The 72,089-nt window shown below is 41.1% G+C and overlaps 2 protein-coding genes across 17 annotated transcripts; one reads left to right on the forward strand and one right to left on the reverse strand.

Moving 5' to 3' along the window:
- Positions 1–45,508: 45,508 nt before the first annotated feature.
- On the forward strand, positions 45,509–60,215 carry LOC133822495 (uncharacterized). 15 transcript variants are annotated; one of them, XM_062254850.1, is made up of 7 exons: positions 45,509–45,830; positions 45,991–46,088; positions 49,971–50,050; positions 56,225–56,454; positions 57,746–58,565; positions 58,670–59,172; positions 59,276–60,215. In XM_062254850.1, the coding sequence occupies exons 6-7, from the start codon at positions 58,720–58,722 to the stop codon at positions 59,834–59,836; spliced, it is 1,014 nt and encodes a 337-aa protein (XP_062110834.1). In that variant the 5' UTR covers positions 45,509–45,830; positions 45,991–46,088; positions 49,971–50,050; positions 56,225–56,454; positions 57,746–58,565; positions 58,670–58,719; the 3' UTR covers positions 59,837–60,215. The 15 variants fall into 15 exon arrangements, 11 of the variants coding, with proteins under 11 accessions (XP_062110834.1, XP_062110837.1, XP_062110832.1 ...); XM_062254853.1 differs by lacking the exon at positions 45,991–46,088 and adding an exon at positions 49,399–49,457; XR_009887903.1 differs by lacking the exon at positions 59,276–60,215 and having other exon boundaries at positions 49,971–56,109; positions 58,670–58,805.
- On the reverse strand, positions 47,074–49,000 carry LOC133822496 (L10-interacting MYB domain-containing protein-like). Of its 2 annotated transcripts, none has more exons than XM_062254857.1 (3): positions 48,845–49,000; positions 47,945–48,280; positions 47,074–47,857 (listed from the first exon to the last, which is right to left on the reverse strand). In XM_062254857.1, exons 2-3 carry the CDS (start codon positions 48,269–48,271, stop codon positions 47,282–47,284), a joined length of 903 nt encoding a protein of 300 aa, XP_062110841.1. In that variant the 5' UTR covers positions 48,272–48,280; positions 48,845–49,000; the 3' UTR covers positions 47,074–47,281. The 2 variants fall into 2 exon arrangements, with proteins under 2 accessions (XP_062110841.1, XP_062110842.1); XM_062254858.1 differs by having other exon boundaries at positions 48,864–48,967.
- Positions 60,216–72,089: the final 11,874 nt, after the last annotated feature.

Below are 72,089 nucleotides of genomic sequence, written 5' to 3' on the forward strand. Positions count from 1 at the left end.
TTGATTTAGCTCGCCTTTTAAAGGTTATCTTGTTTTAGCTCCTCCCTTATTCCAAATCTGATTTCAACCAACCTTGCAGCCATTTACGCGAGGACCGGAAAGTCTGTGACCCTCGGGGGTCAATACGATACATTGGCGAACTTGCCCCCCAGCGAGAAAGACTACCGCGTGCTCGTGACGGACGAGACGATGGTATTCTGCAAGCTGATTTTCCCAAATCAGACTTTGAATTTGAAAAGGCCCCGGGGGCCTCCCCCAGCTCGCGACAACAGACTGATCGTCGCGGAGGAGGTCGCAGACGAAGAAGGCGAGGAGGAAGGTGAGGAAGTTCCTCTGGTGATGAACAGGAAGAGGACCTTGGAGGTCGCCCAAGGTAAGGGCGAGGAGAGGGTCCAATCGGGAGCAGCCGCGGGTCCTTCAGGCCAAGGTAACCCTTACTTGTTTAAGAATGTAGATAGGGCCACTGCAGACCCCCGGCTGGTTAGGTTCAACCCTAGGCAGCTCGTCCATCGTCACCCAAGGAATCCGGACCTGGACACGCTCTTGCTTCACTGCGTTGACCAGCTCGTGCTGGACAACCAAGAGAGTCGGCCTAAGGGTACCGTAGTAGTAGATAATACCCTAGCCTTTAGGTCGGTCCTTTTTTAGGAGTACGGGACCAACTTGCGCACGTGGCCTGCGCTCTAGGGGGGCATCTATGCTCCGGGGATTAGGCAGTACGTAGGAGAGTCCAGTCCTGAGTTAGAGCCGGACCTAGAACCTGCGACAGATCGCGAGATAATCGTCTTAGGCTCCTCCAGCTCGGGGGGTAGGGCTCCCTTAGTATTTGCTTACTTATTGCCTTTGAAACTTTGGCCTCTATTTCTGCATGATTGCTACCTTGTAATAACCATGTTTTTTGTTCTTAGCAGAAGAGATGTCTCAGCCCGGAAATAGTCTGCGGGGCGTTGTGTTCGGTGGGAACCCCCCAGCAGGGCCGAGGTTAAAGAGGCTCCGCGAGTCCAAGAGCTCGGCTGGGGCCTCCACCAAATCCCCGGCTAAGGAGAAGGAGAAAGCCCCGCCATCCCAGGTCGCGGGGGCGAACCTCCCTGTTGCCAGGACAGGGCTCATGCACCCGCCACCCCAACGATCTCCATTAGCCGCCCAGGACGGGGTAATAGAGGTCGGGAATCTGGCCGCGGCAGCCCCGGATGTGCGTATCCCGGTCGACCCCCGGGCTCTGGAGAAGATGCCCGAAGCATTCCGGGGTACGGTGTATGAGCCGGCTAGCTACGCCGTCAGCCATTTCTACAATATCAGGGAGAAGGAGCTCCGGGCCATCAAAACAACGAGCCCGGTTCGAGTTATAGAGTCTGCGATGGACATGACCTTAACGGTAAAGTGCCCCCTTCTTTTAAGGCTTTAACACTCACACGCCGCCTTTTTCCTTCCAGTTTGTTAATTTATCCTTCTTTTCTTGCAGGGCATTGCTGCCGCATACAGAGGCATTGTTAGGACCAAGGCCCAGCTCGAGGGTTTGGAAGCTGATCGCCAGACCGCCCTCCAGGAGTCTCAGGAGGCGAGAGACGCGCTGGCGGCCTCTAAAGCCGAGCTAGAGAAGATCCGCTCCGAGAACCAAGAGCTTAAAAACTCCCTGGCCGCATCGCGGACAGATCTTGAGGCGGCGAAGGCCGAAGCCCTGGCCTCCCAGGCCGCCCTGAAAGCCGAGCGGGTCGTCTCGGAGCAGTCCTTACAAGACCTGTTCTATCACTGCTGGTCCCACAATCCGGACGCGGACTTTTCTTTCATGCCGCCGGACCTCTGGGCTTTCTTGTTGCCGCAGCTCCAAGCCCGCCTAAATAAGGAGGTTCCTCCATCGGAGACTGGAGAGGCCTCTGTCGCGGCGGAGCAGGATGAGACCGCAACCTCCAAAGGGCCAACTGATGGGGCTTAGGACACTTCTCGTTTAAGTATTTTGAACTCTCTTTCTATTGTAATTCTCTTTTTTATGTGAGGCGTTTCCACCTCGAGACAATTTGCTCAGCCAGTTTGACATATATATATTTTTATGCATTTGGTTACAATTCATCTCTTTATTTTTATGAACTTAGTTCGAGTTAACTTTATCCGTATCCCGGGCTCTTTAAAGAAGAACCGTGTTCAACAAATTTTAGTTCACTTCTAAGTTTTCTGACCTGGTTAAGACCAGGAACTTATTTTGAAAAACTTAGTTCGCGTCAACTTTTATCCGTATCCCGGGCTCTTTAAAGAAGAACCACGGTCAACAAATTTTAGTTAACTTCTAAGTTTTGTGACCTGGTTAAGACCAGGAACTTATTTTGAAAAACTTAGTTCGCGTCAACTTTTATCCGTATCCCGGGCTCTTTAAAGAAGAACCACGGTCAACAAATTTTAGTTAACTTCTAAGTTTTGTGACCTGGTTAAGACCAGGAACTTATTTTGAAAAACTTAGTTCGCGTCAACTTTTATCCGTATCCCGGGCTCTTTAAAGAAGAACCGCGGTCAACAAATTTTAGTTAACTTCTAAGTTTTGCGACCTGGTTAAGACCAGGAACTTATTTTGAAAAACTTAGTTCGCGTCAACTTTTATCCGTATCCCGGGCTCTTTAAAGAAGAACCGCGGTCAACAAATTTTAGTTAACTTCTAAGTTTTGCGACCTGGTTAAGACCAGGAACTTATTTTGAAAAACTTAGTTCGCGTCAACTTTTATCCGTATCCCGGGCTCTTTAAAGAAGAACCACGGTCAACAAATTTTAGTTAACTTCTAAGTTTTGCGACCTGGTTAAGACCAGGAACTTATTTTGAAAAACTTAGTTCGCGTCAACTTTTATCCGTATCCCGGGCTCTTTAAAGAAGAACCGCGGTCAACAAATTTTAGTTAGCTTCTAAGTTTTGCGACCTGGTTAAGACCAGGATAGGACCTAGTTTGTGATAACTCTTATCCGTAGATAAAAATTAACACCTAAGTCGTTAAGGAGACCTGGTTATATCCAGGTACCATATGCCCCCCAAGTAACTGGGAAAGGGTCTTTCGTTGTTACTTTAAAATTACACTTGCAAATAACGAGAAACATTTGATTTTTATTTATACATGGAAGGTGACCTTCTAGGCCTTACAAATGGCTCATTGATAGTATTTCTTTAGGTGGATAGCATTCCAAGTCCGCGGGACCGCCCCTCCACCAAGTCGAGCTAACTTATAAGTTCCCTCTTTGATGACTTCGATAACCTGGTATGGTCATTCCCAGCTTGGTCCCAAAACCCCATCTTTGGGATCTTTCCCGGCCAGGAAAACTCTCCTCAAGACCAAGTCACCGACGCTAAAGGCACGTCTTTTGACCTTAGTGTTGAAGTAGCGAGTGATTTTCTGTTGGTAATGGGCGAGCTGGAGTTGTGAATCCTCTCGCCTTTCATCCACTAAGTCTAAGGAGTGGCATAGGAGCTCGTGGTTCCCGTCTTGGTCGTAGGACCGGACCCTGTGTGACAGGACCTTCACCTCCACGGGGAGGACTGCTTCACTTCCAAAGGTTAGGGAGAAGGGAGTGTGACCCGTGGGAGTCCGATGTGAGGTCCTATAGGCCCACAGAACTTGGGGGAGCTGATCTGGCCAGATCCCCTTTGCCTCATCTAGCCTCTTCTTGAGGCTTGCCTTCAGAGTCTTATTGACAGCCTCGACCTGGCCGTTCGCCTGGGGATAGGCCACGGACGAGAAGCTTTTCACAATTCCGTGCCTCTCGCAAAATTCGGTGAACAAATCGCTGTCAAATTGAGTACCATTGTCGGAGACGATCTTTTTAGGTAGGCCAAATCGACATACAATGCTTTTAACCACGAAGTCTAGCACCTTTTTCGATGTTATTGTCGCCAACGGTTCTGCTTCGGCCCACTTGGTGAAGTAGTCAATGGCTACCACGGCGTAACGGACCCTGCCCTTTCCGGTGGGCAGGGCGCCTATTAGATCTATCCCCCAAATGGCGAAGGGCCAGGGAGACGAAATCATTTTTAGCTCGGTCGGAGGAGCTCGTGCCACCGCAGCGAACCGCTGACACTTGTCGCACTTTTTTACATAAGAGATCGAGTCTTTGGACAGAGTCGGCCAGTAATAACCCTGCCGGAGGATCTTCAAGGCCAGGCTTTGCCCCCCAGTGTGATCTCCGCAGAATCCGTCATGAACTTCTTGCAGGATGGCCTTCGCTTCACTTGGAAGAACGCACCAGAGGAGAGGTAAGGAATGCCCACGTCGGTACAACACCCCCTCGACTAGCGTATACCTCGGAGCTTGATAAAGGACTCGTCGTGCGTCGTTGCGCCCTTCGGGTAACTTACCCTCGACGAGATACTCAATAAGGGGAGTCATCCAGGTCGGCCTGATGTCAATCATTTCAATATCTGCTCGATCTCCATCTATGCTAGGTTTCTCCAAGAACTCAACTGGCACCAACCCCAGGGTTTCTGTCTCTCCCGAGGTGGCGAGCTTGGCGAGAGCATCTGCGTTGGCGTTCTGCTCCCGAGGTATCTGTTCGATCGAACCCCGCCCAAACGCAGACATTTCGGACTTTACCTTTGCCAAATAGGCGGCCATCTTGGGACCCCGCGCCTGATACTCGCCTAGAACCTGATTCACCACGAGCTGGGAGTCGCTGAAGCATTGGACAGAGCTTGCCTTTAGCTCGCTAGCTATCCTAAGTCCAGCTAACAAGGCCTCGTACTCTGCCTCGTTGTTAGATGCCTTGAACCCAAACCTTAGCGCCGAGTGGAATCTATGCCCCTCTGGGGATATCAGAATGATTCCGGCCCCGGAGCCGTTCTCGTTAGATGAGCCATCAACGAAGATCTTCCATGATGAACCTGAGGAGGCGAGCTGATGTGAGTCTTCTGATGGGATCTCATGGAATCCCGCGCATTCTGCCACGAAGTCGGCCAAGGCTTGAATTTTTATGGTAGTTCGGGGAGTATAGAAAATCTCGAACTGACTGAGTTCGACCGCCCACTTTAGCAAGCGTCCTGAGGCTTCAGGCTTTTGCAAAACCTGCCTTAGAGGCTGATCGGTCATGACGTGTACAGAGTGGGAATGGAAGTATGGCCTGAGTTTTCGCGAGGCCGTGATTAGGCAGAACGCCAGTTTTTCCATCAATGGGTACCTTGACTCAGCTCCGAGGAGTCTCTTGCTGATGTAATAAACCGGTTTCTGAGTCTGGTCCTCTTCTCGCACCAGAACGGCACTAGCTGCGTCCTCAGTTACGGCCATGTAGAGGAAAAGAGGTTCTCCTACCTTGGGCTTTGACAGCACAGGTGGTTCAGCCAGGTGCATTTTTAGGTCGAGGAATGCGCCTTCGCATTCTACTGTCCATTCGAACTTCTTGTTTCCCCGGAGCAGGTTGTAGAAGGGTAAGCACTTATCGGTCAATTTGGAAATGAACCGGTTCAGTGCAGCCACTCTTCCTGTGAGGCCTTGGACATCTTTCCGCGACCTGGGGGAAGGAAGCTCGAGCAGTGACCTGATCTTGTCGGGGTTTGCCTCGATTCCTCGGGTATTGACTATGAAACCCAAGAATTTCCCCGATGCGACACCGAAAGTGCACTTCTGAGGATTGAGCCTCATGCCATATTCTCGCAGTATGTTAAAGCATTCTTCCAGATCGGTGACGTGGTTGCTGGCAATCTTAGACTTGACAAGCATATCATCAACGTACACTTCCATGTTTTTCCCGATCTGGTTCGCGAACATTCTGTTTACTAGCCTTTGGTAGGTAGCTCCGGCGTTCTTCAGACCGAACGGCATGACCTTATAGCAATATACATTAGTCGGGGTCATGAAGCTGGTATGATCCTGGTCTGCTGGATTCATCGCGATCTGATTGTAGCCCGAGTACGCGTCCATGAAGGACATAAGCTCGTGCCCCGCCGTGGCATCCACCAGCTGATCGATCCTTGGCAATGGAAAGCAATCCTTGGGGCAGGCTTTATTCAGGTCGAAAAAGTCGATACAGGTCCGCCACTTCCCATTGGGCTTTGGAACTAACACGGGATTGGCAACCCAAACAGGAAATTTGGCTTCGCGGATAAAGCCACATTTTTTGAGCCGGGCTACTTCTTCTTCAAGGGCTTCGGCTCGGGTTGTCCCTAAACGCCTCTGCTTTTGAGACTTGGCAGGGACACTTTTGTCTAGGTGGAGCGTGTGCATGATTACGCTCAGACTGATCCCTATCATGTCCTCGTGCGACCATGCGAACACGTCCAGGTTCTTCTTCAGAAACGCAGTTAGCTCCGCCTTTCTTCCATCGCAGAGGTTCTTTCCGAGCTTAACCGTCCGTGACGGGTTTTGTTCATCGATGCTTACCTCCTCGAGCTCTTCAATAGCTTGGAGCTCGGACCTGTCCTCGCCTACTCGAGGGTCAATGTCCTCGCTTAGGGCGAGCTCTTCGCCTTCGGAAATCTGAGGTTTTTCAATCTCGGGAGCCGCCTTGGGTCCCCGAGATTCCTCTTCATCCTGAACGGCCATCGTCACCTGCCCGGGTTTAGATTTTCCCTTCATGGAAATGCTGTAGCATTCCCTGGCAGCGAGCTGATCGCCCTTGATAGTGCAGATCCCTGTCGGAGTAGGAAATTTCATGGCGAGGTGCCGGACGGAAGTGATAGCCTCGAAAGCAATGAGCGTAGGTCGGCCCAAGATGGCGTTGTAAGCAGCGGAGCAGTCAATGACTACGAATTCGAGTAGTTTGGACACTGTTAGGGACTCGTCTCCAAGGGTGATCACTAGCTCAATCGTCCCTATCGCTGCTGATCCTTCTCCTGAAAAACCATACAGCATCATCGAGGTTGCCTTAAGCTCGGAGACGGTCAGACCCATTTTTTCTAAGGTGGACCGGAATAGGAGGTTCACCGAGCTCCCATTGTCCACTAACACTCTCCTTACTCTCCGGTTGGCGAGCTGGGCTGCTACGACCAAGGGATCGTTATGAGGGAATTGGACATGGCTTGCGTCTTCCTCCGCGAAGATAATCGGTTGTTTCTCTAATCTTTGTTGTTTTGATTGACGCTGTTCCGGGACGAACTCCGCTCCATTGTGGGCCTTCAACTCATTCACATACCTCTTCTGGGCGCCTCTACTCGTGCCAGCCATGTGTGGTCCTCCAGAGATGGTGGAAATCTCCCCCTCGACCGCGGGGGGAAGGACGTCCTGATCTACCCGAGGTCCGGGTCGATTGACTGGGGCATCCGGAGCGGGTCGACTTGTCGGGACCCTATTCCGCGAGTATTGCGCCAATGGACCTGCTCGGATTAGAGTCTCGATTTCATCTTTGAGGTGCCTGCAGTCATCGGTATTGTGCCCGACGTCGTTATGAAAACGGCAGAATTTGGAAGCGTCTCTCTTTCCCTTAGGGTGTTTTATTGGCTCCGGCCTTTTCCAGGGGACTCGCGTAGCGTTGGCCAGGAAAATATTCTCTCTGGTCTGGGTGAGCTCGGTATACGTTGTGAACACGGGCTTGAATTTATCCGCGGACTTATTCTTCTTTTGACCGTGCTGGCTGTTTTCACCATTTCCTTTTCTTTTGCCGCCACCGGTCTGGTTACTCTGCGCGACGTCGGGAGTCGCCACTACGATCTCTGTTCCCGTCCCAGCGGGCTTCTCGAGGACCTGGCTGGTCCCTGCGGCTGAAGCTTCAGCTTCTTCCAAGTTTATCCACTCTTGGGCTCTGTTAAGGAATTCACTAACCGAGCTGACCCCCCTCCTTTGAATATCCTTCCACAGATCTCCGCCTACTAAGATCCCGGTCCTCATAGCCATGAGTTTGGAGCTGTCGTCGGCGTCTCTGGCTCGAGCAGCGACATTTGCAAATCTGCTCAAGTAGGCTTTTAGCGTCTCTCCAGGTTGCTGTCTCACGTTAGCTAGGGAGTCGGCCTGGACCCTGGCGGCCTGAGAGGCGCGGAATGCCCTCTTGAAGTCAGCCGAAAAGGTCTTCCAGGAGCTGATTGACTGCCTTTTACTTTGCTTGAACCACTGCCTGGCAGGTCCAGTTAGGGTGGAAGGAAAGATCAAGCAACGAAGCTCTGGCCCAATGTTATGAGCCATCATTAGGGTGTTGAACATCCCTAAGTGGTCAGATGGGTCTCCATCCCCGTTGAACTTTGACAAGTGAGGCATACGAAAGCCAGAAGGGTATGCCGTTGCTGCTATATTGGGGGCGAAGAGTTCCATCTCATCCCCTAAATCATATTCGTCTTTTTCTTTCTCCGACAGGAGCTTCTTCATCAGCTCCTCCATCTGAGTTAAGCGCTCTAGGGTTTTGTCCTGAGATCCTGGGTTATTCCGGGGCTGTTCAACAGCTCCAGACCCGTTGTACATATTAGGCGGGTTGTTGCCCCTCCTATCTTGAGATAGGTCATTTGGGGCATTCCCGCCATTACGTACTTTGGATCGGACCCCAACTGAGCGGGCCTGGCTACCATCCCTAACTCGATCCTCTCTGTGAGAGTTGAGGCGATCTCGAAGGTCGCCTCCCTGGGTAGTATGGTGACTTTGTGCTGAACTTAGCCGCTGGCGCAGGTCTCCTCCCAAAAGATCACTCCGTGCACTGCCGGTCCAGTGACTCCTGCTGGACAGACTCGGAGTGCGTCTTTGGCGGCCATGACCTGATCCTTCCTCTGGCACCCTGCCGCGCCAGGAGGGTTCAGCTGACTGCGGGCCCCTCCTGCTATTCCCGTAGGTCAGGATGTCTCGGATGGGCTGAGGAGACGGATATCTGATGGGAGAAGGAGGATGCCTGACCGGAGAGGCGATCCTAGTGCCGTCGGGACGGACTAAATTAGGTGGGGGCCTCTCGGCCCTGCCAGCTTGCTGGTTTCACGCTGGGCGAGCTGGACGAGGAACTGGACGTTCTTCGGGGACGGGCTGACATCTCCGGATCTCCTCGGCCCTCCTTTGGGAACTTCCTCGATCTCTTCTGGGCGTCCTCGAGGAAGGCTGAGAGCTAGGGGTTGACGTCCTAACCGAACGGCTGTACTGCTGCTGTTCGGTCCGAGGCATTTCCCTGAAGTTCGCCTCTTGGTGGTGTGGTGAAGGGGTGGAGTTGGCTGCAGGGAGTCTACCCGAACGGCTATGCCTGGATCGATTACTCCGGCGAGACTTAGGAGCCTCGCCTTGCCTCTCTCCAACGTTACCGTTGGTTGTGAGAGGGGGTAGTCGACTCAAAATATCCTGGATTTGCTGACCAGCTGCTGCTAGCTGGCTTCTCAGCTGAGCATTCTCCATCTCCACCGCAGTGTAATAACATGGATTCGGATTAGGCGGTCGGGGCACTGAACTACCAGTGTCGTCTTGGCCCGCCGGCTGCTTTCCTGGCCTCTGCTGGACTTCAGGAACTTGCTCATCAGGGAGGGCAACATGGCGGGCCTCCTGCCCGTCATGCTGTTCTGTCTCGTTGCCATGTTTGGATCGAGTGGTCACCATAGTTGTATGTTTGTGGTAGTACTAATCGGACTTGCTCTCAATGAAAGCACCAAACTGTTGACGCGGTTCTTCGGCAACAGATAATTAAGAGAAGAAGAGAAAGAGATTAGTACTAAAAGTAGAACCGTCACAGATAGGAAATCTTTGGGGAAAGAACTAGGTGACTCGAGACACGTTTTTAAGTGGTTCGAAGGTTAAAATCCTTCTACTCCACTAGTCAATATTATTGATATTCTCTGGGTAATTGGTTTACAAAGTATATAGTTCTTCAAAGACTATTTTTTCCAACCCCTATCAACTCCCAGGGTCTCCATATTTATAGGAGAAGGCACCTGGAAGTTGGTAGGGAGGTCATCCCGTGACCTTACCATTAGTCACATCAAGTCTGTGATATTCATGATTAATTCCTAAACCTGACACACAAGTGTGGTCTAATCAGTATGGAAGGAGATAATGGGCCGCACGGCCCAACTCGTCCGTGGGTGTCTGAATACGCACGTTCCTGCTGCGTGTCCGAGAAGCCAGGGGGATATCGGACACGTGATGGCAGGAATATGCACGTTTATCTTGCGTGTTGACTTCCCATAGGGTTAGAGCTTCTTGAGAAGCTTGCTACCGGAGCAGTCCATAACCCGAGCTTATCCGTCCGTGGCCGTCGGATGTTATTCCCAGCTCCTGGGGCAACAAGTGCGAGCTGGAAACAGGACCCCCTCGAGCTAGCAAGGGCCCGTCCTGGAAATAGAGCCTCCGGCCTGTGGGAGCCTCGGACTAAATCATGTTTAGTCTGAGGCTCGTCCTGCTAAACAGCCCGTGGGAAAACCAGGGCGTACAAACTTTACTTAAAAATGGTTTTTCATTTTCCTCCTTTTTAGCTAAGGAAAAATGAAGAAAACCAGAGAAACGTTCAACATTCCTCCATTGTTTCTCTCAACTCCCCCACTATCGCGACCGCCACCTCCTCTACCGCTGCGATCGCCACCTCCTCCACCTTTAAGACCACTGCTGCAATTACCTTCTCCATTGTCAACTCCACCAACCCCTAATTTGGTTAATTCATCATTTGAGAATGAATACTTCTCTTCTCTGCTCACTCTAGGTTAGTTTTCATTGATATATATTCACATTCTCAAACTTTTTTATGTTTTTTTTTCTTTCTCTGGAGTCTTGTTTTTCTTTTTATTTTTCTGTTTTATTTTTGTTCGATAGTTTTGAATATGTGATGACTTTCTTATGAGGGTTTGATAATTCAACAAGCTTCATTATGGATTTTTCTTGTTTTATTTATGTCATTCATGTGCGATTTTACTTGAAGAATAAATGTGGAGAAAAATCTACATTTTGGTTTTCTAATCTAATACAACAAATTAAATGCACACCAACTATTTGTTAAATGAACACCAATTGGTCATTGCAATTGAAACGAAGAGTTATGGGAGCTATGGAAAGATTTGAAATATTTGAGACTTCAGAATCACAATCTACACAACCGGTCTGTTAAGATTTTGCTCTTGCTTATTTTTTCGCTTTAATGATAAGTTGTAATTTAAGTTGCGCTTTATCTAGGCACCTATGATTGCAAAGTTAGATTATGTTATGCATTTTAGTAGTTTGTGATCTCTCTAAGTGGCTTGTTAATTGAATTTATCTATAATATCTTTGTGTGTTTATCTCTAATATATTTGTGTGCTTATTGTTGTAACTTTATCTATAATATTAGGAGGAATTGGAGAGACTAAGGAAATGGGTTTTCGTATGTACAGTTATGAACGCAGCGCAGTAACCGTTGTTTCCATTTTACATCGTATAGTTAGTAGACCTATTTTAGATAACAAAGACTACGAACAACATGCTTTAATGCAACAACTTACAACAATGGAAGATAGAGATTGTTGTGACCAATTAAGAATGGGAAAGTATGCTTTTAGTACATTAGTACAAATAATTCGAGAGGCTGGTTCCTGCTCGTTGCCTCCTTGAGCCTCTCACTGAGAACCTCCTGCAGCTCATACATATCTTCTCATGTGTCCTTTTCTAATAAGGAACTCAATCTCATCCTTGAGCTGGTTGCACTCGTTGGTGTCATGATCGTAGTCGTTATGAAAACGACAAAACTTAGTAGCATCTCTCTTGAAGATGTCTTTCCTGATTGGGGCTGGTCGCCTGAAGGGAACAATTGTATGAGTGGCCTGATACACTTCTGCTCTGCTATAGACTAGGGTCATATAATTGGTGAACCTCGGCTCATACCTATTACTTTTAGGGTGCTTGTTCTCAAATGTTGATGGTTCATAGTTCGCCCTTTTTCCTCCGTTTTTCCCATTATTTTTGCCATTGTCATTGGGTTTCCCGGACCCATTGGCAGCTTTGGTGGGATCTTCTTTTGGACCCTGGTCGTCTATGGCCGAATTCCCTTCGTTGGCAATGACCTCCTCGAGCTTGATGTACCTGTCTGCTCGGTCCAGATATTCTTGGGTGCTCTTGACCCCATTCTTCCACAAGCTATTTCAAAAGGATGAATGGCATCGTACTCCAGCAATAAGAGCCATCATCTTTCCTTCATCGCCAACTGTCTTAACCCCAGCAGCGGCTCGCATGAAACGTTGAACATACCCATTCAGGGTTTTTCCCTCCTTTTGGCATATCTCGACCAGCTGATTGGCCTCGGTCGGATGTACTCGACCAGCATAAAACTGTCTGTAAAACTCCTTCACGAACATTTCCCAAGACACTATGCTGGCTGGAGGGAATTTGAAAAACCATTCTTGAGCAGTCTCGGACAAGGTGGTTGGAAAGATTCTGCATCGAGCATTGTCTGACACCTTTTGTATGTCCATCTGTATCTTGAATTTGTTCGCATGAGATACAGGGTCTTCTAATCCAGTGAAGTTGGGCAAGACCGGCATCTTAAATTTTCTTGGAGTCTCGTCCATCGCGATTCTTTGCACAAACGGAGTGCCCTTTCTCCGGTCAAATTCAATGTGGGATGTCCGGTTCCCTACTAATTGTTGGAGAGCCTAATTTAAAGCATCAAGCTGCGCTTGTACAGCGTCTGGCACTATTGGAGCGACTGGCACTGGAGGTGCATACTCGTCGTATCTTTCTCTTCTGTCATTGAGAACATCCCGTAAATCTTCCTCCCTACGCCTTTGCTTGCTCGCGCCTAGTCGATCAAAGATGTTGGGTTGTCTTGGCTGCCCCCAACATTCTGGCTCATTGGCTGGTTCTCTCTTGGGGGAGGGTTCTCTTCTCTACCCCTCCCTTCTTGCCACCGACTAGCATTTCTTCTGCCCGAACCCGCCTCATTATAGTCATGGTCATCCCTAAAGTGTGACCGACTATGGTGCAACCTGCTGTTCGCACTATTTCTCCCTCCCCTTTCTGGCATATCTCGACTGACAGGTGGAGGCCTGCGTTGGTCGGTAGGTCCCCGGGCATTATTATGTTGTGGGGGACCCCTAACTGTAGAGCCTGATTCAACCTGCCTTCTGCTTGCAGAAGGACGTTGTCCCCTGCTCGGTGGGTTTGGCTCCTCAGTAGTCTAGCGTCTAGGGTTCAGGGAGGCTGCCCAGCCCTATTCTACCTTTGTTGCTGGGGATTATCTCGACCAGTGTGAGAGGGTGGTTGCTGCTCAGGATCCTAAAACGGCCTATCCTGTTGAGCAGCAGGGGGTTGCTCCGGCCTCTGAGGGTTTTCCAGTTGAGGCGGAGTATGGGGATGTTAGGGATGATCTGAATGTGGACCTTGTTGTGGTTGCGCACTAGGTGGCTGATCCGGTTGGGAAGCTGGTGCAGGCTATCTTCGAGCCAACTGAATGGCTGCCTCCATAGCGGCAGTGGCGTCCCTCTGCCAGCGGTCCATGTCGGCCTGTCGTTCATTCAATTCTTGGCGTTGCCTATCAATCTCTCTCTACTGCAACGCCATCGTTTCAGCCACATTTTCTTGATTAGCCCTCAGATTGCCTAATTCCTCCTATAATACAATTAGAGTTGTCCTCAAAGTCTCAGAATCAATTTCCTCCTCTTCTAATTCTACTTGTGGCTCATCCTCAGCCACATTTTGCAGAGGAGGCTAGGTTGGTGCAGTACCAGAGGTTTGCCTAGTCTTCCTAGTTGTTTTCGCCATTTGATCTTCTTGGAGGTCTTAAGTTCGGCTCTCAATGAAAGCACCAAAATGATGACCATTGATTTGGTCAACGACACGAAGTCAAGTAAAGCGACAAAAACAAGATGAATTCAAGATAAAAAGATAAATGACAACAAAGTTTTATAGTGGTTCATCCCCAAGCAATGGTATAACCTACATCCACTTAGTGTTCTTATTAATGTAGAATCCCCAAAGCGGTGATCAATGAACGAGGGCTCACGAGTTTCACCAGCTTGAAGATGAATACAAATTTGGCTAATAAAAACTCTACAATTCTTCCTCTTTCTTCCCAAAAGTCCCCTAAAAAAATCCCCTCTCTTGAGCCCTTTGAGTCTCATTTATAGGCTCAAGGAGTTCTTCATGGGACGATGGGCCTTAATTACATTTAATACAAGCGTATCTAAATAATAATGAAAATCACCATCATTACATAAATGCGGAATTACGTATCAGTAGAGAATATTTGAAATGCTGCGACCAAACTGGTCGCCCATAAAATATGTCGTCTGTTGAGTGAATTCTCTTCTGGTAGATGGTCGAACAGATCATACTCACTTACACGATCACGTGCATCCCATGTGTATGTTAATTTTGCCACATCATCAGGTAAATCTTTTTTGGGTAAACAGTTTTAATTAATTAGTTTTGAGATGATTTAATATTAAAATTAAATTGAAAACTAAAAAAATATTTAAGATTAAATAAACTTCTTATCAAAGTGGCAAAAATATTTATTATTTTACAAATAATTTGTTTTAGAAAAAAAAATAAAATAAGAAATTATATAAATATAAATTATTTATTTGAGAAATAATATATTTTTTTCCTTTAATTTTATCAAAGAACCAAACAAGAGAAAAAAAAGTTATAAGAAAATTATTTTTTTTCCATACTTTTTTCCTTTCCTTACCAAACATAAGAAAATAGTTTTTTTCCTTTCCCACACCTTTTCTTTCCTCACTTTTTCCTTAGCTTTTTTTTCCTACCAAAATCCTAACTTCAAACAAGGCCCAAGCATTAAGGGACTCTCAAGTTTGAAAATAGTTCTCTGGAATTATCAAGGTTTTTGGTGTATTTTCTAGCCAAGTGATTTGTGGATAGAAAATGGTGTGTCTTACAAGTGAGCATTAGGCTCCTATTTATAGAGTTTTGAGACACCGTTTGAATTTCAAATTCCACCAATCCACTTGGTTGTTACCAATGTTTAATTAGGTGTTTATGGAATTAAAAGGAAGATTTGGGAGTTACTTGGACTGTTCAAAACGTTCAATTTGATCAAATAGCAAAATGAGATTTAGTTGTCAGCACCCCAAGTCGCAGCAGAGAGCTTTTGTCTCCCACGCCGCGGCCTGGAGACTGTTGTAACCTCCCAATTTTGCACATTTTCTCAAATTAAAAAACATATCTTCAACAACCATATCACATTATGCCTTTATGAAATTCAATCTTATAAATGTGTAACTCTCATTCTACACATTATTGGATGATTTTTTTTTAAGTTACAAATCAGCGACTGATTTTATAACTCCAAAAACATGTTACACAATTGGACATATACTTTTGTTCAATTTTTGTAACTCTTAATATTATGTTACAATATGTGACAAACACATTTGTCACATTATTTAATCTAAACATTATATTATATAAAACAATATAACATTCCCCCACTAGATTAAATAATCATTCTTTTGTAACACTTATTTAATCAATTAAACATTATATTTAAAATATAATATTCCCCCACTTGATTAAATAATTACTCTCTCTATAGGAACCATTTCATTAATGCATAAAGTAAAGTGTCTTTCAACTTGAACTTTACCATAGTGTAATTATCGCAAGTTTGTTGAAATTTTGGTTGCCGAAGCAATGAACCACTATTCATTGATAACAAACCGATGATAACACACACAAATTTGCTATGTTCACTTGAGACCTCAATGTCTTGCTTTGCACTGTTAATGGCCATGTGCACATTCCGTTGGTATACTTTTCTTGAGAATGACTCCAAATTCTCATGAGGGGCGACACCACCCCTAAGTCTATATAGGTAGAACTCTTACAGTATTTTGTTACCCTAAAACACTTTTCTTCTCAAGACTGAGTTTTATTAAAAAAAAATAAAAAAATTTATGTTGTCCATATTTTCACCTTCGGACACGTGGCAATTAAGAGTGATTAGTCATGAGGTGCTCGGAGTGCAACCTCTCCAGGAAACCTAATTTGGATGAAGTCGTGGACGTCTCCGAGGTAGGCGAGGGTACCTCCAAGTGCTGCCACCTCCTGGGCCAGCAGATAAGTCATGGATGTCTCCAAGTTAGGTCACGCTTCGAGGTCCGTCCTTAGGGCAAGGATCTATCCAGATGAGGCCATGTCCGGAGGAGCTCTCTTCACTCACTTGTCCCCCAGGTCTATGATTCCGGTCCTTGGACCTGGGATAGCCACTGTAACGCCCTGCTAATTATGGTCCGTCACCAAGTGTGTTTAAAACCAGTGCTGGACTTGCTAAACAAGTCATTTGGACTAAACATGTGATTAAGCCACTAAAGGTTCAAGTATTAAAAACTTTTGATTAAGACATAAGTATTTTCATTAAATCAAAAGCATGTTCTTACACAGGATCCCAAAAAAACATCAGTTTAAAAATTGGTTACAACATTCAAGTTACATAATAAGCCGACCTAGGTGGCAAAAGTTAGGTTTAACCCTAGTTTCCTTAAGCATCTCGGTCGTGGTGGTCGAGCGGACTGCATATGTACATGTCACTGCTATCGCCCTCCGACTCATAGTTGGTTGAGCTTCTCTTTACCTTTACCTACACCACAAAGCACCTGTGAGCCAAAAGACTCAACAAGAAAACATATTAAATAATTCACAGAGTAATATATCAGTAGAACAGTATTAACTGAATCTGGTGTATTCATCATACAAATCAGCAACCATAGGGTCACACAAGTGCGTGTCGCACTTCCTTTCAATTTGTTGGCATCCAAGCCAGTCAAGTGCGTGTTGCACTCCCAGGGTGGCCCAGCCATGGTGGCCTGCACTCCACGTGCAAAATGCCAATCTCAGCTTATAAACTGAGTCCTTCAAGTCCTTGACTTATAATTCAAGCCTCACATGCCCCCGACTTATAAGTCGAAGCTTTACGACCCTCGACTTATAAGACGAGTCTCTCAAAGTCCAATATGCCCTCGACTAATAAGTCGATCCCCAATTAACATCCTAACAATCCTCTGGTTTATAAATCGAGCTTTCTAGTCACAACAGACAATCACGTATCTCATTTATCATACGTACCTATAGTCACAATGCATTATAATACACTCAAACAACAATCATAGGCATAACCATAATTATGCACATTCCAATGTACCTAACAAGATATTCACAAACACAATTATAACCATGCTCATTAACAAGGCCAAAGCCTTAATCATGTTTATATTTAACCATTGACCTAAGCCCTAATCACGCATTCACATACTGGGTGCAGCTTTCTTACCTTCGATCCGAATGCAAGTTACTAGCGAAGCCCCTTGAGTACGATCCCTGATTTGAGCCCTTAGTGTAGACCTAGTCACAACCATAATAAGGAATTCCATCAACAACACGAGAATAAAAGCTTCCAAACCAAATCCTAGCCTTTGGGACGTCGAATTCCACTAAACAAGGAAGTAGAATCGATTCCGAGCACAAAAGTTTAAGTTCCCGACCTAAAAACCTCATTAGGGCCAAATTTCCCCTTAAGGGCCGCGACCCCATAATCCCATGTCGCGGCCCGTCTCTAATCAGAGGCTCGGCCTCCCTAGTCTCCAGACACACGCTGCGGCCCTGTCTTTGTGGCATTGTCGCGCTCCCTTGCCTCCGAGCCAACCTGGCTCCCATTTTGCTCCATAGGGCCGTGACACACCAAGAACAGAGCCGCGGCCCAGCCCTTCGAACCCAGAATTTCTGGGTTTTTCTTTAGCCAAACCCAACTAGAAACAACCTAATTATACCCCAAATCTTCCAACTCAATTCCCATAAGTAACACAACCCTTTCCAGCAACAAAACCCAACTAATTACCAAATTAAAACTCATCAATAATCTCAATACTCATCCTCCCAACTATCAAGCATGCAAAACAACATAGCTCTCAATAAATTAACATAACTAACATAAGAACTTCAGTTTAAAACCCTTACCTCAACTATATGACTCAAGTTTTAATCTGCTCCCAACAATTCCCTGGTTTCAAGCCTCCCTTCCAAGCCAATTCTCTTTCAATTTGACTCAACCCACCAAAACTCCAAGAGGTGAAGAGTAGAACGTGAGAGAGAAGGAGTGAGCTGTTGAAATTCTTCTTTCCTTAAGTTTCCCAAGGGGTTCCCAGCCAACCAAGTCCTAAACTTGGACAAAAATGACCAAATTGTCCCTCTGCCCTTAGCCTATTCATCAAATGCTCTCAAGTGCAATTTTGTCCTTTGTCTCATACCCCGTTATTCACAATTTACGTCCTATAATTCCTGTTACTTCCAATATTCTCACATGATTACCAAATAATTTCCCATTACCCACTAAATCCCGGTAATGTACTAAATTACTAAAATACCCCCAAGCTCACCCCGAGCCGGGTATTAAACCCTGTTGTGACTCTTCCGCTAACTTACTCATCAGGATCATCTCACGCCGAGTAACCAAAATATATCAACATAATAATGTGGTCTCAATTACACAAACACATATTTGCATTTATACCCTGAACGAGTCAAATTACTAAAATACCCTTCTTATAATAAACAGGCCACATACACATATTTAATATTTATAACATGCAAGCATAATTATATTATAATATAATTCATATAATAACACAATTATTGCCTCCCGACCCCCTAATCCAGGCACTAAGCCATATTAGGAAATTTAGGATGTTACAACTATCCCCTCCTTATAGGAATTTCGTCCTCGAAATTTTAACTGAATAGCTTGGGATACTGGTCCCGAATGGTTGATTCGAACTCCATGGTCGCCTCCTCGACATTGCTGTTCCTCCATAATAACTTCACTAAAGGTATAACTTTATTCCTCAGGACCTTGTCCTTCTTGTCTAGTATTTGGACTGGCTGCTCCTCAAATGATAAATTTTTCTGCAACTCCAGATCTTTGTAACTCAATATGTGAGTCTCATCAGAAACATACGTCTGCAGCATTGAAATATGAAACACGTTGTGCACGACCGACAACACTGGAGGTAATGCTAACCTATAGGCCACCTGACCGATCCTTTCCAGAATCTCAAATGGTCCTACGAACCTAGGGCTCAGCTTTCCCTTCTTACCAAATCTTCTCACCCCCTTGAGTGGCGAGACTCTATGGAAGACATAGTCTCCCACCTGGAACTCCACATTCCTACGCTTCGGGTTCACATAACTTCTCTGTCTACTCTGCGATGCGAGCATCCGAGCTCTGATCTTCTCAATAGCTTCATTGGTCCTCTGAACTGCCTCAGGACCCAAGTATCTACGCTCACCCAACTCATCCCAGTGGATAGGTAATCTGCACTTCCTACCATACATTATCTTATAAGGAGCCCCTCCTATGGTCGCCTGATAGCTGTTGTTGTAGGAAAACTCTATCAGGGGTAAATATTTACTCCAAGACCCCTCAAAATCCAGTACACATGCTCTCAGCATGTCCTCCAGTTTCTAGATGGTCCTCTCAGACTGACCATCGGTCTGAGGATGATACGCTATACTAAACTTCAACTGCGTGTCCATTTCCTTCTGGAAACTTCCCCAGAACTTGGAAGTAAAAGTGGGGTCTCGATCTGACACGATCAACCTCGGAGCTCCATGAAGACGTGTTAGGAAAAAATAGATTGCCTCAATGGAAATTGGTAAGAATATTACAACTCTAGGCAATATATTACAAATAAATATAGATTGATTAAATAAGGTTACAACTCTATAACTGAAAGTACAAATAAACAAAAGAAGAAGAAGAAGAATAGAATAGTGAAAATACAACTCTAAGCAAAAGATTACAAGTAAAGTAAAAGTGTTTGGAACAAAGGAAAAGAAGATTACAACTCTAAACAAAATTACAAGTAAATAAAACAAGAGGAATGAGAAGAAAAGCAATAGAAGAAATTGTAAGAACAAAACAAAGAAAACTCTCACTTACACAGCCTAAGTGAAGAGTGTTAGGGATCACCAACTTGAACAAGGTTTAAAACATTTGTCCAAAAGCTTATTTCCCCCTAACTCAAGCACTAAGGGATCTCTCTCAGATTAAAGGAAATGCTTTCTGGAATTATCAAGCCTCAAGGTGTTTTTAGCCAAGTGCTCTAATGGATAGAAATGTTGTGTCTTTCAAGTGAGCTATAGGCTGCTATTTATAGAGTTTAAAGACACCCTTTGAATTTCAAATTCCACCAACCCCCATGGCTGTTACCAATGATTATTTGGATTATTATGGAATTGAAAATGAGATTTGGGAGTTATTTGGGTTTTTTGAGCCGTTCAACAAAGATTGAAAAAACTGAAAAATTGGTCAGATTTAGCCTGTGGCCACGGCCAGAGACATCAGTGGCCGCGGCCACTACTCTCTGTCCCACTGGCCGTGGCCACCAACATTCAGTGGCTGCGGCCACTGACCATTTTCAGCACAAAATTTTGTGTTGTTTTTCCAAATGGTTCCAAACCCTCCCAAATGATTTTATAACCCCCAAAACACATTATTGGGGTTAAAATCATATCTCTAACAGCCATTTCACATATGACTTTATAAAATTCATCTCAATATTGTGTAACACCAAATTTACACAATAAAGGGTAATATTTGGAAGTTACAAATTTGTAACACCAAATATGTTGCATTATTTGGATATATCTCATATATCTAAATATTGTAACTCTCTATTATATGTTACAATATGTGACACTCTTTGTCACATTTATTTAATCTAAAACATTATATTATAATATAATATAATATTACATTATATTATAAAATAATATAACAAGACGTACTATCTCTTTTATATAAAGATCTGCATACTAGTCAACGGTATAAGTCGTCCTCACTAGTAGAAAATGAGTTGATTTAGTATATCTGTCTACAATCATCCATACTGAATCATGCTGACCCACTGTCTTAGGCAATCCCACCACAAATTCCATTGTGATGTCTTCCCACTTCCACTCTGGAATGTCTAAAGGGTTGTAATAATCCTGCAGGTCTCTGATGTTCAGCTTTGATCTGTTGACACGTCAGACACTTGGCTACATACTCAGTTACATCACCCTTCATCCCCAGCCACCAATACAAAATTCTTAGATCCTGGTACATCTTCGTGGTGCCGGGATGCAAAGAATACGGAATGGTATGAGATTCATCCAGAATATCCCATCTAATAACAACATCCATCGGAACGCAAATCCGTCCCTTATATCTTAGCAGGCCCATATCTGATATGGAATAGTCCCTAGCTACCCCAGCTAGAACATCCTCTCTAATCTTTACCAACTGTGGCTCTTGTAACTGACTCTCCTTTATCCTTTCAAGGAGAGTAGACTGCAGGGTAATGTCGGCTAACTAGCCCACTACTAACTCAATCCCTGCTCTGGTCATATCCTCTACTAACTTCTTGGATATTTGCCTCACACTATACAACTGCCCTGGACCTCTCCGACTTAGGGCATCTGCCACCACGTTGGCTTTCCCTGGATGATAAAGGATATCATAGTCGTAATCTTTCACCAGTTCCAACCAACGTCTCTGTCTCATATTCAAATCTTTTTGTGTAAAAAAGTACTTGAGGCTCTTGTGGTTTGTATATATTCCACACTTCTCTCCATAAAGATAATGCCTCCATACCTTCAATGCAAAGACGGCCGCTGCCAACTCCAGATCATGGGTTGGATATTTCTACTCATAATCCTTCAACTGATGTGACGCATAGGCAATCACCTTCTCTGCCTGCATAAGGACACAGCCTAACCCCTGTCTCGAAGCATCGCAATAAACCATAAACTTCTCCTGATCTGTCGAAAGACTTAAGACTAGAGCGGTAATCAAACGCCACTTTAATTCTTGGAAACTGTTTTCACATCTATCTGGCCATATAAACTGCTGATTCTTACGTGTTAACTCTGTCAATGGGGACGATATTCTTGAGAATCCTTCCACAAACTTCTGATAATAACCTGCCAATCCAAGGAAGCTTATAATCTTGGACGCATTCCTAGCCTCGGCCAGTTCCTAACAGCTTCAATCTTAGTTGGGTCTACCTTGATTCAATCTCTACTAACGATATGACCCAAGAATGTTACCTGTGGTAACCAGAATTCACACTTCTTAAACTTCGCAAATAACTTATGCTCCCTCAGTCTCTGCAAGACCAACTTGAGATGTTGCTCGTGCTCTTCCTCTGACTATGAATAAACCAAGATATCGTCGATAAAAACGATCACGAATCGGTCCAAATAGCCCTTGAACACCATGTTCATCGAGTCCATAAAAGCTGCAGGGGCGTTAGTCAAACCAAATGACATAACGAGGAACTCATAGTACCTATATCTGGTACGGAAGGCTGTCTTGGGTATGTCTTCATCCTTAATCCTCAACTGGTGATAACCAGATCGAAGATCTATCTTCGAAAACACCATTTTACCTTGTAGTTGGTCAAATAAGTCATCTATCCTTGGTAGAGGATACCTGTTCTTGACAGTCAGCTTATTCAGTTCTTTGTAGTCTCATCCTCAAAGAACCATCCTTCTTCTTCACAAATAATACTGGCGCACCCCATGGCGAGAAACTGGGTCTAATAAAACCCAGATCCAACAACTCCTGTAATTGTACCTTGAGTTCCCTCAACTCTACTGGGGCCATTCTGTAAGGTGCCCTGGACACTGGCTCTGTCCATGGTGCCAGCTCAATAACAAACTCGATCTCCCTGTGTGGCGGCAACCCTGGTAAATCTTCTGGGAACACATCCAGGAACTCACAGACCAACCTAGTGTCTGATGGTCCCACTGGCGTGACCTGAGTGGTATCCACCACATTGGCTAGGAATCCTATGCAGCCTCCCTGCAGTAGGTCTCTAGCCCTTAATGCTGAAATCATAGGTACTCGGGGTCCATGCACAGTGCCAACAAATATGAAAGGTTCCTCACCCTCAGGTTCAAAGGTTACCATCTTCTTCTTACAATCAATGGTTGCTCCATATCTAGTTAACCAGTCCATTCCCAAAATCATGTCAAAGTCGGCCATAGCTAACTCTATCAAATCAACTGATAACTCTCTACCATCCACCATCACTGGCAAAGACCTAACCCATCTCCTGGAAACCACCAATTCCCCAGTGGGTAATAACGTCCCAAATCCCACAGTGTAAAACTCACAAGGCCTACACAGTCTATCAATAATCCTACTAGAAACATAAGATTGTGTACCACTAGAATCAATCAGCACAGAATAAGATATGCCAACACTAGAAAGCTGACCTGTGACCACTAAGGGTCTAGCCTCAGCCTCAGCTTGTGTCAGTGCAAATACTCGAGCTGGAGTCGAGCTGTCTGTCTTCTTAGGTTATTCCTTCTTCAAACTTGGGCAGTCTTTCTTGAGATGCCCCACAATCCCACATACAAAGTAGGCTTTCGCTCGACACTCGCCCAGATGATGTCTCCTGCATCTGGCACATTCTGGATATGTCTTCCAGTTCTCACTGTCGTCCTAGCGGCCAATCTGTGCACCCTGTGGCCTCGCATCAGGTCTAGGAGATGAACTCGTATCCAGAGTCTTCCTTTTCTGGTCGCTGGGGCCTCCGCCCCTACTTGATCCTGAGAAGGGAGGTCCCGTCCTCCTCATATCCCTCCTAGCTGCATTCTCGCGCCAGATCTTATTCTCAGCACCCTCTGCAGTAAGAGCTCTCTCCATTATTTGAGCATATGACGTCACTCCAGGTACAGTGGTAATTCTGACATCCCAAGCTATCATAGGCTGTAGCCCCTGAAGGAATCTTTCCTTCCTTGTCCCATAAGTGGGCACCAAGTCTGCAGTGAACTTGGCTAATCTATCAAATTTCAGGGCATATTCGGTCACTGACATATTCCCTTGTAAAAGTTTACTGAATTCCTCGACCTTTGCAGCTTTAATGGCCTCATTGTAATACTTCTCATTGAAGAGGGCTCTGAACTCCTCCCAACTCATTGTTGTTACATTTCTAGTCTGGGACACCACCTCCCACCAAATTCGGGTGTCTTCCTGAAACATGTACGTGGCATAGGCCACTCTCTCAAAATGGATGTAATCATGGCCATCCACTATTCTGCCTTAAGTGGATCTACGCCGCTCTCGAAGACCGGAGGGTGTTGCTTCTTGAACCGCTCATATACCAACTCCCAGCGGTTCTCCAACTCTGTCTGCTGCTGTACGACCGATACTGGAACAGCAGATGGGGCCCCTGATGCAGCGTTCCCAGCCGGAACCTACTGTTGCCTCAACTGTCGAATCTCTTCATTCTGTCTCTGTAGTTGAGCTTGCAAGACTGCAAGCACCTGTTTCCGGTTCTCAGGGATTGGCGGAGGGTTCTGACCCTGATCATTACTTTCGGCCTGATTCCCAGCACCAGCTGGTTCATTAGATTGCCCTAGAAGCATACTTCCAAGTCTATCTGCAATCAATGACTCAGCTTATCAGACAATAATAACAGTATCTCACATCAACCCACTGTGCAAAACCGATTGAATAAGCATCCACATGCACTGACAATGTTAATAAGCACCCCAATAATTCACACATAACAATCATGCTTATAAGCAGAGGAATTAATGACAATACTTAATCAAGATGTTGATAAGCACATTCTTTGCATGCATACAAATATCCTAATGTTATTAAACATCTTCAATACTCAAGAGCAACCAGAATGCTAATAAGCATTTTCCAGCATGCATAACCATTTAACAATGCTAATAAGCATTTTCATTTAACATGTAACGGTGCTGATAAGCATCCTCTATCTATCGTGCTAATAAACACGTTCTCAACCTACATACAGGAGTCAAGGGCCAGGCCCTATCAGAATAACTCATGCTTCTTATTTAGACTAGCAAGTAAAACATATATAATTCAATTAAGCAAATATACACATAACTATATTTATAGTTACCCAACCCTGAGTCGAGCTTGTCTTTAGCAGTGAATGTACATGCCCAGTCCAACATAAGGAACCCTTAAACCTTGGCAGCTCTGATACCAAGTTGTAACGCCCTGCTAATTAGGGTCTGTCACCATGTGTGTTTAAAACCAGTGCTGGACTTGCTAAACAAGTCATTTGGACTAAACATGTTATTAAGCCACTAAAGGTTTAAGTATTAAAAACTTTTCATTAAGACATAAGTATTTTCATTAAATCAAAAGCATGTTCTTACACGGGATCCCAAAAAAACATCAGTTTAATAACTGGTTACAACATTCAAGTTACATAATAAGCTGACCTAGGCGGAAAAAGTTAGGTTTAACCCTAGTTTTCTTAAGCATATTGGCCGTGGTGGTCGAGCAGACTGCATATGTACATGTCATTGTTATTGCCCTCTGACTCATAGCTGGTTGAGTTTCTCTATACCTTTACCTGCACCACAAATGTAGATTCCAAGAACTTTACTTAACTAAGTTAGATAGTAGTATTATAGTAATTATAGTATTATCTTTATGACTGTGGATTTTTGGTTCAGACCGAGATTTATTTGGACACTCATAGTAGTACTTGTAGATTTTCTAAGTTTAACCTATAGTTTAAGAATATTAATCTTAACCTAAGGTTTGATTAATATGACTAATATTGAGGATAATATTTAGTATACTATAAGGTTTAAATAAGAATCAATAGGATTATAGCACATGTTATGTATGGATTATTAATGATTAAGTATTTTGAGGATTAAATTTATTAAGGGTAAAGTTTGAATGCTATAAGGTCAGTCAGCTGCTTTGAAAACGTTTAAGGGCTTAGTCAAGGCTATTTACTCAATTTGAATTAAGCTAAAAATGTGTAATTTCGTGTTTAAATAATCAGCGTATGCCGATATATCGTAGCTTTAGGGGGCAATATATCGCAGTACGTAGATACGGAAAACACAAAACGATGCACGTTTGCCTTGGGCATAATGGTCCAGGCGATATATCGCCTATAGGGGGCGATATATCGCCTCCTTCAGCATATTTTGAATGTTTTCAAAATCGTTTCCCATTCAAACCTTCAACCTCTTGATAAGTCCAGCACCTTTCTGAACGAGTCTTCAGCCTCTGCTGAACGATAATTCAAATTATTTTCACTTAAAAAGCCATTATTTTTATTCAAGTTAAATTAAGATCCTTTCATTCCTAAACTCTATAAATAGGACCTAGTACCCAGCCATTATTCATCTTTTGCTCTAAGTTCAGAGGCTGCAAGTTGCTAGGTGAGTGTGAGAGTGTAAACACTTGGGTTGGGAATCATAAGCTTGATCATCATAAGCTTATCAAACACTTGGGGAAGTAAGGTTTTATAGTATTTCGGTTCGAGGTTTAGATTGGTCTTACAAGTCTTCAAGGTATTTCCACACCTTAGTTCATTGGTATTATTTTATTTAAGTTCTCATAGTCTTCTACTCAGCCTTCTAACCTTAATCTTTATTTTGGTTAGGAAATCTAAGAACTTGCACATAAGTTTTTGGTAAGTATTTTCTCAATGGTTTAGTCCTTCCATTCCTTTCATTTCTCTTCTTCACTATACTCACTCTTTTTCAAATGGTTCTTAGGAGTGTTCCAAAGTCCCAACTCTGTCCTCTTATCCCGGTAATTTTGGTAAGGAAAATAGGATAGAATTCATATGTTATATGTTTTATATGTTATCTTATGTTTTTCTTTATGTTATGAAATATGTTATGAAATGTGTATGTATGTAGGCTTGGGCATATGACCCATATGACTAACAAGCCCCAAATAGATTATGGGCATATGACCTGCTTAGCTAGTAGGACCCCACTAATCTAGTGGGCATATGACTTGTTTAGTCTATGGGACCCCAAGTAATAATGGCCATTATAGTATGTGTATGATATAAGTGTTATGTTATGTTTTTATGTTTCTTATGAAATTTATGAATATGAACTATGTGTTAGATTTTCCTTGCTGGGCATTAGGCTCATTCCTTTTTGTTTATATGTGCAGGAAAATAGTCTTAGTGGCGGGAAAGGTTCTTGGAAGCTTAGAGAATGTGTATTGAGGTCGAATGGATTCAAGAGCCGAGCGTTACGATTCGAGGATGTAGTCTTGTTTTTTTTATGGTTTTACATGTATTTTTTCCGCACTTGTTATGTAATCCCTTTTTATTTTAAAGTATGTTTTGTTCTGTTTTTAAACAATGGGATCCCATATCCTAACCTAAATTTTATGTAAGTTTAACTCTTATTTTTACAAGTTTCTTAATAAAGTTATGGTATTTTCACTTGTAAGTTTTATTAAGGATTAGTATGTATAGTTTTCGTTAATGGTCCAAAAGTCTAGAGTAGTTGGATCATTACAACAAAGCACCTGTGAGCCAAAAGACTCAGCAAAAAAACATATTAAATAATTCACAGAGTAATATATTAGTAGAACAGTATTAACTGAATCTAGTGTATTCATCATACAAATCAACAACCATAGGGTCACACAAGTGTGTGTCGCACTTCCTTTCAATTTTTTGGCATCCGAGCCAGTCAAGTGCGTGTTGCACTCCCAGGGTGGCCCAGCCATGGTGGCCTGCACTCCACGTGCAAAATGCCAATCTCAACTTATAAACTGAGTCCTTCAAGTCCTTGACTTATAAGTCAAGCCTCACATGCCCCCGACTTGTAAGTCGAAGCTTTACGACCCTCGACTTATAAGACGAGTCTCTCAAAGTCCAATATGCCCTCGACTAATAAGTCGATCCCCAATTAACATCCTAACAATCCTTTGGTTTATAAACCAAGCTTTTTAGTCACAACAGACAATCACGTATCTCGTTTATCATACGTACCTACAGTCACAATGCATTATAATACACTTAAACAACAATCATAGGTATAACCATAATTATGAACATTCCAATGTACCTAACCAGATATTCACAAACACAATTATAATCATGCTCATTAACAGGGCCAAAGCCTTAATCATGTTTATATTTAACCATTGAACTAAGCCCTAATCACGCATTCACATGTTGGGTGCAGTTTTCTTACCTTCGATCCGAATGCAGGTTACTAGCGACGCCCCTTGAGTACATTTAAGTTCCCGGCCTAAAAACCTCATTAGGGCCAAATTTCCCCTTAAGGGTCGCGGCCCCATAATCCCATGTCGCGGCCCACTTCTAATCAGAGGCTCGGCCTCCCTGGTCTCCAGACACGCGTCGCGGCCCTGCCTCTATGGCGTCAGGGCGCTCCCTTACCTCCGAGCCAACCTGGCTCCCATTTTGCTCCATAGGGCCGCGACACACCAAGAACAGAGCTGCGGCCCAGCCCTTCGAACCCAGAATTTTTGGGTTTTTCTTTAGCCGAACCCAACTAGAAACAACCTAATTATACCCCAAATCTTCCAACTCAATTCCCATAATTAACACAACCCTTTCCAGCAACAAAACCCAACTAATTACCAAATTAAAACTCATCAATAATCTCAAAACTCATCCTCCCAAATATCAAGCATGCAAAACACCATAGCTCTCAATAAATTAACATATCTAACATAAGAACTTCAGTTTAAAACCCTTACCTCAACTGTATGACTCAAGTTTTAATCTGCTCCCAATAATTCCCTGGTTTCAAGCCTCCCTTCCAAGCCAATTCTCTTTCAATTTGACTCAACCCACCAAAACTCCAAGAGGTGAAGAATAGAACGTGAGAGAGAAGGAGTGAGCTACTGAAATTCTTCTTTCCTTAAGTTTCCTAAGTCATCTATGGGGTTCCCAGCCAACCAAGTCCTAAACTTGGACAGAAATAACCAAATTGTCCCTCTGTCCTTAGCCTATTCATCAAATGCTCTCAAGGGCAATTTTGTCCTTTGTCTCATACCCCACTATTCACAATTTATGTCCTATAATTCCTGTTATTTCCAATATTCTCACATGATTACCAAATAATTGCACATTAGCCACTAAATCCCAGTAATGTACTAAATTACTAAAATACCCCCAAGCTCACCCCAAGCCGGGTATTAAACCTCGTGGTGACTCTTCCGCTAACTTGCTCATCAGGATCATCTCACGCCGAGTAACCAAAATATATCCACATAATAATGTGGTCTCAATTACACAAATTCATATTTGCATTTATAACCTGAGCGGGTCAAATTACTAAAATACCCTTCTTATAAGAAACGGGCCACATACACATATTTAATATTTCTAACATGCAAGCATAATTATATTATAATATAATTCATATAATAACACAATTATTGCCTCCCGGCCCCCTAATCCAGGCACTAAGCCACATTAGGAAATTTGGGATGTTACAGCCACCAGATGTCAGTCACTGCAATTGTTGGCAACCATGAAATCATCTGACAAATTTTGGTGAACCTCGATTAGTGGTGCCGAGTTCATACACTAGACAATCGACATTACCCACAACGCTGCCTGACATGGGCAAACATTCGCCGCACCCTGCCAGTCACAGATATGTTCCCCATAAAGTTGGTGCATGACTTTTTGCAATGGGCCCTGTTGAATCTGCATGGGCCATGGTCTTTATTTTAGCACAGCCCTATTTGTATTAACTTAACATTAATACCCCTAGAGGGGGAAGTCTGAGATTAATGAGAGATGATTAGCATTAATGACCCTAGCCTTTATAAATAGGGCTAGGGTATCTCCTTGTAAGGGTCTTAGTTTTTAGATAGAGAAACTATGCACTCAATGCAATATATACGCTACCTGAGAATCACCATTGAAGCTGGCCACTACAAGCTTCAAGCTCACTAAATAATAGAGACTCATGGACTAGGGTTCTTTTATAGCCTGAACCACGTAAAACCTTGTGTTTTTTCCTTGTTTGTCCTTTAATCTCTCAGATCAAGTTGGCAACGAAAAAGGCAATCAACATTTTGGTGCTTTCACTGAGAGCTTGAAGGAAGCTTGGAAAACAGTCATGATGAGCACTCGAAGGAATGCACCAAACGCTACCTCCCTTCACGTCGTAGCTGAGGGAGGAGAAACCAGTCATATGTTGCCGCAAGACCACCCTAACGCGGTGTAGGACTACGACAAAAATGTCGAGTACGACGACATGGATGACAGGGGTGACGATAAATACTATGAGAAGGAATATCCTCATCCCATGGATGCGTAGGAGACACCAGAAGTGGTGGCACTCCATGACTAGGTGGCCACTCAACAGCAGAAGATCGACACCCAAGAGGGTAACATCGCTGCCCTGCAGGAGATGATTAACGTCATGAGGGCTACTATGGCGGCCCAAGGGCTGCGAGTGGATCCCCATGGAAAAGTACCATCTAGGCAGCCAGCTGGTGTGCCCCTGTGCCCCCAACTTGAATGCCACATGTCGCACCAGCCAATGTGCCTCCCGGGCACCCGGCCGGGATGGTGCGAGATCCGCTAGCTAGCGTGCCTCCCGTGCACACAGCTAGAAATGGAACCCCACCTGTGCCACAAGACTACGGCAAAGGTAAGGTTGACGATAACTCTACTCCCAAATCAAATAAAGCTCTTTGGAACACCAAAGACAATGAGATCCCGAGGCCAACTAGCATAGGTGAAGGCCCAAGAGCCTGATGACACTGCCAGGCCGCCAGCGCCCATGGAGCCCAGGGCATTCTGCCCAGCTGCGCCAATACGGATCGCGTGAGGCCCATAGGTGGTGTCCCCTAGGCACCTTTCCATCACCACAGGAATAATAGCCGAGGGGGCAGCATGCGAATTTCCATGTCGGCAGAGAGCATGGCCTCAACATCTCGATTAACAATGAGAATGTTGAGTCTGACAGGTAAACGAAGGTGGCTCATATCGAGGAAAATGGCACATTCCAAGGTCAGGCTGACCTGTGGGACAACCTTAATGCTCGTTGGTGCAATAAGACCCATGGACGCGAACTCGCAAAGAAAGGTCCATCGAACCTCAGGGACAATCTCAATGCCCGAAGAAGAGATAACCCGGCACAAAGTGCCAACCAAGACCGCGACCCGCTCTGCTCAGAGTTAGAGAGCCTAAAGAGGATCATGCTCAGAATGGTTTGACGATAGGACCACGACTCTGACTCGGATGATGAAGATGGGGAGTCATTCGCCCCTCACATAGTGGAAAAACCTTTGACACAGGGTTTCAATATGTCTGCCATCACATCTTATAATGGCAACTCGAACCCCAACGACCACCTCTCAAAGTTGATGTCGGAGCATCACGTCTCCGAGGACGCCATGTGTCATGTGTTCCCAATAACTTTAATGGGACCAGCGGACGAGTGGTTCAAGAAACACAAGCCGAGATCCATTCAGTAGTGGCACCAACTTTCGTCTTCCTTCTGAAGACAGTTTATAGTAGCTCAGAAGGTAAGCTTCGAGGTCAATGCGTTTGCCAATATAAAGCAAGGACCCTTAAGGCGTATATCAAACGCCTCAAAGAGGAAGCTGTGAGAACCAAGATGGCCAACAATTGATGGCATTACAGGCCGGCATCCGCGCGGGGTCCCCTGCCTTGAAGCATTATAATAAACTACAAACTTATCTTGATCTATAGGAAGGCTCAAAACTGAAGCGGTGATCAAACTCCTCTTGAGCTTCTGAAAGTTGTCTTTGCACTTGTTTGACCAAACAAACTTCTGATTCTTGCGGGTGAACTATGTCGGTGATGACGCAACCTTGGAGAATCCTTTCATAAAACGTCTATAATATCCCGCCAATCCCAAGAAACTCATGATCTCTGAAACATTCTTCGGTCTTGGCCAATCTCTAATCGCTTCAATCTTCGCCGGATCTACCTTAATTCCATCCTTACTGACTGTGTGACCTAAGAAAGTCACCTGTGGCAACCAAAACTCGCAGTTCTTGAACTTCGCATATAGCATGTGTTCTCTCAACCTCTGTAGTACCAATCTGAGGTGATGCTCGTGCTTTGTCTCTGTCCGAGATTATATCAATATATCGTCAATAAAGACGATCACAAACTGGTCCCGGTAGTCCTTGAACACTCTGTTCATCAAATCCATAAATGTTGTCGGGGCATTAGTCAACCCAAATGACATCACCAAAAACTCATAATGCCCGTACCTAGTGCAAAAAGTTGTCTTCGGTATATCCTGCTCTTTGATCCTCAGCTGGTGATAACCAGATCAAAGATCTATCTTAGAGAACACCGTTCTACCCTGCAACTGATCAAACAAATCATCAATCCTTGGTAGAGGATATTTGTTCTTGATAGTCAATTTGCTCAGTTCTCTGTAATCAATACACATCCTCAGAGAACCATTCTTTTTCTTCACAAAGAGGACCGGTGCGCCCCATGGAGAGAAACTAGGCCTGATAAAACCCAAGTCTAGTAACTCCTGTAGTTGAACCTTCAGTACCTTCATCTCAGCTGGAGTTATCCTGTAAGGTGCCCTAGACACTGGCTCTGTCCCTGGTGCCAATTCAATTACAAATTCAATCTCCCTGTGTGGAGGTAACCCTGGCAGATCTTCTAGAGACACGTCTAAAAACTCACAAACTAATCAGGTCTGTTCTGGTCCCACTGGCACGACCTGAGTGGTATCCACCACACTAGCTAAGAACCCTATGCATTCCCCCTGTAATAGGTCTCTAGCTCTAAGTACTGATATAACAGGTATACGGGGTCCATGCACAGTGCCAACGAATACAAAGGGGTCCTCACCCTTAGGCTCAAAGGTTACCATCTTCTTCTTGCAGTCTATCGTTGCCCCATACTTATCTAACCAATCCATACCCATAATTATATCAAAATCAGTCATCTTCAGCTCTACCAAGTCAACTGATAACTCCCTGCCATCCACTGTAACTGGTAGTGATCTAATCCATCTCTTGGAAACTACTAACTCCCCAGTAGGCAACATCGTACCAAACCCCACAGGATAAAATTCACACGGTCTACACAACCCATCTATAATCCTACTAGCAACAAAAGAGTGGGTAGCACCCGAATCAATAAGAATAGTATAGAAGGTTCTAGCACTAGAAAGCTGACCTGTAACTACCGAGGGACTAGCCTCGGCCTCTGCCTGGGTCAGGGTGAACACCCAAGCTGGCGTCAAGCTATCCACCTTCTTTGGCTCCTCCTTTCTAGCTCTCGGGAAGTCTTTCTTCAAATGTCTTGTACTACCACAAACAAAATAGGCCTTCGCCTGAAACTCCCCAATATGGCACCTTCTGCACCTAGCACACTCTAGGAATGCCTTCCATGTCTCACCGCCACTCTGGCAGCCCATCTGAATGCCTCGTGGCCTCCTATCTGGCCTTGTAACTGAAACTGTATCCGGAGTCTTCCTCTTTTGATCACTGGGGCCTCCGCCCCTACCAAAACCTGATAATGGAGGTCCCAGCCTCCTCGAATCCCTTCTGGATGCATTGTCACGCCAGATCTTGTTCTCTGTGCTCTCAGCTGTAAGCACCTTCTCCACAGTCTATGCATAGGTAGTCCATCTTGGCACAATAGTAATACGAACGTCCCGGGATATCATAGGTTGTAGCCCCTAAAGAAATCTCTCCCTTCTGGTCTCATTAGTGGGCACCAGATCTCCGGAAAACTTTGCTAACCTGTCAAACTTCAGGGTGTAGTCAGTCACTGTCATATTACCCTGAAGTAGCATGTTGAATTCCTCGGCCTTCGCAGCTTTAACTATGTCATTGTAGTACTTCTCATTGAATAAGGTCCTGATCTCTTCCCACTCCATGGTGGTAACTGCTCTGGTCTGGGATACCATTTCCCACCATATTCGGGCGTCCTCCCGAAACATATAAGTGGTGCAAGCCACTTTCTCGTTACCACCTACCCTCATAAAATCCAGGATGGTGGTTATCATGGTCATCCACTGCTCAGCCTTCAGTGGATCTGAACCTCCCTCAAAGACTGGAGGGTTATGCTTCCTGAACCTCTTGTACAGGGATTCCCACCTATCTCCCCCTGACTGGGGCTGTACAACAACTGGTACCTCTGGTTGTACCACTGCCGGTACTGCGGCCTGTAGGTTCCCTGCTGTAACCTGCTGCTGTCTCAAGACGCATATCTCTTCTTCCTGCCTCTCTAATCTGGCTCGCAATTCTACAAGCACTTGTTTCCAGTTTTCTGAAGCTAGCGGTGGGGCCTAGCCCTAGTCATTCCCTTCGTTGGCCTATAACTCTTGGCCAGCCAATCTCTCTGACCTTCGAGGATTCATACTGTTACCCAATCCACCCTCAGAGATCAAATCTGTCGTTAAGTAAGTAATAACTATACCTCTTGTCGCCTGACGGTCCAAGATCATCAGATAACAAACAAGTGCAATGCTAATAAGCATGCCATCAGACAATATATTCATTCATGGTGCTAATAATCACTTCCTGATATCCATCAACAATTAACAATGCAAATAAACATACCCAAGCATTTTCACAAGTCTAACATAAATAATAATCATGTTCTTTCATTCCCTACCAGTGTTAACAGAATTAATAAGCATTTTCTGACCTATATACAAATAATAACGCTAATAAGCAATTCTCTTGCATCCACAAGCAGTAACAATGCTAATAAGCATGTTCTTTATCATTCATACAATAGTCAAGGGCCAGGCCCTATCAAATTATCTCATGCTTCCTAAACAGGCATGCAAATAAGGTATTCGTATCATGTTTAAGCATTTAAACATATAAACACATAATAGTTACCAAACCCTGAGTCAAGCTTGTCTTTAGTGGCGAGTGTACATGCTCGACAGTCTTCAGGAACCCTTGAACCTTGGTAGCTCTGATACCAAGTTGTAATGTCCTCCTAATCTAGGATCATTACACTGTGTACTTTAAATTGTGTCAGACTTGCTGACCAAGTCATTTGGTTTGAAATATGTAACTAAGATTAGTGTCAGGGTTAGGGTTAAAATTTTTAGTCAAAAGAACTGTTGACTTTTATATAAAAAAAAAAAGGTTTTATACAAACATGGGATCCCAAAACATTACAACCAGCTTTTAAAAAGGTGAATATTCATCAAAATTATATTCAGCCAGCCAAAGCGGCAAAAATAGGGCTATAACCCTAGTTCCTCTAAAATGTCCCCGACCGTGGTGGTCGAGCAGCCGCATATGTACACGCCGCCACCGAAGCTCTCCAACTCATGGCTGGTCAAGCTTTCCTCTTCCCTTACCTGCACCACAAAGCACCAGTGAGCCAAGGCTCGACAAGAAAACTCAACATGTGCATAAACAGATAATATAAACTTCCAGATACTTATATATCATGTCCAGCAATAACAATAACCTACATAAATAGTCATTCAGTTACAAACAAGTGGTCATTGGACCAATTTGGGGCCGCTTCCCTAAACAATTGACCATAGAGTCAATCCTGGGGTCCTATGCCCAAGCTACGTGACCATAGAGTCACCTGGGGCCTTTGCCCTTAGCCTTGAGTAACTAGCCATAGAGCTAGTCCAGCGTACCTAATGCTTTAATATTTCATCAACCATAGGGTCGGCCAACGTAATAATACGTTGCTGGTTCTGGCCTAAGCCTTTCGACCAGCGCGCTATTACCGTCCTTGACTCATAAGTCAAGCCCTGATCTAGGAATACAAACCTCAATACAGAAACAGATATGGATAGGCATATCCCAACATAATAAACATGTATGCATGTTAATCACATAACACCATCGAATAACCATTCTTGCGATACTGGTCATACTTATTTAATGGGCCCCATGCCCTAACCACAGAATTTATACAACAGTCATAAAGCACTTAAGTAGATATCAACCAACATGTGAAGCAAAAGCTTAAATATAAATGTCCTCGGGGCCCAAGCCCTAGTCAGATAATTAATAACGGTCGGGCCAAGCCCTAATCACGTATAACATGTATTAGGTGCAGTTTTCTTACCTCAGGTCCGAGTAAGCATAAATAAGAACGACCCTCGAGCACGATCCCGATTCTGAGCCCCTAGAGGTAACCTAGTCACAACCATAAAATAGAATTCCATCAACAATGATCGAATAAAGGCTTCCGGATCGAGTCCTAGCCTCCGGGGCCTCGAGTTCCACTAAACCGAGTAGTGGAATCGATCCCAAGCCCTAAGGAAAAGGTTTCCTTTTAAAACAAACTCCCCAAGGCCAAATGCCCAGGCGAGCCGCAACCTGGCCCTGTGGGTCGCAACGCGCCCCTCCTATAAGCAACCTCCTCCCCTCTATCAAGAGGCACGGGTCGCGGTGCGCCCCCCAAGTAGAAGCTTCCCCAAGGCCCTGGGCTCAAGCTAAGTCGCGACTTCACAAGAACACAGCTGCGACTTGGCCCCTCGAACCCAGGAATTCATCAATTTTCAGCAGCCAAATCCACTCCATACTAACCCAAATTCACTCCAAAGCTATAAATCAATTACCACAATGGTTTTAACATGTTCCTAGCAACAAAACCCAATAAAAATTCAGTCCTAAAACTCATTAAATCACCAATTCAATTCATAAGCTAGTTGGTTCAAGAACACCTCAAGAACACACTAAAACAGCCATGGAAACAGAGAAATTCAATGGTAAAAACATGGTCTATAGCTTACCTCCACTGATGACTAATCCCACAAACTGCAACAGAATTAATCCCCCAAGTTTAAGCTTCAATTCTCTGATTTCTAGCCCAAAAATTCCTTAGTTCCTCAATGGTTTGCTTAGGAAAGCTTTGAGAATGCAAAAGTAGAAGAGAAGGAGAGAGAGTCGGTTTAGTGGCATCTTCTAAGTGTTTCCTTTTTGTTTTCTTAGGCTTGAATGACTTAAGCTAACCTCGAGGCTTAGGGTACCAAAAACGTCCCCCAGGGCAAAGTGGTCAAATTTCTCAATATCCCCTCCTAAACTCACTAACTTCAAATATATCTCCAATTATTCATTTTTATTACCTAATAACCCAATTAATGTCTAATAACCAAAATACCCCTTGACTTTCCCCGAGTCAGGTATTGGGTCCCGTTGTGACTTTCCCGCTAACTTGCTCCCTAAGATCGCCTCGTGCTGAGTAACTCAAATAAACCCACATAATAATGTGGTCTTACACATTTATCACATAAATATACGAGTATGCCCGCAACGGGACAAATTACCATAATTGCCCTTCTGATAAGAAACGGGCCCACATGCATATTTAATATCTCTAAACATGCACGACTAGTCATGTTATCACATAATCCACATAATTACAATTAAATATAACACTTAAGCATATAATTCCATATATTGCCATCCTAGCCCCCTAATCAAGGCCCTAAGTCTTATTAGGAAATTTTGGGATGTTACATGCATTGTATCGTTTGTACAAAATAAAAGTGGACAAATTAATTGTTTATGGCAAACAGGCCTAAATGAGTTACGACAAATGCTTTGGGGCTCGAGTTTCAACTACCATATGGTACCTCCTCCACCAGGTCAATGATTGGGTCAGTCCTCGAGGCACTCCCTACCTGATGGGTCGTAGCCTGAGTCGCCTCCATAGCTTGAGTCACCTCGGCTACTTGGGCCGCCTCGGCAGCTTGAGTCGCCTCAGCAGTTTGAGTCACCTCGGCTACTTGGGCCACCTTGACAGCTTCGACCGCCTCAGCAGCTTAGGTCACCTCGGTAGCCTGGGTCTCCTAGAGACGTTCTCTAAAGAGGAGTTTGTACTTCTCAGGCTCTTCATTGAATTCCAAACTCATCTCTTGGTTGTGGAACCAGACCATGTAAAAAGCATCCTCGGCGATGGTCTTGACCCCCTTATTGAGTTTTTCCACCTAACACTAAGAAGACTTATTCATCTCCATGGCTTGGATGGCTTTCCTTTGGCCAAGGTCGGCCCGATCGGTGACTTCCCTGAGTTGTTCCTGAAGCTGGGAGTTTTCAACGACCCCTCGAGCAATCTCAACCATTGCTTTCTTTGCCTCCTCCTAGGCTAGTTGTAGGTCTTCAGCGGCCTTTTGGGCAGCCTCTTCAAGCTCCCAATAATGCTTTTGTTCGGCTTCCAGGGCAGCTTGAATGCGAGCAAGCTCTTCATGAGGGCCTTAGAGCTTCTCCTTAAGGGCAGATACCTATTCTTGGGACCGCAGAAGTTGGTAAGAATTCTCCATAATGATATCACCCAAACGTTGACAAGTCCAGGCGGACTGTACAAAATAAGAAAATTAGCTCAAGTATTGTGGGAATAAAATAAAACATAGAGAATTGATGACTTACCCGGATAGTGGCATACCGGCAGGAGGCCACAAGGGAGGCCTCGTTGTTGTAGCCCAGTTGGGCAAAGCTACGGGCGGTCAGCTCACACATAGTGGAGCTAACCCCCTGAAGAAGCTCAGCAGGGAGAGGAGCGACAACTTCCCCTAACTTGGCGGAGAACAGAGTCTCCAACTCAGCCCGACTTATCGGAGGTATGAAGGGTCTTTCTCGCGATGGCTTCATTTGGCGAAGGGCAACATGACTATGACTAAGTGTGCCCTGAAGTTTGACAGGTTGGCCGAGTTTGCTTCTGACTTGGTGCCAACCAATGCTGCCAGAAGACAAGTTTGTTTGGGGATTAAACCCCATGATAGCACAGGATGTTAGGATCACTTCAGTGCCTGGAGCTACTACATATGCTCAGGTAGTTGAGAAGGACCTTACTACTGAGGGCGCAGAGGATAAGATTTGGTGTGAGAGCACCGCAAGATGTGATGTCAGAAATGTGGTACCTCTATTTACTGGATCTGGTAGGGGCAGAGGCCCTAGTGACCAGAAGAGGAAGACTTCTTACACTTCTACTACTCCTGGTCTTGACAAGAGGGGTCGGGGTACTCAGGGTGGCTGCCAGGGCGACAATGAGGCTCGGAGAAGTTATCTAGTGTGTGCCAGGTGCAGGAAGCGTCATTTGGGAAAATTTCGTGCTAAGCCATGCTTCATTTGCGGGGTAGTGGTACACTTCCAGAGAGATTGCCTACTACTAAAGAAAGAGGAACAGAAGAAGGGCGACAGTTGATCGGCAAAATAACGCACACAAGTATACGTGGTCATGGCAAGCAATAATTTCCGTAAGAACGGGATCATCCCACAGAGACTACTAATCAATTACCAATAATACTCTTGGTTTCTATTTGACTATTAAAATTCAGATTAATTAATAACTAATAATAAAAACTAAAGTAAACAAAGCAATAATAAAAAGTAATTCAAGAATTTCATCAACTAATTCACTTGTCAATTTAACTATTTCAGCACAGTTCAATCTTCTAATTCTATCTTAATAGTGGGTTATCAAAAGCAATCTCAATTCTTTATCAAGATAAAAAGATATCAACCTATATGCAAATCTTCTACATATCTATGACAGATTTTAACACATACCAGGCATTAAACATCATATCCCTAAAAACTACACAAATCATATAGATATTATCGTCCTATATGCAATCTATGTCTCAATGGCTATAGAATATTTAACTCTCCCCTCTCGGATATCAAATTAAAATCATAAATCATACAATAAATGGCCAGTAAATTGTAAGCATTAAACACAAATCAGTAGAGATTAAGAATATAAGAAGAAGAAGAATAAAATTGCACTTAATAGAAAATTAAAGAGATCCAAAGTAACTACATTAAACCCTAGAGAAAAATATTTAGTTCATGGAAAACAAAGCTAACATCATAAAAATAAATGTTATCATCTTTAGCATCCAAATTTTGAAAATAAATTAAAGAAGAAAAATGCAGAAAATAAGCTTAGCCATCAAGAACTCTCTGAAAATTCGTAATTAAAAGCCATAATATTTAAACCTAATCCCTAATATTTTTAAACCAAAATAGTATTTTTTTTCTCTCCAAGGAGGCGCGCCGCAGCACTGGTCGTCTCATGCCGCAGCCCATGTCTTCAAAATGCCCAGGAGGTTTGCGCCTTCGTCTTCAAGCACCGCGGCCCTTAGGTGACCATGCCGCGGCCCGTGTGCGTGTCCAGGTTTTTCCTTTACTCTCTGCCACTCATCATGCCACGACCCTAAAGAGCATGTTGCGGCATTAATTCATGCCAGATTTGAGTAGCCTCTGACTTTGCTAGAGTCACAACCCTTAAGCCCATGCCGCGACTCTAATTCTATTTTTTCATAATTTGACTGTTTTAAGTCCTTCCTTCATCAAAACTTCTTCTAACTTCTCCTTCATGCCAATTTGACTCAAACAACCACCAAAAGCTCCATTTTTCCACCATTTCTTCTTCTTTTCGCGTTTAGCTCATAATTCATAGCACCATCCTACAACAAAGACAAACACAAGCGTAAGTTTGCACAAAACAAATAAAAAGATTCAAGATTACCACAAAAACACATCCTAAAACAACACTAAAATGGAGTTGTCAAACTCCCCCAAACTTACTCTTTGCTCGCCCTCGAACAAATGACAAAACTCAGAACCTAAACAACCAACACACTTGAATCAAGCCGACAAAAATAATTCACTCCTCAAGCTATGATGACTAATACACTTATATAATCTTATGGAAAATCAACTTATAATCCAGAATTTCAGTCAAAACATTCTTCCAATTCACTTAAGTCCAAACAAAAATAAAAGCTCTCAAAATCATGATTAATAAATAAAATGCTTTCGAATCAATTCATGCTCACCAATTTTTTTCATTACAATCAATTAATATCATTATCACATAAGCTTGTTATACTTACTAATCTCCATTAATGTAGAAAACACATGCTCAAAAATCAATAGGACTTTCACAGCTTATAATTGAAGAGATTAGGTAAAGGTAGACGAAAAAGTCATTTAGGCTCAAAATGTACCATAAGCACTCAACCAAATAATTCAACCTTTATCCACTCACAAACCCAAAAAACCAATCCCAAAATTCCCAATATTTCTTATTTTGAGAGAGAATTCATAAACTGATTATTTTCATTTCTTTTTTTTTTATTTCTTTTTTTTTCCTAATGCGTGCCACTTACCTATTGAGTTAGAACATAAAGTCCTTTGGGCTATTAAACAGTTAAATTTTTCTTTAGACAAGGCAATTGAGAAAAGAAAACTTCAACTAAATGAACTAGACGAAATTAGGAATGATGCATATAACTACTCAAAAAAAGTATAAGGATCGTATAAAATTTTACCATGATAAAAATATTTTGAGAAAAGATTTTTCTCCAGGTCAGAAAGTCATTTTATACAACTCTCGGTTGCATTTATTTCCAGGAAAATTACGTTCTAGGTGGACCGGTCCCTATATTGTTCGAGTCGTTTTTCCACATGCTATTGAAATTGAAAATCCTAATATTTTTAAAGTTAATGGACAAAAATTAAAACAATTTTTAGAATTAAAAACCGATAAAGTGGATGACATCCTCCTTGAAGATCTTATTTACCAAGTTATTTGATTGCTTGCAATTACTCTTGGTAACTTGTGTTTATGTGTTTTATGTGCTTGTTTTCGTCTTTACTTTTGTGTGTTATACTTTTTGTTAAGTGTTTCTTACTCTCTTGACGTTGCACCATGATGAGGTACGACCATTCTAAACTCTAACCTCTTGTCAATTTTAATTTATATATAAATTTTGACATATTGAGGACAATGCTTGAATTAAGTTTGCAGGTAGTGAGTTTAATGGTTGTTTACCATTCATTTTCTTGAATATGAGGGTAGAATTGTGTTAAGTTTGTTTTGAAAGAAAAAATTTTGTTTTATTGTGTTTTGTATTGTTTTGTTTTAAAAAAAAAGTTGGTGATATTTTTCATTTTCAATGATAAAAATCTTGATTGAGTTTGAGTTTAGTTCTCATAAAAATATGAATAATTTTTAAGCTTTGTTTTTAATTATAGGGTCAATTTTGCTTATAACAAAAGTTACATTATTCATAACAAGAACATTTTTACTTCTTATAAGTTTAAGAGAAAAATAATTTTTGGAAACCTATTTCTTTTAAAAGCAAAATTGACAATTTAATTAATTACATAAGCTTAATTTTTATTCATAATATTTTTTTTAGAATTATTTTCATTGTGCAATTTTTGAGAAAATTATTTTTATATCACCAATAAAAAATTGTGTGTTTTAATTTTCTTTTGTTTGAGGACTAGCAAAACTTTAAGTTTGGGGTGTGATAACTCTACAAAATAGAGTTATTTTACCACATTTTTTATGTTAATTGTTTCTTAGTCTTTGTGTTTTTAATTAATTTATTAAGTTTTTTAAAGTAATTTTGAATTTATTAGTCTTATCGTGATTTTATAGATTTTTGGTTGTTTTTATAGATATTTTATTTTAATATGTTGTTGTTTAATTATTTGAAATTAATGTTTTTAAATTAAAAGTTAGAAATGTGATTTTATTGAGCTTAAATGTCAAAGTAAATTAAGTTTTAATTAGTATTTTCATAAAACTTATGTTGAATATTTTATTATTGGAAATATTTAATTTTAATTTAATTTGTGTTTATTTTGTAGGAATTATGATGCATTTTTAAGTTGATAATTCAAAAAAAAGAAAATAAAAGGAAAGAAAGTAATGTGAAAAAAAGGAAAAAATGACATTATTGAAATACCAAAAGAAAAGCCTATAGGCCCAAGCTCCCAAAGCCCAGCTGAAGCCTCCACTTGGGCCCGATGCCTCCATTGGGCCATTCTTATCAAGCTACCCCTAGGCCCGTGGTCCAGTTGCAGCCCTCAAGCCTCCACCTGGGCCTGACGCCTCCAGGCCCACCCGAAGCTCCCTGCAGCCAGCCCGCCTGCCTCAAGTTGCTCCATTCGGCCAAAATGCTAGCCAACCCAGCCACACCGTGGGCCCGCTAGAAGCCCAAGCCCGAACCCAACTGCCTACCAGCAGCCACCAAGCTTCCATGTCATTTTCTTCTTGAGCCCAACATCTCCTTGTCCCCTTGTCTCCCTATGTCCAAAAATGCCAATTTTTTACCCAACTTTCCTACATATTTCACCACAAAATCATCATTACACCTATAATTTACCTCTACATGACATATTTACTTTATTTAATTAATTTAATCAATTTAATTAATTTAAGTTGATTATTTTAATACTCTCATTTTGGCTATAAATATGGAATTTCAAGACCATTTTAGGTGCTTAATTTTTGGTTACCACCATCTTTTCTACCATTCTCTCCTCCATTTTAGTGTTTTTCAAGAGCATTTTTCAAGTATGTATTCTCTTGATTTTGTAATTTCTATTCTAGTTATGAGTTTCTAATCTTTTTAAGATTATTAAGATGATGATAAAACAATATGTAACTAGATAGTATTTATTTTGTATGTTGATTTCCCATTTGTGCAATAAAGTTTATGGATTTTTCTTCTTCAAATTTCTTTCATCTTAAATATCATGTATTTTTTATTGTTAGCATATATTTACACTTTGCCCATCATTAGTGCAAAATCATAATATTCTTTGATTAAAGTGTGCCATTAAATTGTGCTCATCAAATGTTTAGAACAAAAATATTATGTTTTGTCTTGTAAATAATATTCATTGATTTCGTTGTTGTTTCATTAGATTGATTCACACTAAATACTTTGAAATTATATCTTAAAAGTGAAGATAAATTCTATATTAATATAATATATTGTGCTTAAAAAGAATATCCAAATTGAATAGGTGATAGTTTGATTAATTTATACTATAAATATTATTGAACTTATATTTTGTGGATTCTATTATCTTAATAATCTTTCTTCTCCCATCTTGTTTAACAATTATTAATTTAGTTATATATATTGTCTTTAATTTCTTTATTATTGCATTTATTTAATTTTCTTGTCACAATATCTCATCATTAATCTTTGGAGCTAGGTTAGAGTTTATTAATATTGGTTTAAAATAGTTTTCTTTTTTATTTTAGACAACTCATTTGGGTTCAACATCCTTGCTTACACGAACTCTATACTATATATACGATTAGTGCACTTGTGATTTTCATATTTAAAACGTACCCATTTTGGGTCCATCAATTAGTAGGGTGTTACAGTCTCTCCTTCCATTGAAACAAACAATAGATAAGCTTTTGATTGTTAGAGAATATATATTTTCCAGTGGAAATAGTGAAAACCAAATACAACTCTAAGCAAGAAATACAAATGACAATGTAATTGATTAAATAAAGTGTTACAACTCAATTCCAATAGATACAAATAAATAGAAAAAGGGATGATGGTGATGGAAAAAGATACAACTCAAAGCATAAATGATACAAATAAGGATGTAGACCATAATAAAGAAATAAGAATAGAAGAACAAAGCATAAACAACTAGAACATTCTTACACTCACACAACCTTAAGTTTAGAGTAGTGAGGATCACCAACTTGAGTAAGGTTCAAGACCTTTGTCTAAAAGCTTATTTCCCCATATTCTCTAAGTACTAAATGACTCTTAAGTTTGGAAATAGCTCTCTGGAATTATCAAGTCTTTTGGTGTATTTTCTAGCCAAGTGTTTTGTTGATAGAATATGGTGTGCTTACAAGTGAGCATTAGGCTCCTATTTATAAAGTTTTGAGACACCCTTTGAATTTCAAATTTTACCAATCCACTTGGTTGTTACCAATGTTTAATTGAATGTTTATGAAATTAAAATGAAGATTTGAGAGTTACATGGGTTGTTCAAAATGTTCAATTTGATCAAATAACAAGATGGGATTTGGTTGTCAGCACCCCAAGCCGCGGCCTGGGATATTCCATGTTGTGGTTGTGAGCTTCTGTCTCCCAGGCCGTCGTAGCCTGGGATGCTCTAGGCTACAGCCTGGAGGCTATTGTAACCTCCCAATTTTGCATCTTTTCTGAAAACGCCACAATACATTTCCCACATGATTTTGTAACATCTATACACCTAATGGAAGTTAAAAACATATCTTTAATAGTCATATCACATTACGGTTTTATGAAATTCAATATTTGAAATATGTAACTCTCAATTTATACATTATTAGGTGATTTTTTGGAAGTTACAAACTAGTAACTAATTTTGTAACTCCAAAAACATGTTACACAATTAGACATACACTTTTGTTCAATTTTTGTAATTCTCAATATTATATTACAATATATGACAAACACATTTTTCACATTACAATATATAAAATAATACAACAGTGCTATAATGTTTTAAATATCTATAAAAATTCGTGCGTAATAGCCATGTGCTGCGTGCCAATTAGATCATCCTCCTAAACACTTAGGTTGAGATTTCGCTAAATAAGTATATAAAATAAATACATTTATAACATCAATTAAGTTAGTTATGTGATAAATATTATTAATAAATGAATACACAAATTTAGAAAAAAGATCGAGAATATAATTAACTTGTTATATAAATCAATATTACAATGTTTCAAATAATTATAAAAGTTCTTGCGCAGTTGTCATTTGTTGCCTTCCACTCATATCATCATTCTAAATGTTTGGATTAAGAATTAATCAAACAAGTACATACCAAAAAAAAAAAAAAAATACATGATGTTAATTGAGTTAGTTATGTGATAAATATCATTAATAAGTGAATATATAAATTTAGAAAATGATTGACAATACAATTGAATTGTTAAAGAAAGTTATATTATAATGTTTCAAATAACTTTAAAAAATATTAGATAAATCACCCTATATATGGTATTTTTAACATTTTTTTACTTTTACTTTTTTTTTTGTTCCCATTTATGTATTTTTCTTTTTTCATTTTTATGTTAACAATTTTTTTTTTCTTTTTACGACTTCTCCTCTACCATTATTCCCTTCTTCATCTCCTTTTCTCGGCAAAACCTGAACCACTTATCTTTTTCTTCTCCTTTTCTTGGAAAAACCAGAGCCCAAGTTCAACTAGACCCCAAGTTCTCTTCTTCTTCTCCTTTTCTAAAAAATCATACCCCAAATTCTCTTTTACTTATGTTCTTCTTCTTGTCTTCTACCAAAATCAGACCCTGAATTCTAATCGGAAACCACCCATGACTGATGGACTTTGGAGACTCGAGACACCGTCAACCACATATAACTTGATTGTGGCTAGAACCCGCAACCCACGCCGTCTATGAATAGGTTCGTTTTCAAATATTTTGTAATTTTGATGTTTAATTCAGTGCTGATTAGTTAAGTGAACTTGTTTTTGTTTGCTTCTGTGGTTTTGAGACTCTTAATATTTGGAATTATTTTGCTTAATTCAATTTTTGAAACTCAACTTTTGGGTATTTTTTGTCAGTTTGTTGCACAATCCTCGGTGATGTTGCAGATTATAGATATCCAACATTAATTTTTGTTTTGAAGACCGTATTGATCTCTGCATTGCTAATGAGAGTGGTATTTTGCAAGAAGTTTTTTTTTTTTTATTATTATTATTATTATTAATCTTCTTTTGGTTTAATGGTCACTGCATTGCTTGATTTGAGCTTGAATGTGTATATGGGTTGTGGATTGAATCCTCTTATAATGAAAAACTCAATAGAAAAGCTTTGAAAAAGTTAGAGGGTGTTTGGCATTGTTTTATGTTTTCTGTTTTCAAAATTGTGTTTTAAAAAATGAGAATAAAAAAGTTTTCAAAATATAATGGTGTTTGGCTATTGTTTTCTAAAAACAGTTTTCAAAAACCAAAAACATGTTTGGATGATAAAAAAACAAGCAGTTTTTAGAAAACATATTTTTTTTACAATAATTGTTTTAATACTTATTATTATGATTTTTTTAATAAAAATGCAATATGTCACATACATATTTAATCTAACTTAGTTATAATATTGCTATTTTTCATATAAATTAACAATATATCATATTGTTTGAAAAAATATATAATCTAAAAAATATCTAAATAATTTTTACAAGTAAAATATCAATAAAATATTATAATGCTTAAAAAATATGAGAAATTTTAAATTTTAAATAAAATATTTAATCTAAAGTATATAGAAAATCACCATTAATCTACAATATGTCCCCATAAACACAATTTGAATACTAAAATTATTTTATAGTAATAAAATATAAGTCTCATTCCCACATTTTGACCAACAATTATAAGGAAAATGGCAACTGCTTCTTCAACTTTAATCTCTCGTGTGTCCTTAATGTATTCCTTTTGTTTTAAACAAGTACATAGCTCGATGAATACATTTTTATCCATTCGCAATAATTCATAGCATGCTCTCTCATGACCACCTAATAACTCTCTCACAAAATCTTCTCCACATAAAGAAGATGTTCTTTGAGGGATTTTCTCGATAAACTTTTCATTGTAATCACTTAAAAAGTTTAGCATCAAAAAATCTGAAAAATCATCAAAATCACTATCTGCAGAAGATGAACTAGAATCATCCATTTGATTACTCTGAATCCTGCAAATTATTTGACATGCATAATAAACTTAGAAAAAAACAATACGTATTTGAAACCAATAACAAAGTCTCCACTAGATTATCTTAACATAACATACTATAATAATGTCAAGCACGCATAAAGTAAAACTCAAAGCCTACACAGTCAAACATATCACAGTATAGTCAAAGCCTATCTAACCAAGCTCTCTTTCTAATAGTAGACATATTAATAAAAATCTCTCTCCAATCTGGATCCTTAAATTTCTCAACAGCTTTCATGTAGGCATCATCACTGACTTCTTCCATTCCTTCGAGGATTTGCATACAATTTGTGAGAGAAAACTCATGATTTTGGCTTCCTCCTCCTTCGGTTGTACTCTTGTATTTTTCAGCTTTAGCTAAAGTGGCCTCTGCTCTTACTTTAGCTACCTCAGTCCATGCAACAATTGCATCACTCATTTGTTGTGATCTTTGTCTCTTAGCTCTTCGCTCTGTACTTGTAGTTGTTGAATTTTTTGTTGAACGTTTAAAAGCATCATCAACAAGCCGAGAGCAACTAGTAGAATCATTCTCATCAATATCATGGGTGTCTATGCGATCAAATTCATTCTCCATTTCCTTTTCATCATCAGTGTTGGGCGGACCTGAATCAGCAGAACGATGGAACTGGCCAGTGGCAGTTGACTTACTAAAAATTAGTTCCAACAATACAAAATGATCACATCCTTTCTTGCGATATTGTGTTGCCTTTGGGTGTGCCTAAAATAAAAAAGAAAACTAGTTTCATCACTTAATTTGATTCAAGACTAATTTTTTATATAAATAATAGACTTAGTTTGTTCTTACCCTTAGATAATTCTGCCATATTTCCTCAGAAGCAACCACAGTATTGGTTTCACGATCCCATCCAAATCCAGTTTGTTTCAACAACTCAGCAAACTCACGATACTTAGTGCGCAACCTATTGAACTTTTGCTTAATTTGTTTAATTAAGTATTTCCGCTTACTTTTAATTTGCAACTCCTCAAGAATTTCCGCCCATGTTTTTGAGCCAAATTGACCACTTGCCATATTTCCTTTATTCACTTCATCAACCATGATATCGATGAAAATCTTCTCTACAGTTGGTCCCCATAAACATGCATCATCAACATCTGTGATCTCAATGGCCATATTTCAAATCTAGCAATATTCCATACCATAAATTATCTTAGAGCATAGCCAATATAAGACACTAAACACAAATATTATAATCAATAAATCCTATTTATTTCCTATTAGCTTATAGCCCCACTCCTTGAGATCAGCCCCTGTCATTGCCTACACAATCATATGATAAAGGAAAGGTCTCTAATGAGGCAATAGTCAAACAAAACACTTCAACTTTAGCCATTGCACATTGCCCAATGCCTAATGCCATATAGAAGAGCAATCTACCATGTCAACCTAGAAAATCAACATTGTTATGTCTTCTCTTTCCAAAATCTATTCCAAGAAAATCCATTGCATATATATACCCTAATATATATCACAGTAAAATTTTATGTAACATAGGATTAATAAATGTGATCAAAGTAGTTTATATTTTAGTGTAACATTGAACTTATGAACTTCAAGTTGAGACAAACACATAGCAATACCAAAAGAATAACATAAATTAAAATAAGATTGTCAAGCAATACATTGATAAAATAATCAATTCAATTGAAAAATTAGAGAAAATAATGCAATAATTACAAATTTTACCTGCAATAAGAACACCCACTTTACTCAATGTTCCACATTTGCCAGACAAGTACTTTCGGGGGTTGCATCCTGAACCTAGAACTGGAAGTGAATCTGAAACACAACAACGAAACAATGATTAGTAACATAAGGAACTTGAAGTTGCAGAGGTTTAATGAAACTATCCTTCAGCTTTGTAGCTTTATCTTTAAACTAGCAAAGATCAGAGAGAAAATATTTATATTCTCTTATTCTTTTTCTTTTGACAGCCATGGCTATAAAATGTTAGCCAATGAAAATGAACACATAAAGTAGAACAAAAGGATATTGTCTTTTAATCTTTTATTCTTCTCCAACTTCTAATCAGAATCCTATTCTGAGGCACCTTTATGCCTTAGAAGAACAATTTCCCTATCTAAACATTCAATACATAAAAAAAGAGCAAAACTCTATTACTTTGCTCCCCTGTGTTCAATCCTTGAAACAAGGTCAAAAAGCTCTACCCTTTATTTGTTTTCATCATTCTTATATAGAAGATTTGATCTTGATATAATCTGTGCCTTTTGTTGAACCAGATTCAAAAGATCATTTTTCACCCTTGCATAATATAACATGGGATTCTGATGTCAATAAGGTAAAGTCTATAATAGGACAAATATGATTTTTGCCCTTGCATTATTGTCTTTTAGAATGCTCCTTAAACTAATTGTTATCAAAAAAAAAAACTTACAAACAAGTCAGTTCTATTGATCAGCAATGGCATAGAAGTAACAAAAGTCATATATGTTTTTCACTTTTCATGCAATATTATTATATTATGATATATAATACAACCATTAATTGGAGTCATATCCTATTAAAGATTAATAATTACACACCCACATTCCCTGTGACCAATATGACTAGGAGGTACTAGAAACCACTGAAGATTAACAAGGCCACAACAACCGTACTGTACTCACTTATTAAAGCACTTTATAGCCTCACAGCATTTTAAATACCTCCAAAATTTTGACCATGAATTTATTGCTTTTTTAACTACCTCATAATATCACAAGCTAAGGGTCTCTTTAGTGCACCCCCCTCTTATAGTGGTAATCTATGGCACTGAAATGGGCGCATGGCTTTCTGTTGTGACAATTTTCAGGTCCATGAAGAGGGTAAAGATTTCCGTGAAAAAAAGGGCCTCAAAGATATCTATATATATGACCAAAAGCAAACCATTCAGTGAGTGTTGAAGGGTTGATCTAATTTTCCATTAGAAGCAAGTAATTTTCCATTGAATACAGTAAGAACAGATCAGTTAGTGATCACAATTAAATTTTTGACAGTCTGTTCTATCTTTTATTTGTTTGGTTTATTTATGATAACTGAGCTAACAAGGACAGTTTCATTGATTGAAAGTGTGTTCAATCACTCCAAATCTGTCATAGATTCGGCCTAAAATGCCAAGTAGCATTTGAATTTTTAAAACAGAATGTTAAGTTGAAAAAAGAAACACCATGAATTCGTAAATAAACCTCAGATCACTTTCAATTATTATAGAATCCCGATTCCATCTCCCTACTTGAATCATGAAGAGTAGGAGATTTTCAATTCAATTTTGCTTCATACTTTCACAAGGGATAGTCACAACAACAATTTGAAAGAACATGGAGCATAGCACAATGTTTTTGCACATTAGAAACAAGTGGTGCAATAAAATTGCAAAAGAGAGATAGTATTCAGTACCATATTTGATAGAAGACAATAGGACAAAAGATTTTAATGAATCCATATATATGAAACAGATATATATATAACTCCAACAGGGCTGCCGGGTACGGATTCATATATATGAAACAGATATATATATATGCAAGAGTTGCAGTACCGAAACAATCTATACAAGTTCTATATAACAAACTTCCACATGTAATCATCCAAATACAACAATACCCATAAACACACTCAAAGGGGTCTTTCATCAATCAACACTGTTAAGGATTTGACCACATATATATATATATGTATATATTTATAGAGTAGCTAGCTATATATAGCCACAATCACAAAGATATATGTTATTATTTGATATATTAATCACAAACCAGCTAATATGTGAATATTCAAAACTTGGTCAAGCTCAAAATACATGAAATCCATGACTATACATATGAGACACTCATACCCAGCTGCTAAATGGCAAAACGCCAAGGAAGAACTCTATATTTATGTATATATAAATATATAGAAGGAGATACCTTAAAAAATCAGGCGAATGGCAGAGTGAAGGTCTAGTTGCAACATCAAGATATGATCTGGAAAAGAGGATCAAAGACCTTTCTATGTGAGGAGATGTTAAATTAGAAGAGAAAAAAAAATTAGGGCACAAAAGTGTGTAAGATAAGAAGAACACACCATTAAAATGTTGAGAGAAGTTTCAGTCAGCAGAGAACAATTGATTTGTGCGTGGAGAATGTCCTCAGAGGCGGAGAGATGGAGGAGAAGGAGCTCAGAGCTCCATTGCTGCTTCTTCTATTTTCGTCGAGAGGGAAAAATGAGAAAACTGAGAACTACTTTTGAAAACATAGATAAGGTGTTTTCTAAATTCTTGTCTTTTTTAACTCAGTTTTTTAAAAACTGTTCTCAAAAAACAAAGCCAAACACATCATTTGTTTTCCAAAAACAATTTTCTATTTTTTAGAACAGAAAACTGTTTCTGAGTTAATGAGCCAAACAGGCCCTTACTTACTATAATTATTGCTTTAGTTGTATTCAGAATCATATTGATATGCGCACACTACGCTTTAGAGTACTTTTGATAGGAGGTATTGCATTACTTTCTAATGTATCAATCTTGTTTGTGAAGTTTCTACCACAAATTAAAAATGGAGTTTGATATCATTACTGAATACTATTCTTTATTTGAAAAAAAAAAAAAAGTGAGTTAACTCCATGGAAATAATTATTTTTTAATTCTTTATATCAAAAGAAACTTTAAAACTCATTATTCATCTATTTGGACTTTTAATTCTAGTATGAATAGGTTTGCTTTGGGACTCTATGGTTTTGGGACTCTTAATTTTAGTCTGAATAGGTTTGTTTTTTTGCTTAACACTATCTAGTATCCACTATGATGCTAATAGGATTTCCATGATATCCCTCTTGAAAATTTGGTGTCATGGCTTTGTAAATTGACGATGGAGATTGATAATAAGCTTAGAAGTCAAGCCAGTCAATTCTTTTTGGGCAAAAAGGGCAGTGCTGGTGTTTCGCAGCAAAAGCCAGCATCAGTGGCAGAAAATTTTAGAAGAATTACATAAAGTTTTCGGAGTCAAGGTGGACTCCACTTTTGTGTCTGATGATAGAATAATTATTTGGTGTCCCCGTTAAGGCTTACAACAGGAACTAATACGTAGAAGGGAGATTACTATTGCAGGAGACATGCAGGTGTTTTTTCAACCGTGGAATTGGAATAATCAGGAGGCAAATAGGAAAGTCAGCTGTTTCCAAAATTGGATTGGGATCGAAGGCATTCCTCTGAATATCTGGAATATTCACGTGTTCAAGGTCATTGGGGCTATTTGTGGTGGTTTAATGGCAGTGGACAAAGGATCGTTAGAGATGAGAGATATCTCTTTTGCCCGGCTGAGACATTTTGGAGATTGCAATGGCTTCATTCCGGGTTCAATCTCCCTGCCGTATGAAGGAAGCAGCATAGTTTTAAAGCTTTTCAAACTGGATGATCAGCCTTTTCAATCCAAAGGTGGTGACCGGAGTTTGTGGGTTAAGAAGGTGGTTGACGACAAAGGAGTACAGACTGAGGCAAATCAAAGATCAAGGAGGAAAATCTGGGTTAGAAAACAACCCAGAATCCGGTGGCTGAGTCTGAGATTCCGGAGCCGCTGACAGAGATTCAGAAGGTTGTATTTTCAGGTTTGATGGCGCCGGTGGTAGGGGGTGCAGCGTCTGAGATGTTGCCGGAGGTCAACCATAACGTTTCCCTGTCGCTGGGGGAATTTATTTCGGATCCGGATTTCCAGGAGGGTGATCACGAGAAAACAGGGAGGGTTACGCTATCCTCATGCTACTCCTTAAAGTCTATTTTTAATAGACTTTTTTCAGATCTATCCATCTCAGAAAAGGAAAGAGAGGACACGTGTTTTAGTTATTTGTTATCTAAATTCACATGTCCAAAAAGGAAATTCAAATTTGCCCTTTATGTTGGACATTTGGGCTGGGCCTTGTCTTTGGAAAACAGGGCCTTCTCTTTTAAAATTAATTTAACCCATGTCAGGGCTCTCTTCATTCCAAATGACTTGGGAGTGGGCTGCCGGCCATGGAGGGTTTTTAAGAATAATAGGACCAGGCCCATTCGAATTATTAGAAGCCCAAAACCTTGTGAGGCCTTCGGCAAGGGGAGAGTTTCTCTTTGGACAGATCACTCAATAAAGACTTTTAGCCGTGGGGTTGTTTCTCTTCAACAATCAGAAAAGGAAGAGACTAGCCTTGAGTTTTCAACTAGAAGCCTGAAAGTGTATCATCGTAAGCCAAAGGATGCTTTTCCAGTAAGAAATTCTCTTTTAGAAGAACAGTTAGAGACAATGATGGATACAGGACAAGATTTGGCAGAGGAAGAGTTCTTTACACCGGTGGAAGATGGTCCTTCGGAAATTTGTAGTTCAGAGGAGGAGGATTTAGCTTTAGACTCGGATGTTGACAAGGAGGATATGGAAGATATCGTAGTCCAAGCTAGAAGGTTGTGGTGCGAAGAAGAGGAAGGGGTAAATTCTGAGGCAAAACTGGATCCTGGTTGTGAGGTAGAGGGCGTGGGTTTAGAGGCGGAAACTGCAGAAGAGGCGGATAGCCCTCATGATCTTTCAAGGCTTGTTCTGGTGATGGAATCTTATGGAATTTCTCTACTACCTAGTAATCTAGGGGAGGAAGAGAAAGGAAGCCCTTCATCTTTGCCTAAAAAGAGTGCACGTGAACTTAAAAAACTTGAGTTTAATGTGAATTATGAGAATAGGAGAATGTTTGGGTGTCGTAAGTTCTCATGAAGATTTTATCATGGAATGTAAGGGGAAGTGGTAATAAAGAGAAGCGGAGGGCGATAAAAGAAACCATTTGAAAGGTCAATCCTGACCTTATTGTGCTCCAAGAGGTGAAAAAGGATAAATTAGACAGAAGTTTTATAGGTAGTATTTGGAGATCCAGATTTAAAGCTTGGATTTATCAGCAGCCGTTGGGTAGATCAGGCGGGACGTTAGCTGTTTGGGATACTCGTAGTGTTTCTGTTTCGGATTCCTTGGTTGGGGAGTTCACCATTTCCATTCATATTGAAGCTGAGGGTAAGAACCCTTGGTGGTTTACCGGTGTTTATGGGCCAGTGGTTTATGGTAAAAGGGAGAGTTTTTGGGATGAGTTGGCTGGTTTACAGGTCATTTGTGGTAGTCATTGGTGTCTAGGGGGAGATTTTAATGTGGTTAGGAGAGGAGATGAAAAACTGAATAGCGTGACCAACACTAGAAGTATGAAGAATTTTGATGCGTTGATTAGAGAGATGAACTTGGTGGATCCTAAGCTCCATAATGGCCGTTTCACTTGGTCTAACTTCAGACAGAGGCCTATCTGTAGTAGGCTCGATAGATTTTTATTTTCGCCCTTGTGGACTGAGTTCTATCCTTTCATTTGTCAGGAAGTGTTGGTTCGCATAGTCTCAGATCATTGTCCGATTGTGTTGGACTCCAATCCTCCTTCATGGGGTCCCAGCCCTTTCAGATTTGATAATCCCTGGCTTGAGCATAAGGATTTCAAGGTGTTTTGTTAAAAGTGGTGGAACTCGTCTAACATGATGAGGTGGTCGGGATATGGGTTCATGGAAAAGCTTTCTTTGGTTAAAGACAAAGTTAGGGGGTGGAGTAAGGAGGTTTTTAGTTCAAGAACTTTGCTTAAACATTCACTGGAAAGAAGGATGTTCGAGTTGGATAGGTTAGAGGAAGGTGGACAGTGGAATGATCATCTTCTTTCGGAGCGAAGGAAGATTAAGGAAGAATGGCAGCAAGTTGTATTTGAAGAGGATAGAGGAGTTTGGTTTAAGTCAAAATGTCAATGGGCAAAACAAGGAGATTCTAATTCCAAGCTCTTTCATAGTATCCTAAGCGCACGTAAAGCTAGGAATTTCATCTCCCGAATTGAGCAAGAGGATGGGACTATCCTTGACAAGGATGTTGATATAGAAAAGGCAATTGTTGATTTTTACTCCTCGTTGTATTCTTCGGTCCCTAGGAGGTGGAGTGGTGTCGAAGGCATTTCTTGGGAGCCTATTCCCTCATTCTTGTCCTCTCTCATTGAGAGGCCGTTCTCGGAAGAGGAAATTCGTCGGTCAGTTTTTGATTGTGATGGGTCTAAGGCTCCGGGTCCCGATGGATTCTCTTTGGCTTTCTATCAGGTTAATTGGGATACGGTTAAGAGTGATCTCCAAGCAGTGTTCGATGTTTTCTTTAAGGATGGGGTTATTCATCGGAGGACCAATGAAACTTACATTTGCCTAATTCCGAAGAAGTTGGATAGTTGTCGGGTGTGAGATTTTAGGCCAATTAGTTTGGTCACTAGTCTCTATAAGATTATTTCAAAGGTGTTGGCTGGTCGTCTTAGAGGGGTTCTCTCTGATACTATAGCTGAGACTCAAGGAGCCTTTGTAGAGGGCAGGCAAATCTTGGATACAGTGTTGGTGGCTAATGAGGCAGTGGAGGAGTATCGGAGTAAAGGCAAGAAGGGCTGGGTTTTCAAAATTGATTTTGCTATGGCTTATGATTGTGTAGATTGGGATTTCCTGGGATTCGTTCTGGAAAAGAAATGTTTTGGTGTAGTTTGGAGAAAGTGGATTCTGGGTTGTTTGTCTACTACATCTTTCTCCGTGTTTTTAAATGGGAGACCGAGGGGGAAATTTAAAGGTTCTAGAGGTCTTCGCCAAGGTGATTCCCTTTCACCTTTCTTGTTTACCTTGGTGGTTGATGTTTTGGGCAAGATGGTGGATAAGGCCAAGAGCGTCTCGGCCTTGCGAGGTTTCAAAGTAGGGAAAGATTTGGTGGAAGTCAGCCATCTTCAGTTCGCAGACGACTAAGTGTACTCCCTTGCTTGGAAGCATGAAATGAAACTGTTCAAAAGCATTGTTTATAATTTTTTTGACTCAAAAGGCATATATCTAATTTTCTCAAGTCAAAGGCGAATCATTTTGAAACACGCATTATAACAAAGAAAAGTTGATTTTGATTTCAAAAGCAAGGAAAACAATTTAGGAGGTAACCAACCATTTGTTGAATGCTTACTTAGCTGTTGCTCAGTGTTAGATAGACTTAATAGTTCAAATTTTGATGTATCTAAATCCATTTTTTATAAATGTATATGTTTTCTCAGGTTGTAGAAGCTTTTAAGGAGTCATGGTTCATACACAGTTTTCGTCCGCATCTCCTCCATCCCAAACAAATATTCCAACTTCTATATCTAATATGAAATCAGTAGTTGCTTCTTATAGTGAAGCAAGAGTGAAGAAAAGGCTTTATAATAGCAAACATGAAGCTAGGAAAGCAAAAAGAACCAAAAAGAGCTAATTAACTATTAAAGAACCTTGTGAATCCCCTCCTAAGGTACATTTTCAATTTCTTTCACTTTAGCAATGGTTCTTGAAGTCCCTATGTTTTGCTGTTCTTATTATTAGGCTGCTTAGGTTGGTTGTTTATTATCTATTATGGTGCTTTGCTGCTTTTAGGTTGCTTTATGGGTTGCTATATTTTCTTAAGGGTTGTTTTCTATGTTGCTATATAGTTGCAAGGGTTTCTAAATAGGTTGTTGTGTGGGTTTATGGTTTCCATGTTGTCTATGGGTTTCTTAGGAGTTTATAGGATTGCTTAATAATTTGCTCTATATGTTGTTGATGAGTATTATGGGTTGCTTTGGACTTTCGAAGGTTGTTTAACTGGTTGCTGTGTGGGTTGCTTAATTGGTCTGTGTAGATTGTTTTCTATGTTGCTATAGATGGTTGTTGTATTGCTCCAATGGTTGCTTAAGAGGTTGTTGTGTGGTTTCTTACTCTGTTATTTATGGGTTGCTTTGAATTTTATAAGGTTGCTTTATTTGTTGCTAGAAATGGTTGCTATTGAGGGTTGTTGCATTGTTTCAAGGGTTGTTTAATTAGTTGTTGGTTGCTTAACTGGTTGTTGTGTGGGTTGCTTAATTGGTTGTTGTGTAGATTGTTTTCTATGTTGCTATAGATGGTAGCTTATTGTTTCAATGGTTGCTTAAGAGGTTTTTGTGTGGTTTCTTACTATGTTGTTTATGGGTTACTTTGAAGTTTATAGGGTTGATTTATTTTGTTGCTAGAAATAGTTGCTATTGAGGGTTGTTGCATTGTTTCAAGGGTTGTTTATCTGGTTGCTGCGTGACTGATTGTTGTGTGAGTTGTTTCTATGTTGCTATAGAGGGTTGTTGTATTATTTCAAGTGTTGCTTAAGAGATTATTGTGTGGGTTTCTTGCCATGTTGTTTATGGGTTGCTTAAGAGTTTATAGGGTTGTTTTATATGTTGCTACCTAGGTTTGCTATATTGTTCAAGGGTTGCTTACTTGGTTTCTGTGTCAGTTTCTTACAATGTTGATTTATGGATTGCTTATTAGTAGTTTATAGGGTTGCTTACCAGATTATTTTATATGTTGTTAATGTGTATTATGGGTTGATTAGAAGTTTCAACAGTTGCTTAATTGGTTGTTGTGTGAGTTGCTTAATAGGTTGATGTGTGTTGGTTAATAGGTTGTTGTGGGTTGCTTTTGTAGTTTCGATGGTTAATTAACATGTTTCTTTATGTGTTGCTGATTGTGGCTTAATTTATTAATATTTGTATTTTGCTATTTAATTTGGTGTGTTCTATTGCTATGTTTTGTAGGGTATGAATTTCCTAATTCATCCGAATAATCGATGTTCTTCAAAATTTTCTTCTACAATCAAACATTCACAAATTTAAGCTATCCTCCAAAAGCTTTCACCGAAGCAAGTTAGTGAATTTGGTAATTCATGTTTTGGTCATTTCCTAATCCTGCCAGAGTTCACAATGCAACATCAACTTATCCATAATCTATTGCTCAGAGAGTTGCAACAACCCAACGAACTTGAGATTTGGGTTGGTATAAATGGAATGAAGTTTCGTTTTGGGATAAGGGAGTTTGCATTGGTCACAAGTTTACATTGTTTGGGATCAACAGATAAGATGAAATATGTTACGAAGAATGATGGTCTTTATTCTACATATTTTAAGGACCATTTGAAGATCAATAAGAAAATTCTTAAGGAATGCTTTGATGGGGAACGGTGGCAAAATGATGAGGATGCTTTGAAGAATTTATTGATGCATTTTTTGTAGAATTTCTTGCTTAGTTCTTATGTTACTAATATTGTCCTAAGAGAAGACTTCAAGATTATAGATAGTGGTGAGTTTTTTTAATTTCCTTGTGGTAAGGAAGTTTTCAAGGGCACTATTGAATCTTTGAAGAAACGGGTTGTTGGAAATAAAAGTAAAAAAGAGAGGAACAAAGATGAAAAGAAAAAAAGACAAGTCTTATTATAGGTTGCTTAGGTTTCTATATGTATTTCAAGTATGGTTTTTTTAGTGTTTCCCATACTAGAATGGAAGATATTGTCATCTTTCTCATGGATCAATCACATGCATTAACAAATGGTCAAGCAAAACTCAGTCTTCATTCTCAGAGGTGATCGATGTGTTGTCTTTTGAATGTTGCGGAGGTATTTTTATTTTTAGTAATATGCTTTTAATGTTATATTGTATAAATATTTAACTTTTTTTTATTTACAGTTGAAATTGAGGAATCTATATCCTACTTTTGAGGAGAGAAATTTTCAGAAATGAAGACTTTGTTTCCAAAAGAAAAAGATGCTCTTGAGGTTGACAGTGATGTTCTTGAAAATGCTAGAGTTGCTTATGGAATTGTAGCAACCAATTCTAGAGTTGCTGCAGTAGGAGATGATGACTTTGTGGAGACTCCTCCTCAGTTTGTTGCTAGTGGTTCTTCACATTCTTTGCCTGCTATTTGTCCTCAGTCAGCTGCTGGCGGTTGTTCATCTCCTATGTCTGATATGCCTCAAGCTTCGCTAAGCAGCATGCATGCACAGTTGCGAGCTTTAGAAGCATGCAACAAGAGATTAGAAGAAAGCAACATAAGATTAGAAACAAGCAACACGAGATTGGAAGAAAGCAACAAGGTTGTCATTTATAAGTTATCTTCATTGAAGAGTGATGTTCAGGAAGGCATTTTAAAGCTTCATAATCTATTTAGTTCCTATTTTTTAGGGAAACAGGTATGTATTGTTTTATGGATCTTTTTTGAACTTTTTGTGCTTTGTCCTATTATTATTTGTTCCTTAGTTTTTATTTTTGTTTTGTATGTTTATTGTTTAATAGGATTCTCATGGTAGTGATGATAGTCGTCTTAATGAGACAAGAACCAAGAGACGACATGAAGAAAAGATTGTTGAGTTGAACACTATTGAAGAAAATTATATTGAGGAGGAGGGCAAGACCAAAATTGTTGATGATGATATGGTTGAAAATAATTCAAAAGAAGAAGATGAAAAAGAGGACGAGTCTGAAGAAGAAGAGGTGCATCTATCTAATGAAGATAATGATGAAAATGAGGGTGATGATGCTGATGATGATGAAGACAATGAAAAGTTTGTTGGACGAGACAATGATGGTAAAGAAGAAGAGAAAGGTGATAATGATGAAAAATATAGTGGAGGAAAGAATGATGAAGATGCTAAGGTTGAGTTTATTTTATTTTGCAAAAAAACTTATAAATATATTTATATCATATATATGTTTTTTTCTTGCTTATTTGTATGTTTATTTTGTAGATTGATAATTGTCATGGTATTTGTGAAGTTCTATCTCAAGTTGACCAGGTTGCTGAAGTTGATGGAGTTGCAACTTAGGTTGCTGGTGAGGTTGCTGACATTGTGTTAAAGGTTGCTGGTGAGGTTGTTGAAGTTGCAGCCCTAGTTGCTGAGCTTTCTGAAGTTGCATTTTGAGTTGCTGAAGATCCAGAAGTTGTTGGAGTTGCAACTCAGGTTGCTGGTTAGGTTTCCGGTGAGATTGTCGAGGTTTCTGGTGAGATTGCTCAAGTTGCATCGGCAATTGCTGAAGATCTAAAAATGTCTATTTTGGATTCTTTATTGGACATCAAATTGGAGGAGGCTATGCAAAATGCTTATAAAATTATAGATGCGATAAAAGCAACTTGGGGTATAGTTTTATTCATTGTTTCCTCATTTATTTAAAGTTATTTTGTATTACACAGTTTATGGTCTTTTGAGCTATTTAAATGAATTATGTTGTTTTGGCATATAGTTGTTGTAGTTGTTTATATGGTTGTTTTGGTTGCTGTAATGGTGTATTTTTTTTGGATTTTGTTCAAACTACAATTTTTTATTCAATTTTATTTTTTGTTTCTTATGTTTACTTTCTTTACAATTATGTATTTTTATAGGTATCTCATATTCCTTGCACAACTATTATCCCTTATGTTGGTAGTTGCGAGAGTAACTTGGGATATGTTACTCCTGCTCTACTAAAAAGGACAATTAAGATTCCACCATGCTTGCAATCACTTTTTTTTTTGCAAACATTTTGTTCTTCTTCTGGGCAAAGTAGTGTGATTCAATTGTAATGTCCCGACTAACTCTATGACCTCGGACCATTAAAAATACTAAGCATAACTACTATTTTGGAATACATGCATAAAATAATAGAACTTTATTATAAAAATCCAAAATACAAGATCTCATTGTTATTACATAAAAATATAAAGAAAATTTAAACATTTAGTTAATTGTTCAAATACTAAATGCGGAAAACATAAATACGTAAATTAAAAGACTTGAAACAAAACGTCATCCTCAATCTTTCCCATCAGTCCAAACATTCAGTTCTCGCCCAATACACATTCCAAAGCTGCCATGAATCCATCCCGCCTTCCAAGCTTATTTTCCTACACCATCTAAAATAAAAAGGAATAAGCCTAATGCCCAGCAAGGAAAATCTACTAAAAACATATCATAAATCATAAGACTAAAAGCATAAATCATAAAATGTATGACGTAAAAACGTAAATCATAATACATAAGACTACAATATTAATGGTCATTAACTCATCACCGTAGTATGTGATAGAAACCATCTAGGCCCTCTTGCTACTATTCGAGATAAGTTTAAACACAATATAGTATATGATAAACCATCTAGGTCCTCTTGCTACTATTCGAGGTAGGTTAAATCATAACTACAGTCTACGATAATGATAAAAATCTTGGGATTTGCTTATTTGCTATCTAAGCAACTACATTTCCCAAGCGACTACAACATAAACATATACATATATACATACATACATACACATAGCATATAAACATAGTCATAACACATAAAATCTAACATATTTTCCTTACCAAAAACCGAGATATTGGAGACAAGAACGGGATTAAAAACTCTTAAAACCAAAAAGTAAGATCCATAAGTTTTCTAAAGAAATGAAGATGAAGAGAAGATCTAAACCATTAAGATAAGAACTTACCAAAAACCTTTAGTTTCAAGAAACTCAAAACTTAACCAAAAATCATTATAACAAGTTAGGATTTTGAAGAAAATGAAAGAGTAAGAAGAACTATAATGAACTAAACCTGAGGATAAAGAATACCTTAGATAGATTAGAACTTCGATCTACACCTCAATATCAAAATATCACTCTATCTTACTTCTCAAGTGTTTAGAAAAGCTTAGATTGGAAAGCTTTTAACCCCAAAACCCTAGTGTTTCTCTCTAGAATGAATTTAGCAGCTTGGAGGCTCTGAAGAATGCTTGAATGAAGCAAATGGCTGAGTGAAATGTCCTATTTATAGAGTTCAAGGAGTGAAACTAACTACTTTTAAAATGAATAAATAATTGAATAAAAATTGAATTTTCTGCTCAACAGATGCCCAGAACTCTGTCAAAAATGTTAAAGAGCAAGTCCATGTTGTTGAGGGCTGTTTCTAGCTCGAATTCCACGAACTTTCAAAATATGTGTGTGGAGCCAATATATTGCCCCCTATAGGCGATATATCACCTCCCCCATATTCCCGAGCCTCTGTGGTTTCGTTCGTGCAAAGTCAACGTGTTTTCTGTATCAAACATAGGCGATATATCGGCCCCTATAGCTGCGATATATCAGCATACGCTGATAAATCAAACACGTTTTTGCACACTTTCAACATACTTGAATTTGTTTAAAACCACTTTGACTGAGTAAAATGTGATCCTAACAGTTGAGGGAAGGTTCTAGACTTCCTAGGTTTATCCTTTATTAAATTATTCATCTAAAATCCTTAATAACCATAGATGTGACAAGTGTTACGTTCTTAATTATTCTATCTAAACCTTATATTATAATTAACAATATTTCTAGGATCAGATATATTAATCAAACCTTATGTTAAAACTAATATTTCTAAACTATAAGCTAAACTTATAAAATCCATAACTAACTCTATGAGTTTCCAACTAAATCCCGGCTTGAACCAATAACCACGAAAACTAGAATACTAAGCTACTACTACTATCTAGCTAAGTATAATTCTGAGATGCTACAATTCTCCCCTACTTAAAAGAATTTCGTCCCCGAAATTTACTTACCAAACAATTCTGGATACCATGCTCGAAAGTCTCCCTCCAACTCCCACGTTGCCTTCCGTTCTGTACTATTACTCCATAAGACCTTGACTATTGGAATATTCTTAGACCTTAATTCCTTCATCCCCTTCTCTAGGATGCTAACCGGTCGTTCCTCATAACTCAGGTCTTTCTGAAGTGCTAACGTATCATACTTGAGAACGTGGGATGGGTCTGACACGTATCTACGCAGCATCGAGATGTTAACATATTGTGGCTATCTGCTAGAGCTGGCGGTAGGACTAATCTATATGCTACTGGTCCCACCTTGTCCAATATCTCAAAAGGACCTATAAACTAGGGACTAAGTTTGTCTTTCTTCCCAAATCGCTTCACTCCTTTCATAGGAGATATTCTTAAAAAGACTTGATCTCTGACTTTGAATTCCACATCTCTTCACTTGGCATCTGCATAACTCTTTTGTCAATTCTGAGCGGCAAGCATACGCTTTTTAATTAGCTCCACTGCGTCTTGAGCCTCTCTAATAGCCTCGGGTCCAAGAAGTTGTCTTTCTCCTACCTCGTCCCAATGTGATGGCGATCGACATTTCCTTCCATAAAGTAACTCATAGGGTGCCATACTGATCGTTTATTGTAGGAGAACTCTATAAATGGAAAATACTTACTCCACGATCCTTCGAAGTCTAGTACACAAGCATGCAACATATCTTCTAAAATCTGTATGGTACGCTTGGACTTTCCGTCGGTTTGAGGATGAAATGTTATACTAAGACTTAGCTTGGTACCCATGGCTTGCTGCAAGCTTCCCCAAAATCTCAATGCAAACACTGATCCTCTATCGGATACTATGGTCTTAGGTGTTATCCCCAAAATTTGAAAATGATGATGTAGCAATAGAAATGACAAGTGGCAAAGAATAGTGGAGTGATCTGGCTTACAAGTAGCCCAGTACATCAATGAAGAGTTTTGACTGCTTGAGAGGTGTCACGTCTGAGCCAAGTGACTGGTCGGACTTTGGTCCGAGGAGCACTCCAAGGAGTGTGGTCGGACTTTGGTCCGAGGAGCAGTCCAAGGGGTGTGGTCGGACTTTGGTCCGAGGAGCAGTCCAAAGGTGTGGTCAGACTTTGGTCTGAGGAGCAGTCCAAGGGCATGGTCGAAATTTGGTCCGAGGAGCACTCCAAGGGGTGTGGTCAGACTTTGGTCCGAGGAGCAGTCCAAGGGTGTGGTCGGACTTTGGTCCGAGGAGAAATCCAAGGGCGTGGTCGGATGCATGTCCGAGGTGAGACAAAGGCCTGGTCCGTATGCATGTGTCCAGCATGCATATGACCGACCAACACTTGTGTGTGTCCAACATGCATGTGTTCGATCAGAAGACGATATTCATCAACCAAATAGACCAGACTACGTCAAATTCCCAGAAACGGCATCAACAAGAATCGGTCTGGGCATACGCGGGAATCTCTCATTCTTCGCTCAAATTGAGGATTCTGTTGCATTTTGAATATTTCTTGTAATTTAAATATAATACGAATAATAAAATATCCCGATCCTAGGGGGATATCAGTGTATGATCCCAAGCCTATAAATAGAGGGTTGATGGGATCAGAAAGGGACTTTTGGCAATCTGAATTTTTGGTCTGAGTTTTCTAGAGAGAGAAAGTGCGTTTTCTTGAGAGATAACTCTTTTGTATTATGAGAATTTACACTGAAGAAACTCAGTTGACTAAGGTTCATCTGATCTTGAGTGTAGATAAATTAATCAAATCTCTAAGTGGATTAGGCTATTACCAACTGATTGGGGCCGAACCACTATAAAAATTGCTTGTGTTCTTTATTTTCTTTATTAAACTGTCTATGTCGTTTGAATTCTCTTAAAGGTTTGTCGTTTTTGACGTTCTCACGTCGTTGGCCAAAAATGTGGTCAACATTTTGGTGCTTTCATTGAGAGCCTGAAGAGAAGAACAGACGGTCCCTGAAGCAATATGGCGCCTAAGAACACCAATGCAACCTCCAAGAAGACGAGCTCCTTTAAAGAGCATGCTAGATCAGAGGGTCCTAGCGTTCAAGATCTTGAAACTGAGCCCAGAGTCGTGCTCGAGGACGTAGCACCAGAAGTTGAAGAGCTCCAGGAAGCCATGAGCGCCTTCCAGGAGGAGATGGCTCAGTTCAACGCCAGGCAGGAGGCGTTCGCTGAGGAAATGGCTAGGCAGAATGCCGCATTCGAGCAGCAGAAACGGGAGATGGACGCTAGGAGTGAGGAGATCCGTCGACAGCAGGAAGAGGCCGACAGGCGACATCGCGAAGCTGCACTGGCTCTGGAGGCAGCTACGCAGCTGACTCGAGCCAATGACCAGGTTGCACCTGGGGTGGCAGCCACCACAGAGGCAAGGACCACAGAAGTTGGTCGCAAGAAAACTGATAGACCAGACAGAGGTGGTAGTAACCCACCTGGTCATGAGGAGGATGGAGTCCGATCGCACACTGCCTTAACTCAAAGGGGGAACTCCAAAATCCCCTCAAGGAGCCACCGATCAGAGACTTCCAGGTCAGGGAGTCACAAGTCAGGCAGCAAGAAAACACCTCCTCAGTAGGAGCACAATAAAGCTCCTCGTGGCAATGAGACTTCCCACTTCAAAGATGGGCATGAGCGTGATGAAGCTGACAGTCATCACACTAACCATTATAAGGAGAAGAATAATAATAACCATCGAGGAGGAGAGGATCGACCAGCCCAGACGGGAAGGCCACCATGGCATCCCAACCAGCACAGTGGCAAGGAGCACGTTCCACCCAGCAAACCTTTCGAGAAGACTCAGAGTACGATGTTCGATAGGTTGGGAAAGCACACTGCTTAGAAGGACTTGAGGACGTGATTGATGATAGAAGGAGGACCGTCCCGGTCAAAGGGCAAGAGCCAATCCGTCCTTCCAGTCGAGTAGAAATACTCGATGATGGTTTGCCGGATAGGAACACCCGACTGGGCAATCCCGAAAGTGAGTCCCCAGCAATGGCCCCAGGCATCCAAGCCCAGCTTGATGCTTTGACGGCAGCAGTCCAGAGTTTGTCAAAACGACCAGCGATTGATCCAGTGGACCACAGGAGTGGTAGCCCTTTCTGTGCTCGGATTAGAGCAGCTCAACCACCGGCAAAATATAAAGCACCGGTACTGCCAGTTTATACAGAAAAGGCAGACCCGATTAGACATGTTGGGAAGTTCGAAGATCAGATGGAGCTGCTTGGAGTGAGTGATGACTATCGCTGTAGAGTCTTCCCCACCACATTGTCCGACACTGCCCAAGAGTGGTATTGGAAGTTCAAGCCTAACTCCATCACTTCTTGGGAGAGTTTTAGAAAGGAGTTTTGCAGGCAGTTTAGTGCTGCTCGAACCCCTCCTGTTTATGCCAATCACTTGGCAGATATAAAACAAGGAAAAGATGAGTCTCTCAAGAACTACATACAAAGGTTCATGAGAGAAGTTAACCGAGCTAATGCAGTTGGAGATGAAGGGAAGATGGTGGCAATTTCTTCCGGCATTATCTACCAAAGTCCTTTGTGGGACAGCATCCATCGCCATCCAATTTCAACTTTACAACAGTTTTTAGACCGGGCGGAAAAATACATGAAGTTGGATGATGCAATTGAGAAGGGAGAAAATGGGTTGAATAAACCAAGTGGATCGAGTGATCCCCCCAAAAATGGCGGACATGATCAAGGTGGTGGTAAGAAACGTGGGAATAACGGGTCTGACCGCCACAATGAGAAGAAGGCTAAGTCGTGACCAAACGACAAGCCAACTAAGTATGTACCTCAATTCACCAACTACACCACTCTGTCGGCGAGCCGAGCGGAGATCTATTTGGCCAGTCATCAAGAGGTCCCTTACCGGAAACCCCCACCAATCAAGAAGGAGATGAGTAAGAGAGATATGAACAAGTTCTGTCGCTTCCATGGAGATTATGGTCACGACACGAATGAGTGTAATCATCTCAAAGATGAGATAGAGTTTCTCCTCCAGTCGGGGAAGCTAAAAAAGTATCGAGCAGAGAAGACCCAAGGAGAGGGGAGCAACAACAATTCTGGGTTCAAGCGGCAACGATCCCCACCTTTGCAACCTGAACCTGTAGACTTCGCACTAGATACTATATGTGGAGGACCACATCTTGTTGGAGATAGCAACAAGGCGAGGGAGAGGTATGCTTGCACCCTTCGTCACGAATTGGATGCGGCATCCACCTCCGAAGTTATGACAGTGGAGGAGCGACCACGGAAGAACCCAAGATATGAAAGTGAGTCCCTCATTTTGCACTGAAGAAGATGCTCGACACGTGAGGTATCCTCACAATGACCCTCTTGTTGTGACAGTCCAAATTGCTAATATGAAAGTGAAGAGATGTCTGGTCGACACAGGGAGCTCTGTAAACATTATTTATAAGTCATCCTTCGAGAAGATAAAGCTATCTGTCAATGACTTGAAGTCATGCTCTCAAGCCATTTATGGGTTTACTGGAGAAGGATTGTCACCAGCTGGGATAATCAAGTTGCCAGTCACGACGGGGGAAGCTCCCAAGCATGAAACCGTAATGACCGAGTTTTTGATTGTTGACTGCCCGTCCGCCTACAATGTGGTTATTGGTTGACCACTGCTCACAAACTTACATGCGGTAGTTTCAATCTGGCACCTTTCTATGAAGTTCCCGACCAGTGCTGGTATAGGCTGTGTCCAAGGAGACCAGAGGGAGGCTAGGGAGTGCTATAATGCCTCGGTAGCTAAGGCAAAGAAGGGGGCCAAGGAGAACAACATGATTGTATGTGTTGAGAGAGAGAAGGTGGACGAGATGGATGTCGACCAGAGTCTTGCAGTTGTAACCGATGAAGAGATGTTAGAGGAGTTTGGCCAAGAGAGCACTCTTGGTTTAAAAGAGCAGAAGACCCCATCCGGTGATGAAGTCACCAAATAGGGCATTGCCCAAAGCGAGGGAAGGGACTTTGATCCTCGCTTTGGGGATTATGAAAGTGATGTGGGACCATCCGAAGAGTTAGAGGAGGTCCTTATAGATGCGAATGACCCGACGAGAGGGGTCAAAATTGGAAAAAAGTTGAAAACAGAGGTGAGAGCACAACTGATAGAATTTTTGCGAAGGAATCAAGATGTCTTCGCTTGGTCTCACAAGGATATGGTGGGTATCTCACCAACTGTGATCAGCCATGTGCTCAACGTGGATGAAAGCTATCTAGCAGTGCAACAGAAGAGGAGATTGCTTGACAAGGATCGAGCAAAAGCTCTTAAGGAGGAGGTAGAGCGATTAAAGGAGAATGGGTTTATTAGGGAGGCATATTACCCTGCCTGGGTTTCAAACCCAGTGTTGGTGCCCAAACCCAATGGAAAGTGGAGGACTTGTGTAGATTTTACTGATCTGAACAAAGCATGCCCAAAGGATTGCTTTCCTTTACCAAGAATAGACCAGTTGGTAGATGCAACCTGTGGTCATGAGACCTTGTCCTTCATGGATGCATATTCGGGGTACAACCAGATCAGCATGCATCCTCCTGATGAAGAGCATACCAGCTTCCGAACAGATATAGGGCTATACTGCTATAGAGTCATGCCCTTCGGACTGAAGAATGCAGGGGCTACCTATCAGCATTTGGTGAATGGTATGTTTCGTGACTTAATCAGCAAGAGCATGGAGGTATATGTAGACGATATGCTGGTGAAGTCAAAGGAAGCTGAAGGGCACGTGCGAGACTTAGAGGAGTGCTTCGCAATATTGAGAAAGTACAGCATGAAGTTAAACCCCCTCAAGTGCTCATTTGGAGTGGGTTCTGGAAAATTTCTTGGGTTTATTGTGAACTCCCGAGGAATAGAGGAAAACCCAGAAAAGATAAAGGCCCTCATAGAAATGAAGTCTCCAGCTAGAATAAAGGATGTACAAAGCTTTACTGGGCGGATTGCAGCTCTAAGCAGGTTCGTTTCGAAATCAACGGACAAGTGCGTCCCATTTTTTAACCTGCTTAGAGGAGGCAAGAAGTTTGAGTGGACTGCAGAATGTGAGCAAGCTGTCCAGGCCATAAAGGAGCATTTGGCCCAACCTTCTGTCCTTTCTAAGCCAGTTGATGGAGAAGACCTCTTTTTATACCTAGCATTCACGGAGCATGCTATTAGTGCTGCCTTAGTACGAGAGGAGGATAGAGTGCAGCACCCGGTGTATTATGTTAGCAAGCGGTTGATAGGAGCAGAGTCCCGGTATCCCGTGATCGAGAAGTTAGCTTACTGCTTGGTACTCGCATCACAAAAATTGCGGTCATACTTCCAAGCACACCCCATTAAGGTCCTTACTGACCAGCCTCTATGCCAAGTCTTATAGAAGCCAGAGTCGTCTGGTCGATTACTTAAATGTGCAGTTGAGTTAGGCCAATTCGAAATCAAGTACCAGCCGAGGATTGCTATTAAGGGTCAAGCTTTGGTAGATTTCATCGCTAAATGTACCGAAATCGCCGATGTTCCCGACCAGCAAGAGAGTGTTACTGTGCAGAAAGAAGAACTTCCTACTTGGCAACTTTTTGTTGATGGGTCGTCGAATGAGCATCATTCAGGAGCTGGAATTATATTGGTCACACCAGAGAAGCACCGAATTCATTGTGCACCGAGATTCGGATTCAACGCTTCTAACAATGAGGCGGAGTATGAAGCCCTCCTAGCAGGCTTACGACTGGCCAGAGATGTACGTACCCGGTCGGTGGAAATAAATAGTGATTCCCAATTGGTGGTCTACCAAGTCTCGAAGGAATACCAGGCAAGGGGCCTACGCATGGTGGCATACTTAAATAAGACTAAAGATCTGCTAGCACAGTTCGAGGAGTATACCATCAAACTAGTACCACGGGAGCAGAACTCTAATGCAGATGCTCTAGCAAAGCTAGCTAGTGCAAAAGATGCCGAAACTCTGAATATAGTACCGGTAGAATACTTGGCGGAGCCAAGCATTGATGAACAAGAGGCCATGCCGATCACGATAGCTGACACCTGGATGACTCCCATCATTGCTTATCTTGAGCAAGGGACCCTCCCAGATGATCGTAATAAGGCAAGGAAGATTATGAGGCAAGCTGCTAGGTACACCATGATGGATGGGGTGTTGTATAGAAGAGGGTATTCCTTACCTCTACTCAGGTGCATAACACCCGACCAGTCAAAGAATTTATTAGCTGAAGTGCATGAAGGGTTTTGTGGAGATCATGTTGGGGGGCAGAGTCTATCTAAAAAGATCTTGCGGCAAGGATTTTTCTGGCCTACCATGAATGAGGACTCTATGGAATATGTGAAGAGGTGTGACAAATGCCAAAGATTTTCTAAAGTACCCAGAGCGCCCCCAAATGTCTTGAAGCAAATGCAAAGTCCATGGCCTTTTGCAGTGTGGGGTATTGATCTGATCGGGAAATTGCCCAAGGGGAAAGGAGGAGTGCAGTTTGCAGTGGTTGCAGTGGATTATTTCACTATGTGGACTGAGGCCGAACCATTAGCCACGATCACATCGAAGAAAGTGTTGGACTTTGTGGTTAAGAACATAATATGTCGCTATGGTCTCCCTAAGAAGATAGTGTCTGACAATGGCACCCAATTTGACAGCGACATATTTACCGATTTTTGCACTCGGCATGGCATCACAAAAAGTTTCTCCTCGATAGCCCATCCACAAGCCAATGGGCAGGTTGAAGTGGTAAACAAGACACTGAAGGACACTCTGAAAAAGCGCCTGGAGCGAGCTAAGGGTGCTTGGGTGGAAGAATTACCATAAGTCCTTTGGTCATACAGGACTACTGCTCGGACAGCAACTGGACATACCCCATTTTCTTTGGCATATGGGTATGAATCCATGTTACCTGTGGAGATAGACCCACCATCTCACAGAAGGACCATGTACAACTAGGAGGAGAATCATCAATTGCTAGCAGAATCCTTGGACTTCCTCGAGCAGAGACGAGAGGAGGCAAACCTGAGAGTTGCTGCTCACCAGCAAAAAATGGCGCGCTACTTCAATTCCCAAGTCCGAGATCGAAAGTTCCAGGTCAGAGATTTGGTCCTCAGAAAGGTGTTTGTCAGAGACCCAGCAGCTGGTGTCCTAGGACCAAACTGGGAAGGACCGTATCAAATTGAGCAAGTCTTGCCACTCGGCACCTACAAGCTTGCTCGGTTAAATGGAGAGCTGATCAGGAATTACTGGAATGGCGAGCACTTGAGGAAATATTATCAATAAATACTGCTTGCAGAGTAGTAGCTTTGTATCAAGTGCTTAACTTGTTATTTAAGTTTTTTGTTTATGAACTGGCTATTTGCTAACCAGTCATGTTATTTTGAACAATGTTATTTTGTTTGAAACTCGTTGTTAGACACGTTTTGTCATTTATTATTACGAGTAATAAAAGAGATCACGCGCAGCGTGGTCGAATCTTGCTACAAATTTTGCATATGTGTTTATTATTCTTGCTTGGCAGTGCTCAACTGTCATTATGATTTAAGCAAAACAGGTCTTCTAAAACTAAAAATACATATATACCGGATAGTGTTCAACTGGTCGGTATCATCAGATGAAAGACCAACGTTTAAATAGTTGCATGTTTTTGTAGTGGTTAACTGCTGAAATATGTTTGTATATTCTATGTGTTTCACGAGTAGTCACTGCTCGGACAAATTCGGTCAAGTAGCAAGTGATCAAGGATTTTTTTTTTTTAAAACCCTCAATCACTTGGGGGGCACATAGAGTATACTAGCGTGCATTTCAACACAGGCAATAAGAGCACGAGCAAAGATATCTGTTTTTGGGCTGACTTGTAAATTTGGAAGTCTAAAAAAGGCATTAAGCTAACTTGTTTGACAAAGCTTAAGTAACTTAGAATTTTTAAAATTTTAAGTTAGAAACAGATATTCGTGTGATAATAAAGGTTATGCTCATAAAATGTTAGAGCAATAAGAGCATGAGGAAGTATATTTAGTATGGACTTATGAAATGTTTAGAATTTCTAAGTTAGAAAACTAAATACTCATGTGAAGGTTTAAGGCATATAGAAACTTTACTATTCACAATAAACTTGTAATGTCTTAAATGTAAAAAGACTTAAAAGTTTAAAGCTAGCCAAAAAAGAAAAGTAAAGTGCAAGTGCCAAATAGCTCAATCATACGAGCAAAAGTATAAGAAATAAAACAAACTATGATAAAAACTGGTAGGACTACAACTGGTCATGCAGGAGCGCTCTAGCAAGATGAGGAGTCACTGGCGTGCTGCTCTGGTAGGCTGATCAACCCCCTCCTCGGCTTCAGCTGCTCCTCTCGCTCGGAATGATAGTGTAGAGGAGGCGGGTGTAGGGCCAGTAGGATTAGCAGCCTCCTCAGCAGCCCTGGCCTCACATCTGGTGAGCTCCTCTGCTTGGATCTCATCGGTCAGAAAGTCGAGCTTAAGGGGTTTATTTAGCTTCCACACCTGGTAGAAGCAGGTCTCCTCGTAGCGGGTTAGATCGGCCTCCTTCTCTTGCTTCAGCTCTTCATTCTCACTAATCAG

Source organism: Humulus lupulus, chromosome 3 (assembly GCF_963169125.1).
Source record: "Humulus lupulus chromosome 3, drHumLupu1.1, whole genome shotgun sequence".
In the NCBI taxonomy this organism is placed as follows: domain Eukaryota; kingdom Viridiplantae; phylum Streptophyta; class Magnoliopsida; order Rosales; family Cannabaceae; genus Humulus; species Humulus lupulus.

Bases quoted from the DNA above. Each gene is read 5' to 3' on its own strand.
- LOC133822496 (XM_062254857.1), bottom strand. From the start codon at position 48,271: ATGGCCATTGAGATCACAGATGTTGATGATGCATGTTTATGGGGACCA. The intron at 47,858-47,944 runs GTAAGAACAAAC...TTTTTATTTTAG, and splicing joins TATGGCAGAATTATCTAAGG to GCACACCCAAAGGCAACACA.
- LOC133822495 (XM_062254850.1), top strand. From the start codon at position 58,720: ATGAAGACTTTGTTTCCAAAAGAAAAAGATGCTCTTGAGGTTGACAGT. The intron at 59,173-59,275 runs GTATGTATTGTT...ATTGTTTAATAG, and splicing joins CCTATTTTTTAGGGAAACAG to GATTCTCATGGTAGTGATGA.